At 43.1% G+C, this 72,089-nt stretch overlaps 1 protein-coding gene across 1 annotated transcript; it reads left to right on the forward strand.

Moving 5' to 3' along the window:
• Positions 1–21,758: 21,758 nt before the first annotated feature.
• SNF8 (SNF8 subunit of ESCRT-II) lies at positions 21,759–57,895 on the forward strand. The gene is made up of 8 exons (XM_082272970.1): positions 21,759–21,919; positions 26,480–26,530; positions 30,780–30,918; positions 37,673–37,777; positions 44,294–44,366; positions 44,448–44,589; positions 48,133–48,207; positions 57,457–57,895. The coding sequence occupies exons 1-8, from the start codon at positions 21,857–21,859 to the stop codon at positions 57,592–57,594; spliced, it is 786 nt and encodes a 261-aa protein (XP_082129096.1). The 5' UTR covers positions 21,759–21,856; the 3' UTR covers positions 57,595–57,895.
• The last annotated feature ends 14,194 nt before the right edge of the window (positions 57,896–72,089 follow it).

A 72,089-nucleotide genomic window follows, 5' to 3' on the forward strand; every position in this document is an offset into this window, starting at 1 on the left:
ATTAAAAAAAAATGTTTACAAAAAAATTACAAAACAATAACAGAACAAGTCCAGCTGCATATGACTAATTACTATTATATAGATATATTATGGCCTAGAAAAATGAGAAAATAACTGATATTACACATAACTATTTACATTAGTTTTTTCCCCCCTTACACTCTAATGTTCCAACCACCATTCAAAAGTACAAAAATTACAGGATCGTTGGGATAAAAAAATCGATCTACAATCTGCCTACTGTGACCATGATTGAATAGATATCTTGGCACTTAGAGAACAACAAAGCTGCCAATTAAATTAAAAAATAATTTTAATAAAACAAGCCAACAGTTAGGCTCCTGTACTAGATATTTACATATGCCAATGTTTTAACAATTTTTAAGTTTTCTTTTAAAGGAGGATATAACCCCTTTTAAATTAAAATAAAATAAATAAATAAAATAACTGCTAGAGTGTTACCATTTTTGTTATTTGCTATGCAAGCAAGCCACTTTAGAAGAAGTAAGGTCTTCTGGGTAAATTACGTTCTTAGATGGCAGGCCTGAAAATTAATGCCTTACCCTGAGCAAGCCTGACATGGCCTTTCCTGACTCGGTACACCTACCTGTGGACATTAATGTGACAATTAATAACACCCTGGAATTGTCTTTTGCTATTTTTAAAAGACAACAGAGGAATTTTTCAAAATTCACTAAACCCTGGAATTTTATGAATTTTACAAAAATGCACAAATTATGTTAATTCACCCAACAAAATAGTAAAGATTATACATATTAAATAAATAATAAATACATAATAAATAAATTGAAAAGATAGTGTAATTTTCTAAAACTCACTAAAAGCAGTTTCTGGATTTTACAAAAATACTCCAATTACACCAATATTAAAAAAAAAAAAAAAAAAAACAACAACACATGATAATTTGTTTAAATCAATACATAAGGGGAGGGAATTGACAATTTTTTTTTTTTTGTTAATCAGTTGGGAGCCAAATTTTAAGCTTACATGATTTTTATGGTGTAAATATTTATTTTGCGTTCATTTTATACAGTTACCGGAAATATTTTTCTTACAATTTGAACCTTGGTTGTTAGATCCAGGAATTACTTTTTAAGTGACATACAATGTAAAAGTAAAAAAAAATGAAATCTTAATTTTTGGAAATTAAAACAACCCAAGGATTGTAAAAAGATATATGGTTTTATGTTTAATGTCATGGCAATGTGCAATTAATTTTTTTTTTTATGTATTTTTCTATTGTAATGACTTTATTAACCCTCAATAAAAAAAATACTGAAATGAAAAACATCACAAAGAAAGTAAAGTAAATGCTTCCTTCAAGATAATGCACTTAGACTAGGTCTTCGTTGAATCCTGAGCATTGAACTGGAAGGTAACCCAAAAGTGTATTTAACTGCTTCAATACCGGGCACTTTCACCCCCTTCCTGCCCAAGCCAGTTTTCAGCACTGTCACACTTTGCACAACAATTGCGCAGTCATGCAACACTGCACCCAAATGAAATTTTTTTATAGAGCTTTATTTTGGTGGTATTTAATCACCACTGCTGCTATATTAATTTTAAAAATATTGTTTTTTTTATTCTGAAGTAAGCAGCGGGAAAAGCTTTAGGAAGCATTTGAAATATATATATATATGGACAATTTCTCAAATAAGTGGAAAGATTTGAAAACAACTAGAGACTATATACAAATTTGGAATTATTAGGAAAACTATTACAAGTAGGACATATTGGAGCCATATAAAAGTCGAGTAGGACACTATGGAGTCAGGATGCTAAAAGGGGATTAGAGGGGTTGGGGGGCAGGTATTAGGGGGGGGGGGGGAATTAAGAAAAAAAATTGTTTCCACTTTGTGTTTTCCTTTATTTAAATATTTTGTAAAATTGTTTGGCAATTAATAAAAATTATAAAAAAAAAAAAAAATCACAGCTGAGTTTTTTTAATTTCATGCCAAATAAAGAAGAAAGTCAGAAAATTGTGGGGGAAAAAAAACACATTATTCTTTATTTCTGTTATAAAATTTTGCAACAAAATAATCTTTCCTCATACGTTTAGGCCAAAATGCATTCTGTTACATTTCTTTGGTGGAAAAAAAAACCAAATCAGTGTATAATATTTAGTCTGTGGGAAAGGTTTAAGGTCTACCAACCATGGTATATATATATATATCTGAAAATTGATCAATCCTGATGTACTGATGGCCTATCTCATTTTAGGAGGCCATATACCCCCCAAATTACCCCTTTTTTGAAAGTAGACAGTCCAAGGTATTTAGTAAGAGGAATGGCAAATGTTTTGAATTTGTAATTTTATGTCACAATTTTTTGGAAAATGAAGACATTTTAAAAAATAGTTTTTTTCACAAGTTATGTATTTATTTTTTTTTAACTTACTGTCACCAGTGCAGTACAGCGTCATGATATGACTGGCGTGGCGGTGATCAGGGACACTGACTGGCGACAGTATGTTTAAAAAAAAAAAATGTTTTCATAATTAATTAAAAATGGTTATTCTTATTTATTTATTTATTTATTTTTTACATACTTTGACCAGAGCAATACAGTGTTACCATAGTAAACACTGTACTACTCTAGGGAGGTGATCAGGATTTTTTTTTTTTTGTTTTTTTTTTACACATTGTGATCAACTGATATTCACTTTTATAAGCAAACATTTTTTCTGAATGAAATCGATTCATTCTGTGTGTATTGTTGTGATTGGTCACAGATAATCACATAGTACAGATGTGCTATGATTGGCCCTGTCTGTACCACGTGATCACTGTGACCAATCACAGCAAGCAACACAATAGTACACAATGAATGACATGAATGGGAGCCATCAATTGTGTACTATTGTCATTGGATCTGCTGTGATTGGTCACAGTATTCAAATGTTATTAGCAGTGGCCCATTACAGTGATCTTTCATCAGCTGTGTCCGGTGAACACAGTGAGTGACAGACTGCACCGCAGTTTTGGGGAGGACGTCACAGGATGTCCACCCGGAAATAGAGGGGTCCCGTCCCGTCCTATAAATAAATGAACTGGTTAAACAAAAGAACAAAATATTTGGGTTAGGCCCATTGTCAAGTTTTTTTCCTGCTGTGTCCCCATTGGGGGGATTCACTATTTGTAATGGTGACCATTAGTACACATAGATTATAGAAAATAATGTAAAAGATTCCCCCATCCATGCTATACAGCAACATACCCAAAAAAAGGGCTGCCTCTGATTGGATGCAATCGCTGTTCAGCCAACAAGTTTCCACCCAGCTCCATCAAATATTCAGTCAAACGATTTTGGGAAGGTGGCCAGTAAGTCCACCCATGAAGCTAATAATTAGACTAGTGTATAACCAGCTTTTAGGAAGGAAAATTCCCTCACTTTGAGAGATTTTATCTCATTTCCTGTTGCATCTCTGGGATAGGAAGTGAAAAGAAATTTCCCCAATGGTACACCGGCAGCAAAAAATAACCAGGTAGGTTTATATACCCTTTCCATAGTCTATCCAAAACTAAGAAAACATGTTTTACTTTACATATACTTTATATATATTTATATTTATATTTATATTTATATATTTCAGCTTATCAGTCCTTTGATGTGGTGGCTACATTAGTTTTCTTTTTTTCCTTTATTTTCACCTGATGATTCTGCCAGAAACACACTTTCTGTCCTAAGGCGACAACACTTACCTAATAAAGAATGCTATCTGTGCTAAGTGTAAATACCTTGATACATAAATAATAGAAAGAAATCTGGTGTTTGAAATTACGCTAGGCAACACATCCCCAAATTATACAAATGGATAAGGAAGTAGAAGAAAGGATTTTAGAGGTGCCACACACAAGATATGATATAAAAAAAAATCACATTTTTATTATATATAAATATTATATTATAAATATTTATTAAATATTATACATTTTTTTATTTTATATATACATATATATATATATATATATATATATATATATATATATATAATTCAAATATTTTGTCAGATAAAAACATTATAAAAAATTGTTCATACAATACTGCTACAATGTATTCATCTCTACATGTTTCACCAGACTATGGCTTCCTCAGGAAACTTTTTAGAATGTTGCATAACAGTTCACTACAAAAGAGTAATATATACAGTGCCTTGCGAAAGTATTCGGCCCCCTTGAACTTTTTGACCTTTTGCCACATTTCAGGCTTCAAACATAAAGATATAAAACTGTAATTTTTTGTGAAGAATAAACAACAAGTGGGACACAATCATGAAGTGGAACAAAATTTATTGGATATTTCAAACTTTGTTAACAAATAAAAAACTGAAAAATTGGGCGTGCAAAATTATTCAGCCCCTTTACTTTCAGTGCAGCAAACTCTCTCCAGAAGTTCAGTGAGGATCTCTGAATGATCCAATGTTGACCTAAATGACTAATGTTGATAAATAGAATCCACCTGTGTGTAATCAAGTCTCCGTATAAATGCACCTGCACTGTGATAGTCTCAGAGGTCCGTTTAAAGCGCAGAGAGCATCATGAAGAACAAGGAACACACCAGGCAGGTCCGAGATACTGTTGTGGAGAAGTTTAAAGCCGGATTTGGATACAAAAAAGATTTCCCAAGCTTTAAACATCCCAAGGAGCACTGTGCAAGCGATAATATTGAAATGGAAGGAGTATCAGACCACTGCAAATCTACGAAGACCTGGCCGTCCCTCTAAACTTTCAGCTCATACAAGGAGAAGACTGATCAGAGATGCAGCCAAGAGGCCCATGATCACTCTGGATGAACTGCAGAGATCTACAGCTGAGGTGGGAGACTCTGTCCATAGAACAACAATCAGTCGTATACTGCACAAATATGGCCTTTATGGAAGAGTGGCAAGAAGAAAGCCATTTCTTAAAGATATCCATAAAAAGTGTCGTTTAAAGTTTGCCACAAGCCACCTGGGAGACCCACCATCCCCACTGTCAAACATGGTGGTGGCAGCATCATGGTTTGGGCCTGCTTTTCTTCAGCAGGGACAGGGAAGATGGTTAAAATTGATGGGAAGATGGATGGAGCCAAATACAGGACCATTCTGGAAGAAAACCTGATGGAGTCTGCAAAAGACCTGAGACTGGGACATAGATTTGTCTTCCAACAAGACAAGACAAAACATAAAGCAAAATCTACAATGGAATGGTTCACAAATAAACATATCCAGGTGTTAGAATGGCCAAGTCAAAGTCCAGACCTGAATCCAATTGAGAATCTGTGGAAAGAACTGAAAACTGCTGTTCACAAACGCTCTCCATCCAACCTCACTGAGCTTGAGCTGTTTTGCAAGGAGGAATGGGCAAAAATTTCAGTCTCTGGATGTGCAAAACTGATAGAGACATACCCCAAGCGACTTACAGCTGTAATCGCAGCAAAAGGTGGCGCTACAAAGTATTAACTTAAGGGGGCTGAATAATTTTGCATGCCCAATTTTTCAGATTTTTATTTGTTAAAAAAGTTTGAAATATCCAATAAATTTCGTTCCACTTCATGATTGTGTCCCACTTGTTGTTGATTCTTCACAAAAAATTACAGTTTTATATCTTTATGTTTGAAGCCTGAAATGTGGCAAAAGGTTGAAAAATTCAAGGGGGCCGAATACTTACGCAAAGCACTGTATATGTATAGGGTTTAGGGTATATATATATATATATATACCCTAAACAAAATTATAAAGGCAACACTTTTGTTTTTGCCCCATTTTTCACAAGCTGAACTCAAAGATCTAAGACTTTTTCTATGTACACAAAAGGCCGATTTCTCTCCAATATTATTCACGATTCTGTGTTAGTGAGCACTTCTCCTTTGCCGAGATAAACCATCCACCTCACAGGTGTGGCATATCAAGATGTTGATTAGACAGCATGATTATTGCACAGGTGGGCCTTAGGCTGGCCACAATAAAGGCCACTCTAAAATGTGCAGTTTTATCACACAGTGCAATGCCTCAGATGTCCCAAGTTTTGAGGGAGTGTGCAATTGGCATGCTGACTGCAGGAATGTCCACCAGAGCTGTTGCCAGTGAATTGAATGTTCATTTCTCTACCATAAGCCGTCTCCAAAGGTGTTTCAGAGAATTTGGCAGTACATCCAACCGGCCTCACAACTGCAGACCACGTGTAACCACACCAGCCCAGGACCTCCACATCCAGCATCTTCACCTCCAAGATGGTCTGAGACCAGCCGCCCGGACAGCTGCTGCAACAATCGGTTTGCAAAACCAAAGAATTTTTGCACAAATGGTCAGAAACCGTCTCAGGGAAAGTCATCTGCATGCTCATCGTCCTCATCGGGGTCTCCACCTGACTGCAGTTAGTCGTCGTAGCTGACTTGAGTGGGCAAATGCTCACATTTGATGGCGTCTGGTACTTTGGAGAGGTGTTCTCTTCACGGATGAATACCGGTTTTCTTAGATCTTTGAGTTCAGCTCATGAAAAATGGAGGCAAAAGCAAGTGTTGCGTTTATAATTTTGTTTACCACAAGGGATCATCTTATTAGTAATAAATAAACAAATAAATAAAATAAAAAACAAAGTTCATAAGGGTTCTGCTATCATGCAAAGAATATTGTGCAAAATCCAAAAATATTCCAACTAAATAATGATGCTGGAATGGTGCCCCACATATGCACTTCGTATTTCATTGGTGCACCAGGTGATCACCGAATTGTGCTCCACGCCAAGATGTGAAAAAAGGGCCTCTTACCAAGCATGAAGACCTCATTACAGGGTCTGACCTCGCTTCAATGAGAACCAGGGGCATAACTACAGAGGTTGCAGGGGTTGCAATTTCAACCGGGCCCCATGCTACAGGGGGCATGTGCGGCTCCCCTGTACACCTGGATAGGAGGGGCGGTGGGGGCAGCATGTAGAGAAATCACTGTCCTCCTTTTTCCTCCTGTAGCTGCAGCAGGAAAATGGAGGAGATTGGTTCCTCTGTATGCTGCCCCCGCCACTCCTCCTATCCAATTAACTTGCGTTCTGTTGTCTCTGGGCCCCTGTGTGCTCCCCTGGTCTCCCCCTCCCCCCACTGTGCTCCCTTCCCTCTCCTGCTGGCTGCTGCAGGGGATGTGTCCCAATAGAGAACCAGGAAGGGGGTCGGTAAATATGTAATTTACCAGCTCCTTCCTTTTCTGAATGGACAGAGTCATAGTCAGTGACATTGTAAAAAAATAAAATGATAAAAAATAATACAAATAAAATACCAAAAAATAAAAACTACTGAAACCAGTGGGTGAACTTCCAGGATTGCAAAGGTCACACTTGCTACCGGGCCCTGGCATTCCACATCTTGGAGTCCCCAAGATGTGAAAGGGGACCATAATAAAGGGCCCTGCAATGAGAGTAAAGGGCCCCAGGATCAGTGGGAAGAGACCCAGGCTTGAAGGGAAGGGCCCCGGCCAGGGGTCCGGGGGGTCCTTCATGGTTTCTTGCACCAGGGCCCTGAAGGTTCTAGTTATGTCTCTGGTGAGAACACCCCCCATTGTGGGTACGGAACGGAACTCCCATCAAGAAATCCCACATAGCGATTGGTTCCTTAAAAGGATCTCCAGATCTCGCCACAAATTAATTAGCCCATCAAATCCGTATAGAACAAGGCACATGTAAAGAGGAAAAGATAAATGCTCATTGCACAACATCCAATAAAGAATGTACTTTAATAAAAATAGGGCATATACTCACAAGTCTAGTAAATCAACAGACATTCAGCACATAATGTCTTCCAGCGCCCTACGGGTGTGCTGACGTCACCGCTACATCCTCCGCCCAACGCAAGTTTCGTCATAAGAGACGTTGTCACTTGGGCAACGGAAATGAGACAACACTTACTTGCTACCGTAATTGTATCAATGGAGGAGCAGCATTGTCACTCTAGATCGCTCACTTCTGATTTCACCTACAGAACACCTCCTCCTTGTCTCATCTCCAAAACACGAGAGGTGTTCTGTAGTTCATAGAGACAAACTGATCATGGCTGATAACATTGCTTGAGATTTCAGTGCAGCAGAGGCAGTGTGCACAGGAAGTTACTAGCTAAATGAATTCTTGGCAGGATCAACATATATTTTTTTGCACTTATCTAACAGATTCTAACAAACCCTAATCAACAGTATATTTATACAGACCCAATAAAGCAAAGAAGAGAAGTTTATTGTTAGGATTTGCATACACTTTAGGAATCTATTCACTCCCATGACCCGTATACAGCAATAAGATATTACAGTATATTTTTTTACCTTACAGATCCAGCAAAACACAATCAATAAAATATTTAACAGACCCAATCAAGCAAATTAGAGAAGTTTATTATTTATATACACTTTAACCCCTATTATCTTGGGAGTACACCATATGACATCCTTCCAGGATTGCGCTCCGACGCAATCTGTCACTTTGCTGTGTCCACAGGACGCAGCCAATGATAGATCCCTGAACCGGCGCAATGCCAGTACTATGTGACCAGTACTATGGCCAATCACAGCAAATCACATGACAATTGTACCCAATGAAAGGCTTTGATTCATGCCATTCATTGTGTACTATTGTGATGTGCTCTGTGATTGGTCACACAGTTATAAGCAATCATAGTGTGTAAAAACAAAAACTAAATCCTGATCACCTCCCCAGAGTAGTAAAGTGTTACTATGGTAACACTATATTGCTCCAGTCATTGTATGTAAAAGAAAAAAAATGTAATAAAAAAATATAAACAATTTTTTTTTTTTTTTTTTTTTTTTTTTAACATAGTGTCACCAGTTAGTGTCCCTGATCACCACCACACCAGTTATATGATGATGCTGTACTGCACTGGCGACAGTAAAAAAAAAAAATTAATTTGTGAAAATAAAACATTTTTTTTTTCATGATCCCAAAAATTGTGACAAAATATGACAACATAAAAAAAATAAAAATTGCCGTGTTTCTTTCTAAATACCTTGGACTGTCTACTTTCCAAAAAGGGGTCATTTGGGGGATATTTGTACTGTCCTGGCATTTTTGTGCCTCAAGAAATGAGGACGTCAGTACACCAGTATACTAAATAATATACACTGATATGGGTTATTTTCACCAAAGAAACGAAGCAGTCATTTTTGAAGAAAGATTATTTATTTGCAAAATGATATAACAGAAACAATGAAAAACATGTTGTTGTTTTTTTTAGTTTATTTTGCAAAAAAATAAAAAATAAAAAAACAGCTGTGATTAAATACCACAGAAAGAAATCTCTATTTGTGTGAAATTTTAAAAATGTCATATGGATACAGTGTTGCATGAATAATTATGAGTAATTGTCATTCAAAGTGTGACAGGTAAAAGTGCCCATTATTGATTATTTAAATAGGGAAACCCTCTATGCTATTAGCTCCCATGACCTGAATACAGCAATAAGATAGTACATACAGCTACAGAATATTAGGGAGTAAAGGAAGAAACAGTGAAAAGCACAGAAGAAAAATAAAATATAACAAAATCCATTACAATACATATGTAAAAAATATAAAATTGCCATTTCATTACTTAAAAGGAGCATATAACTGTTGGGAAGGATATATATATATATATATATATATATATATATATATATATATATATATATATATATATATATATATATATATATATATATATATATATATATATATATATCACTCTGCTACAGAGCTGTAGAAATGACATTGCCGGTAATAATAATAAAATATTTCTATTTCTTCCAATATGGTAGTCTGGACAAAGAACTTACAGAGGAACTGTTATTCAGGGCGAAACCAGAACAGAACTTTATGACCAAAAGTTTGATCTTTGGAAGCCGATATGTCCAGCGACAATTATTTTTCAATGATCTCACTTTCACATTTAAATTCTACAATTGAGGGTGCAAAATTGGACCCAGTGACGGGGATCCCTCCTTTACATTGGGGGGGGGGGGGGGGGCAATGGCTTATCTGCTGCTTTCTAGAGAGAAATGATGGGAGGGGTTTTAATATGTTTTTGTGTTTTCTGTCCATAGTAAGAGGTGCAATCTTTCATTCTGGGCTGCCATGGATGAGGAAGTAGAACTACGGAAACTAATACACAAAGAGATCTATTTATAAAACATTCTTTGGCTGATATGAGAATCATTTGTGTAAGCTGAATGAAAATTTCACTTATATTTTCTAATACAGTAGAATAATTCCTGAATCATCAGCGCCATCTAGTGGCTAAAATGCAGTATATTTTCTCATGGAGGTATTTCAGAAAACTATACTGCATTTTGGCCACTAGATGGCGCTGATGGTACAGGAATTAATCTGTTTTGACGTTTTGTTCAATGTGCACAAATGTTTTTTTTATAAGTATTAGTGCAGGGGTTGCCCAAATTTCAGCTTATATTATTTTTTTGTCACAACACTTCCATTTAAAGAAGAGATGCCCTGAAAAAAGGAGCTGATAATGGTGCAGAAAAGTGCGATTTTAGTGTGCTTATGGTGTATTTTTCATAGGTCATGTGGCTTATAAACTGCTCCAAAAACGTAACAACGGTGCGTTATTGATGCGTTATTGATGCGTTTTCAATGCATGAGGTGGGTTTTTTTTTTAACTGATCAAAAATGCAGCAAGCAAGATTTTTAACATCACAATAGAAACGTACTAAACTTTGTTGAGAAAAAAACATTCCCCTCTTGGTGATCTCTGTACATTGCAGGGATTTTAACAAACTTTGTTGCAGATTCCTACCTTTTGTTATTCTGAAGAAATCACTGTTTGTGTGCTGAGTGGGTCAAATGGGAGTGGTTTCATAATTATCTATCAGCTGTGCACCTGCATGGCTCTAATGAGGGAAGCTGCTGGGCCTGCATCCCCCGTGCTCCTGTTGGGAGTATCTCATTAAAAATGACATTTTTGTTGCAGGGGATGCCAGAAATCTGACTTGTATCTTGGGCAGACTTCTGGGAAAATTGGTGAGCCAATCACACAAGCAGGAAATGATGTTTCTGGGGTGTGGTCAGTATACATTCTGTGTACAGAACACCTCCAGGTAGCCATATTGCATTGTATTTTCAGAAAATTACAACAGCTGCAGATTGAAAAGGAAAGGTAATTTTTAATAACATTCAATTACAATATGATTTGTGTCGCAATTGTATACGCTATATTGTTTTTTCATTATTTGTTATTTTTTTCCCCCCCAGGCAGCTGCTCCCAGGCAAATCGCTGTACATGTACAGTGCTCGCTCTTGGGAAGCTAGGAGGCGGGGAAGCCGATGTAGCAGGCAGGCGGCTCCGATTGCCGTCTGACACCCGCGATCGCTCCCGGCTGAGAGAGAAGAACGGTTACCTGATGTAAACACAGCTGACCGTTCTTCTCCCTGGAATGATCACAGAGAGCCTGTGACCCTTCTATATAGGATCACAGGTCTCTATGGTCATTTCACAAGCCACGCACCCCACAGTTAGAATCACTCCCCTGGGCTCACATTTAACCCCTTGATCACCCATAATTTTTACCCCTTCCCTGCCAGTGTCATTATTACAGTAACAGTGCATATTTTTAGCACTGATTACTGTAGTAATGTCACTGGTCACCCCAAAAGTGTCAAAAATGTCAGTTAGGGGTCCGATCTGTCCGCCGCAATTTCGCAGTCCTGCAAAAAATCGCAGATTGCCGCCATTACTAGTAAAAAAAAAAAAAAAAAAAAAAAAAAAGATGACATAAATCTTTCCCGTAGTTAGTAGACGTGATAACTTTTGGGCAAACCAATCAAAATACGCTTATTGTGATTTTTTTTACCAAAAATATGAAGCTGAATACAAATTGGCCAAAAATGTTAAAAAATTTTGATTTTTAATTTTTTTTTGAGAATGTCCTATAGCAGAATGTGAAAAATATTGTTTTTTTTTTTTTTTTTTTTTTTTTTAAATTGTCGGACTTTTTTGTTTATAGCGCAAAAAGTAAAAATCGCACAGATGATCAAATACCACCAAAAGAAAACCCTAATTGTGGGAAAAAAAGGACGTCAATTTTATTTAGGTACAGCATCACACAACCGCGCAATTGTCCGTTAAAATAACACAGTGCTGAATCACAAAATAGGGCCTGGTCAGGAAGGGGGCAAATCCTTCCGGTCTTAAAGTGGTTAAAGGGATGCATTTTTCTTGAGCTTTTCTTGCGCTAAAGGTGCCGATACTGGCCAACAATAAATTCATATTTATTTAAATTTAAAATTTAAATTCATGATATTATTTAAAAAGTTGAATATAATACAATTATATATAAAAAAAAAAAAAAAATATATATATATATATATATATATATATATATATATATATATTTTTTTTTTTTTTTAAACTGTAATTTTCAGTTTCGGTCTTCGGCCATGTGCATCCTGCATTTTCGGTTTTGGCACCAAGATTTCCATTCGGTGCACCTCTAATTTAAAGCTATGTAACCATCAATTTTCTATGCATTATGTGATCACTGGAGGAAGTGCATTAGTACCATATGCAGTAATGTAATCCAGTGTGCCATTTTTTATCCTGTGCACAAATTAGGTGGCACCAAGAGGTCAGTGACAGATGCTGTCAAAAACAGTCCAGTCTCCAGTTGCTCCATAGCCATGACTAAGGGCTTGCCCAAACCAGTCCGCATGCTAAAACAGTTGGGTTGAATGTGTGGCCAGGTGTTCATGGTGTAGCAGCAGCGCGGTGCCTTGCATTTTTAATTACAACACAAGGCTCTGTTCCCATTTTTTTTTTAACTGTATGAAAGCGTCACAGAGTGACACTTCATCCAAGTCACTACACAGCAGTGCGCAGTGATGCACTGTAGCGGCATGAGGTGTCATGCAACGTGCTTTCGAAAAATGCATTAAATAATTGTATTGATTAACCACTTGCCGACTGCGTAAAGTACATTTACTGCGGCAGGTCGGCTCTATTGCATAAAATCACGTACCTGTATGTAATTTCATACATTAGCCTCTAGGGGGCGCGCACACGCTGCTGTAAGCCTGATCACCCATTGTTGGACAAAGGGGAACCAATCCGATCTTCACCTGCCACCCACGATCATTCCCGAGAGAGGCCGAACAACGGTCTGCCTATGTAAACAAGATCAATTGCTGTTCTGACAGGGGAGAAGATGGAGGTCTTGTGTTTCTGCTTAGCAGGAAAACGCTGCCGGAAGCCGGATCACCCATTAATTGGACAAAGGGGGAGCCAATCCGATGTCAGCTGGCCACCCACGATCATTCCCGAGAGAGGCAGAATGGCGGTCTGCCTATGTAAACAAGGCAATTGCTGTTCTGACAGGTGAGAAGATGGAGATCTTGTGTTCTTGCTAAGCAGGAACACAGATCTCTGTCTTCCCCCAGTCAGAGCAACACCACACAGTTAGCAAGCACCCCCCTAGGAACACATTTAATCCTTTGATTGCCCCTGATGGTAACCCCTTCCCTGCCAGTGTCATTCGTACAGTGACAGTGCATATTTTTCAGCACTGATCACTGTAATGATGCTACTGGCCCCCAAAAAAGAGTCAAAAGTGTCAGTTAGGTGTCTGATTTGTCCGCTGAAATGTCGCAGTCCCGCAAAAAAAGTTGCAGATCGCCGCCATTACTAGTTAGCAAAAAAAATGAATAAATTACATAAAAATATCCTGGCGCTTGTAGACGTGATAACTTTTGTGCAAACCAATCAATATATGCTTATTGGGAATTTTTTTTACCAAAAATATGCAGAATACATATTGGCCTAAATTGATGAAGAAATTCGATTTTGTTACATTTTTTTTTTCCATTGGATTTGTTTTAAAGGATAAAGTAAAAAAAGTGTGGTTATTTTTTTTTTTTATAGCGCAAAAAAAAAAAAAAAACTGTAGAGGTGATCAAATACCAGCAAAAGAAAGCTCTGTTTGTGGGAAAAAAAGAACATCAACTTTATTTGGGTACAGCATCGCACGACCGCCCAATTGTCAAATAAAATGGCCTGATAATTAAGGGGGTAAAACTTTCCAGGGGCGAAGTGGTTAATGCAAGTCACCACACATAGGGGTGTAGTTCTAAAAAAAAAAAAAAATGTATAGCTGTTGGTTCCTCATAACTGCAAATTATTAACGTTCTCAGGATATATTCTCTGCAGTTTCAATATGTGAAAGCTGAGAATTCTGCATTATGGCCACTAGATGGTGCTGAGAGCACATTTATTTACTTCCTGTACTTCAGACGTACCGGTATGTCCTTGGATGGAAAGGGTGATATCTTGGTCATTGCTACAGCTGCAGTGATGACTCAGCTATCATTTTTTAGAGCCTGTTCTATTGAATAGTGCAGATCGTTGGATAATGCCTTAGACGATCTGCACATGTGCAGTATGTAACATCACTACAGCTGATCTCCCCATAGAACAGGGTCTAAAAAATGATAGCTGGGTCATCACTATAGAACACTGGCAATTACCTTCAAAAGTAATCCTAGTGACTATAGAGCCCCTGGAATACTTTTACAGATGGCGGAAATTGTCCCTTGTGATGGCAATAAAGTTGTTCAAAAAGATAATTTAAAAGTACAGTGTTTAAAAATAATTGAAATAAAATAAATAATAATATATAATATATATGTTAAAGCGCCCCTGTCCCCCCATGCTCATGCACGTTTCATTTCTGCATGCATTTGTAAACGGCAATTGAGTGAGGGCAATAATTCTAGCGCCAGACTGGTAAAGGCTTTTAAAGCCTCACCTATGGAGATTTTTAGGTACCGTAGTTTGATGCTGTTACGAGATTTTTAAGGGTGACATATTAGGTATCTATGTACTCAAAGTTATCTTTTATATTTTATCGAAGAAATGGGTATTATGTTGTGTTTTTGCACATTAAAATTGATTAAAGTGTATTTAAAAAAAAAAATACTGTGCAAATATCATGTGACATAAAAAAAGGGAAAACCCACCATTTTCTTCTCTAGGGCCTTTTTAAAAAAAAAAAAAAAACGAATAGATAGATAGATAGATAATAGATGTATAATGTGTGTGTGTTTGGGGGTTCTAAGTAGCCAAAAAAAATGCTGATTTTTACACTTTAGAATGTCAGAAATTGGCCAGACTGGAACTGGTTATTTTCTATTATAGTCAGCGCCATCCAGTGGTCATAATGCAATATTGTCTGCAATCACACATTTGAACTGCAGAAAATATAGCCTGAGAAGAAATTTGCATGGAGTTTTGATAAGCAAACAGCCAGTTACACTAATACAGCGATCAGTGTTAAAAATATGCACTATTACTGTACTAATTACACTGCCTGGGAAGGGGTTAACATCAGGGGGAAAATATCATGTGACATAAAAATATGGAACACCCACCATTTTATTCTCTAGGGCCTCTGCTTAAATATATATATATATATATATCTCACAAAAGTGAGTACACCCCTCACATTTTTGTAAATATTTTATTATATCTTTTCATGTGACAACACTGAAGAAATGACACTTTGTACAATGTAAAGTAATGAGTGTACAGCTTGTATAACAGTGTAAATTTTGCTGTCCCCTCAAAATAACTCAACATACTGTCTAAAGTGCTGGCAACAAAAGTGAGTACACCCCTAAGTGACAATGTCTAAATTGGGCCCAATTAGCCATTTCCCTCCCCGGTGTCATGTGACTCGTTAGTGTTACAAGGTCTCAGGTGTGAATGTTAAATTTGGTGTTATCGCTCTCACTCTGTCATACTGGTCACTGGAAGTTCAACATGGCATCTCAAGGCAAAGAACTCTTTAAGGATCTGAAAAAAAAAAATTGTTGCTCTACATAAAGATGACCTAGGCTATAAGAGGATTGCCAAGACCCTCAAACTGAGCTGCAGCACGGTGGCCAAGACCATACAGCCGTTTAACAGGACAGGTTCCACCCAGAACAGGCCTCCCCATGGTCGACCAAAGAAGTTGAGTGCACATACTCAGCGTCATATCCAGAGGTTGTCTTTGTGAAATAGACGTATGAGTGCTGCCAGCACTGCTGCAGAGGTTGAAGGGTGGGGGGGGGGGGTGTCAGCCTGTCAGTGCTCAGACCATATGCCACACACTGCATCAAATTGGTCTACATAACTGTCGTCCCAGAGGGAAGCCTCTACTAAATATAATGCACAAGAAAGCCTGCGAACGGTTTGCTGAAGACAAGCAGACTAGGGACATGGATTACTGGAACCAAGTCCTGTGGTCTGATGAGACCAATGGCACTTTTCCACTGCAAGTACCGGCTAGTACCGGCTCGGCTCTACTCGGCCCTGCTTGGCCTGGTTTGCTTTTCCACTGCTGGTACCGCATGGTATAGGGTCGGAACGGTTCGGTACGGTACGGTATAGGTTTGCTTTTCCACTAAAGCAGTACTAAAGTTAAGTGGGTGGGATAACAACGGGGTGGGTGGGATTCTCTGACCAATCAGTGGCTAGTAGTGACTGCATGCAAAGGATTGTGGGATATGGTACCAGTTTGGTACCTGTTGGAACCACAATAGAGTAGGTACTGTTTTTTCAGGGCCGTACCGTTCGGTTCCATGCAGTGGAAAAGCAAACCTATACCATACCGTACCGAACCGTTCCGACCCTATACCATGCGGTACCACAGTGGAAAAGCACAAAAGGGTGCCGAACCGGTACGGTTCTATGCAGTGGAAAAGCGCCACAAGATAACCCTTTTTCGTTCAGATGGTGTCAAGCGTGTGTGGCGGGAACCTGGTGAGGAGTACAAAGACAAGTGTATCTTACCTATAGTCAAGCATGGTGGTGGGAGTGTCATGGTGTGGGGCTGCATGAGTGCTGCCGGCACTGGGGAGCTACAGTTCATTGAGGGAACCATGAATGCCAACATGTACTGTGACATACTGAAGCAGAGCATGACCCCCTCCCTTCGGAGACTGGGTCACAGAGCAGTGTTCCAACATGATAACGACCCCAAACACACCCCCAAGACGACCACTGCCTTGCTAAAGAAGCTAAGGGTAAAGCTGATGGACTTACCAAGCATGTCTCCAGACCTAAACCCTATTGAGCATCTGTGGGGCATTCTCAAATGGAAGGTGGAAGAGCGCAAGGTCTCTAACATCCACCAGCTCCGTGATGTCGTCATGGAGGAGTGGAAGAGGACTCCAGTGGCAATCTGTGAAGCTCTGGTGAACTCCATGCCCAAGAGAGTGCTGTAAAATATTGGTGGCCACACAAAATATTGACACTTTGGGCCTAACTTGGACATTTCAACTTAGGGGTGTACTCACTGAACTATTGTTTAGGGGTTCTAAGTAGTTTTGCTAGCCAAAGAAAATGCTGATTTTGTTCACGTAAATGTCAGAAATTGACCATACTGGAACACTTTATTTCCTATGCTGTGAATGAGCCCTTAAAAAAAGAAGGCCCATTACTGACCATTGTGAATACACATACTGTAGAGTGGTTTCGATTTAGAAACTACTTCTAAAAAGGTACAGGAAACAGACAAGCATACCATCGGCTCAAATTTTATTAGAATCAAATATCCAGAGCATATAAAATGAAATAATAGGATAGGTAGCTGTGTTTGCTAGAAATTAAAACACCATCTTTATAATTCAGTTACTAGGATGTAAATACTGCATTCAGGTGATTTTAGTCCACTAGGCATACTACTAACTGCAGGATAGTAACTTCTTGATCAGCCTCTTCATAATCTTTATCTTCTGCTTCTGTCTCTGGGCTTTGCGATGTAGTCGTCTTATCTTCTTCTTAAGCATCAGGGTATTGGGACTCAGTGCTGAGTAAGGAATTTCATTTTCCATTTCATGACAAGACGAAGAGTATGTGTGGTCGGGGTGTTCTTCAGGTCTGTCACTTTCATGAGTGCAGTCATCTCTCTCTGTGTGGGGTTTATTAGAAACGTCATCTACAGATCTGTTGTTCATCTTTTCCACAAATGTAACCCACCTGAAGTCATATCACTGGGCTTTACATTGAGAAGCCAATATTCGGAGAGCGAATAAAGTTTACATAACACTCTACAGGTCATTTCTCAACATCTGAAGAATTTTAACTGTTACATGGTCTCAGGGCTAGCATACCAAAGATCACTTGTAGGACCCTACAAAAAAACAGATATCAAACTCAGAGTTCATAAAACATCTTACAAAGCTTTCAAACAGAGTATTCTAACTTTTATAGTTTTATTATTTTGTTTTAGATTATTTGGTATCCCAAAAGAGAAGTCCTAATGCACAGAAACTCACTAAGAATAAACATACATAATGTGTGAACCTCAAAGGCTAACCCACCCTTTGAGGAGAAAAAAATAATAATATAGCCTATAGCCCTATACTGTTTCTACACAGGCCACAGTATAGTACCTTACATACTATTGATGTGAGGCTGACTTGGTGCCCATTAGGACTTTGACTTTAGCAGAGACATCCCACCAACTCCTGCATTTGATTACTGAATTATAGTGATAGTGTTATCAGGGGGCCAAGTCTAGGAACAAGAAGATAACAGAAAAAAAGGTCCAAGCAGTTCCAGCTATTGGGGCTATAGATTCTGTGCAGGATGTGGCAGACCTCTCTCAATTAATGTTTTCTGGCCAGTTCTCAAAGAATATCACACAAAGTAAGCTCTTTTTCCCTCCACTTAATGTTTTATAAAACACTGGGGCCCCTTAGTTGTATATTAAATTTTGCTACAAAGGTGAACAAACCCTTTACCACTTGACCTCAAGAAGATTTACTCCCCTTCATGACCAGGCCATTTTTTGGCCATGCATTACTTAACTGACAATTGCGTGGTCATGCAACACTGTACCCAAATGAAATTTATATAATTTTTTTCACACAAATAGAGATTTTTTTTGGTGGTATTTGACCACCACTGGGTTTTTCATTTGTTTGCACTATAAACAAAAAAAAGACAGAACAGACACATAGTCAGCCTAACATCAAAAGTATGTACAGTATCTCACAAAAGTGAGTACACCCCTTACATTTTTGTAAATATTTTATTATATCTTTTCATGTAACGACACTGAAGAAATGACACTTTCTACAATGTAAAGTAGTGAGTGTACAGCTTGTATAACAGTGTAAATATACTGTGCCCTCAAAATAACTCAACACACAACCATTAATGTCTAAACTGCTGGCAACAAAAGTGAGTAAACCCCTAAGAAAAAATGTCTAAATTAGCCATTTTCCCTCCCCGGTGTCATGTGACTCATTAGTGTTACAAGGTCTCAGGTGTGTTAAATTTGGTGTTATCGCTCCCACTCTCTTATACTGGTCACTGGAATTGCAACATGGCACCTCATGGCAAAGCATTCTCAAAGGATCTGATAAAAAGAATTGCTGCTCTACATAAAGATGGCCTAGGCCAGTGATGGCGAACCTTGGCACCCCAGATGTTTTGAAACTACATTTACCATGATGCTCCAATACACTGCAGAATGCATGAGCATCATGGGAAATGTAGTTCCAAAACATCTGGGGTGCCAAGGTTCGCCATCACTGGCCTAGGCTATAAGATAGCCAAGACCCTGAAACTGAGCTGCAGCATGGTGGCCAAGACCATACAGCAGTTTGACAGGACAGCAGTTTGACAGGACAGGTTCCACTCAGAATAGGCCTCGCCATGGTCAACTAAAGAAGTTGAGTGCACGTGCTCAGCATCATACCCAGAGGTTTTCTTTGGGATATAGACGTATGAGTGTTCTGACAGCATTGCTGCAGAGGTTGAAGGGGTGGGGGGTCAGCCTGTCAGTGCTCAGACCATACGCAGCACACTGCATCAAATTGGTCTGCATGGCTGTTGTCCCAGAAGGAAGCCTCTTCTAAAGATGATGCACAAGAAAGCCCACAAACAGTTTGCTGAAGAAAAGCAGACTAAGGACATGGATTACTGGAATCATGTCCTGTGGTCTGATGAGACCAAGATAAACTTATTTGGTTCAGATGGTGTCAGGTGTGAGTGGCGGCAACCAGGAGTACAAAGACAAGTGTGTCTTGCCTACAGTCAAGCATGGTGGTGGGAGTGTCATGGTCTGGGGCTGCATGAGTGCTGCCGGCACTGGGGAGCTACAGTTCATTGAGGGAGCCATGAATGCCAGCATGTACTGTGACATACTGAAGCAGAGCATGATCCCCTCCCTTCTGGGACTGGGCCACAGGGCAGTATGCCAACATGATAATGACCCCCCAAATACACCTCCAAGACGACCACTGCCTTGCTAAAGAAGATGAAGGTAAAGGTGATGGACTGGCCAAGCATGTCTCCAGACCTAAATCCTATTGAACATCAGTGGGACGCCCTCAAATGGAAGGTGGAGGATCGCAAGTTCTCTAACATTCACCAGCTCCATGATATCGTCATGGAGGAGTGGAAGAGGATTCCAGTGGCAACCTGTGAAATTCTAGTGAACTCCATGCCCAAGAGGGTTAAGGCAGTGCTGGAAAATAATGGTGTTGACACTTTGAGCCCAATTTGGATATTTTCCCTTAGGGGTGTACTCACTTTTGTTGCCAGCAGTTTAGACATGAATGGCTGTGTGTTGAGTTATTTTGAGAGGACAGCAAATTTACACTGTTATACAAGCTGTACACTCACTACTTTACATTGTAGCAAAGTGTCATTTCTTCAGTGTTGTTGTTGTAGAAAATAGTAATCTAAAACCCAGGGAATAGAACTTTTCAGACTCAAGACATGCAGGAAAACAAACCTTTTTTTAAATTTGCTGCAGCAAAGTGACTTAGCCCGGCTCATGCCCCTTTGCCAAGTGCTAAGTAAACTTGTACCTCACATATATAAAACAACAGTTACGTCACAGGTACATATTTCCCAAACTGGCTTGGCAAGATATCCTCCTCCTCCAGATGTTCCCTGTAACATTGGTCTATGGCAATAAGCATTCCTGGCTTCATGCTTATCTGTATTCTGGTTAGTAACAGGAGAGGAAGAGATAGTGAGAGAGGAGGGGGGCTAAACTGCGCAGCCTTACTGTCCTGGTCTCTGTAGTACCACAGAATCTAACATTTTAGACGTCTTTCCAGGTGATGCCACATGAAAAGATATAATAAAATATTTACAAAAATGTGAGGGGTGTACTGACTTTTGTGAGAGAGTATATATATATATATATATACACATACACACACAGTACATCTCATACATATCAGGCCCTCTTTACCTGGTACCGCATTATCCTTTTCATTGAAATATGACACATTGGAATCTGTAAAACAGAATACCATTAGATTGTAAGCTCTTCTGAGCAGGGCCCTCTTATATTTTATTGTAACTGTACTGTCTCCCTTTTATATTGTAAAGCGCTGTGTAAACTGCTGGCGCTATAGAAATCCTGAATAATAATAATAATACCAACTTAAAGTGACACTCCCATATATTCCATAACTAAGACTTGTCATCAGATGGCAGGCCCCTCCATGATCCATCCCTGAAGTCACACTCCATCTGATGACAACCTCCTCTGCTCTGTTAACTCAGGTCTATCTGTAAAGTTTATTAATCACCATCTGTGTAATCAGAAGGGTCATATTGGAAGGCTCCACAACACCAACCAACAAAATGGCAACTTACCAGCGATCAGAGTGTCCTGTTTCAATGTACTTCCGCCGGAAGTGTACGCAATTAGCGTGTGGCGGAAGTAAATAGACGGTCTGGTCGTCTTCTCTATTGCAGTAATGCCTGCTCTAGCTGACGGGCTCTATGCTCTGGAGGCCGGAAGTGAGTGTGCCGCGGAATGGATGTGACATCACCGGAGGCTTTCTGAAGACCAGGAAGCGGCGTTTATGTCAGCTATGCACCGGAGAGGGGTGGGAGCGGGGGCCATAGCCAAGAAGAAGCTTGCTGAGGTGAAGGGCCCCGTGTGGGGGATGAGGGAGGGGTGCTGTAGTGTCTAGGATCTATGTAATGGCAGGGTGATAGTTGAGGGGTGTTTTGTAGGGAGAGTTGTGGGGGATTTGTCTGTGGAGGGGTCCTCTTCTGTCAGCACTGAGCAGATCAACTACAATAATCCTTATAAATCAGGATTCAGTCATCCACAGACCAGTGTGACTGGTTCTCTTTATGGTGGATCTGCAGACAGAACTTTTCTCTTCAGGACTTGTTTATAGTTGTAGCTGCTCTGAAAAGTGATCCACAGTGGATTATTTTTCAGAGGGCGACAACAAGTCACCTTGTCACGGCCTATTTGAACCCTCAAAGGGCTGTTTCACACCCTAACGCAGCTATGTCCAAACTATGGCCCTCCAGCTGTTCAGGAACTACAATTCCCATCATGCCTAGTCATGTCTGTGAATGTCAGAGATTTACAATGCCTCATGGGAATTGTAGTTCCTGAACCATTGGAGGGCCGTAGTTTGGACACCCCTGCCCTAACGCGTGCGTTCCTGGGTGTTCCCATCAGCTTATTCATTTCAACAGTCCGCCAAATGTGCTAAACTCCAAAAAACTACGACCGGCATGATTTTTAGAATAATTTTACCTTTGAGGGGCGTGGCCAAGATGGGCATGTGGGAGGAAGTGTCTCTCACAGCTCCGCAGCAGAACAGTCCAGCGATTCACCGGTGATCTGGGGCTCCCCAACTGGCTACCGACTCAGTCCTCCTCCCGGTCTGTCCGCCAGCGATCTGCAACAGGGATGGCAAAAAAAAAAGATTCCGCAGGTCTGGAATTCCAAGATGGCGCATCTACAGGTGGGGTCAGCAAAAAGACCCAAAAGAACCAGGGTAAGGATCCTCCATGGGACATGCTCTATTATACCCACAAACCTATGGGGGCTTCAGATTGTGCCACCAGAGGGACTTGTCAGAAGATGAGACACCGGGGCAGTCTGTAGGAGACATGACACATGGAAATGTTCCTGAGAGCAATGCAGAGATGATGCCCTCCCTGCCTCCAGATCCTGAAGCAGATGAGCAAGAGGAACCCATGATGGCTGCAATCCTGCGAGCGGTGCATATGTGTACGCCATCAGTTAACACACTCAAGGATCAGTTTGGGGGTCTGAGAGAAGAAGTGTCGCTGTTACGTCAGGACCTTCCAAAGATGCGGGAGCAGATGACTGCTGTGGAAAGCAGGGTTTGCAATATTGAAGATATGTTGTCACCAGTGGCAGGGGAAGTGCACACCAGCTAGGCAAAATTACCAACAACAGAGCAGGTTGTGTGGAAAATCGCCTGCGGCACAACAATATTATATTGTTGGGCTGCCAGAAAAAGCTGAGGGACAAGACCCAACCTCGTTCGTGGAAGGCTGGCCTATAGATTTATTCAGAAAGGATGCTTTCTCCCCTTATTTTACTGTCGAGAGGGCTCATCGCACTCTGAGTCGCCCGTTGCTCCCCCCTCAAGACTGATGCTGGCCCGTCTTTTGCACTATAGGGTTAGGGAAGCAGTGCTGTGTTGTGCCCAGGAACAAGCCAACGTTCAATATAATGGCACCAGGGTATCATTCTATCCCGATTTCTCTGTCTCTATGGAGGTGCAGAAATGCCGAGCCAAGTTTGCAGATGTGAAAAGGCGGTGGAGGAACCTGCAACTACCTTATGCAATGTTATACCCTGCAAAGCTGCGTGTCACTGCTATCGGGCAGGCACACGTCTTTGAATCAGCCAAGGAGGCTGCTGCATGGCTAGATCGCAGTGAGCAGGCCCTACACCATCGCAGGGACAACAAAGAAGGGGATTGATATTTGACATTCCATTGCAAGTTGGTGGGACTAGCTCCTAATCGATGAGGGCTCTAATAGGCTCCATAAAAAATTTTCCTTTTCAAATATCTGAATAAGTTTTTTTTTCTGCTGGGAGACATGATATTGTCTATTGAGCGGTGAGCTACACTACGATTTACCACAGTTTGTCTTGTTAAAGCGGAGTTCCGCCTTCCCCCTCCAAAAATTAAAAATCAGCAGAAACACATACTGTAGCTTCTGACTTTTAATATTAGGACACTTAAGCCCTGTACACACGTAGCGATTGTCGGTCGAACGATCGGCCGTCTTTTGTCCGGTGCTGTCCTGTCGGTTGAAAAGTGCTAAAAACTGCACACAAATTTTGTCGGCCAACAACAGCCGACTGCAGAAGTGATGTCATGTGATGGTTAACTTTCTGTGTGTTTTTTCTTCTCTGAGCATGCCCAGTCTTGCTCATCTGCTGTTTGTCGGCCGAATTCTGTACTGACTGAGGAACAATCGGCCGTTCTGGTGTTGGCCAACAAAAATTTTATAGCATGCACACCAGATTCTGTTCGGCCGAAAAGTCGCAGTCGGTTGTTGGAAGCATCATACTAACAAGCTGACAATCGGCCGATCGGACGATGGCCTAATATCAATCGCTACGTGTGTACGGGCCTTTACCTGTCCTGGAGTCCAGCGATGTCGGCACTGTAGCTGATGTTTCCATTGGCTGTTGGGTGCTGCCACCGCCATTCCCGGTCATTTCCCTCAGCTGCTGCACAGCCCCTTTCACTTGACTGTGTCGCGTTTGGCATCAGTACTGCTCTTCAAACATGACCCGTGTGTAATTTGATGTTTTTTTTTTTTTATAAAAAAAAATGAATTTGCAATCGTGGAAAATATGATTGTGTTTTTACCAAATCAGTACTTTCCTCGTTGTGCTAGACAAAAATTTTGAATTGCACGATCAATTATGTAATTGATCATTCACTTCTGGGTTCTACATGAGTATTACATTTCCATAGCATAATGTAGATCTCCTTGAGACCAGTTAAGAGGCACAGCCATTTCATTGTGATAAATGAAGGAGCGGACTGTGCTCAACATTGTGCATAGACTTCTTGGGGCTCCAGGGGACACAGTGAGTTGCAAAACTAGAATTGCAAATGTATCGTCATCTGCCTGGACGGGGTATGGCAGGGGAGTGTGAATCATAAGACTTTTTACATATACAAAACCTGTTGGGTAAAACACCTCACATGACTTTTTTTACATATTAGAACAGGGAAAAGTTGGTTCCTATATCAGACTTTACCTACAGATCAAGGTGATATGCTTAAAGTGGAGCCCCACCCAAAAGGGGAATCTCCGCTTGTTTGCACCCTACCCCCCTCCACTGCAACATTTTGGTACTTTTTGGAGGAAAGGGGGGGGGGGAGTGGTTTTGACAGGTACCTGCTCCCACTTCGGGGTAAGATTGGCAGTCAGACATTTCCAGCCCCTCCTATCGCCTCTGCCTTCTGGGACAGGTCCCAGAAGACGTAGGACAATTCAGAAAGCGCAGAGCGACTCGCGCATGCACAGTAGGAAACGGGCTACGAAGCCGCAAGGCTTCACTACCTGTTTCCCTTACTACAGATGCCGGCGCCTGCACCCAAATTCGATTGAAGATCCCTGGACAGGTAAGTGTCCTTATATTAAAAGTCAGCAACTGACCTTTAATTTTTTCAGAAGGAGCCTGGAGCTCCTCTTTTAAAATGGTTGTAAACCTCAGACGGGAAATATGAACAAAGCATATCCCTCTATAATGTGTACGTGTCTCAATCCAGAGCACTAATTGTAATTTCTGTCTGCTGCTTCGTTTCTCTGCTATCAGCATGAGTCACTTCTGAAAAGTTTTCCTGACACCAAGAGAAAAATAGTGATGGGAGGGATCTCCAGTTGATTGACATCCTCAGTTCTGTTCCTGTGTGCTGTGTGGAAAGGGGTGTGTCTCTTTCCTCCAGTCAGCTCTTGGGGCTCTCCTCACTGAGCTCTGCAGTGTGTAACCTAAGCTCTCCGCCCCCTTTTTTCTAAACTGACAAGATTTATGAATTCTGCACTTTGAACCGATATAGAGAATACTGCAGATAAACAGGTACAACTTATTTTAGATAATTTTGTTTCACCTCTATCACCTGAGGCCAATCACCTCACTGGGTAAGGGTTTACAACCACTCTTAATGTCACAGAACATCGACATGGTGTGAAATATTCCTGGAATCTTAATGACTAAAAATGTGGTTTTGTTGCATGCAAACATTTCCCACCACCTCATTACATGACATTAGAATTGGGTGTTCCAGATTAGATACCAATGATTAGACCCTTTTTAGGGAAGATGCAGGTGGAATATTAACTCTTGCAAAAATTGGTGTCAAAGGGCATTCATGTATAAGCAGATAGAGATTGACGCAATTTATTCTGTATGGAAGGTGTCATAAAAAAGCCTGTCTAAAAAAAGAATATTAGAAGAGCCTCACAACACTTGTGAAGCATGGTGGTGAAAATGTTATTGGGGGGAGGATGTACTGCTTCTGGGCATAGGCAGCTTGCAGTCATCGAGTCAACTATACATTATTTTTTTATTTTTTTTTTTTTTTAAGAAAATGAATGTAAGGTTCTTCAAAGGCAAAGTTATTCTGGTGCTGGAGTTTATTCAACTCAAATGTTTAATTGAAATGACTTTTATCTTTCAGGCCAAATACAAAGAACGAGGAAATGTCTTGGCTGAGGACCAGCTTGTACAGGTGAATAAGACTGACGTTTGTTAACAATTTGTTTATATTAATAGCTTCCTTTTCCTAACATTCCTTTAGCTCTGTTGTACACAATTGCCTTATGTGTCTGGAATATGCAAAGTGGGATATTGGCCAAACAAGACAGTCCCTCTCTCTGCAGCCTAAGCTGCACTGTATACGACTGGATAGGAGTATGAAAATGAGACTGATTACACAGTATGTACTTTGTTTCATTCACAAACTGACAGTAAACACAGTTTGCTTTGTGTCAGTGATGAAAATAGAGAAGCGATTGGTACTGATCTCTGACTGTATTCTTTCAGGAAAGGAAGGGGGGTTGGTGCCAGCACGCCACCCCCGGCAGATTTGACAGCGGCTGCAACCCGCGAGAGGGGGGAAGAGTGTCAGAGAGCAGCGGGGCAGCTGGTACCCTGGGAGCTGTGGGACACTGCAAGGGGGGTAAACATGTGTTTACCAGCCCCCCCCCCCCCATTCCGACGGATTTTACAGTGGCTGCAGTCTGCAGGAGGGAGAGTCAGAGCAGCGGGCCGCCCATACATCAGGAGCTGTGGGGCACTGAATGGGGGGTCAGAAAGCTGTGGGGGTGGTAAATGTGTTTACCAACCCCCCTCCCGCTCTCCATCCTGACAGATCTGTGAGTGCTGCTCCATGCTGACAGATCGGAATTGGTTAGCATGGAAAACTGGCACAAGGGCAGAGGAGGGAATTGGTTAGCATGGAAAACTGGCACGAGGGCAGAGGAGGGAATTGGTTAGCATGGAAAACTGGCACGAGGGCAGAGGAGGGAAGCTGATGTCTACAGGGCAGCTGCAAGGGGATCTGGTTTGGGAGGGGGAGATGGTTCGGTACTGGGGGGGGGTAGGTAGGAGGAGGTGGGGGGGGTGAAGTGGCAGGTAAGGGGTGTGTTAGAGGAGGGTAGAAGGGCAACTTGGATGCCAGAAAAGGCAGGTGGAGTAAAGGGTTACATGGCACAGTGAAGCGGCTACAAGGGGTGGGGGGGGGGATGTGACATTTTAGGTAAATGGCTCCGATCAGTGGCTTATCAGCGGAACATTTCCAATATAAGTTTATGGTCACTGAAGTGACCATGAGCTTATAGCAGAGGAGGAATGTAGGTAGGTACGACGTACAGACCTGGCTAGCTGGAAGCAGTGCTGTAGATCCTTACGTCATACGGACCAGGCAGTGAAAAGGTTAAAGAGCAAGTAAAGTCAGAGTGTTTTTTTTTTTTTGTTTTTTTTTTTGCTACCTGAAAAGTAAAGGCATATATGTGCTAGTATGCATTGCATATTAGCACGTTAGGTGACCGTTCCCTCCAAACGAAGCCCTCGTCGTCCCCGCTGGTGGCCCGCATCCATCTTCACCCATCTTCTTTCCGGGTCCGCAGACTCCGGCTGTGCTACTGGTTGGTGCAGCGTGACGTCACTTCCGCGCATGCCCACGGGAGCCGCTGGTTGCGGCACAGGGCTCTGAAGAACCGGCACGGGCTGCCGTCCTTCAGAGCTCATGTGCCGATATACAGTAAATATCTCCTAAATGGTGCAAGTTTAGGAGATATTTACAGTACCTATAGGTAAGCCTATAATAAGGCTTACCTATAGGTACAAGTCAGAGATGGGGGTTTACAACCTCTTTAATGATTGTGCTGTCTACTTGCGTTCTCCCATTTTTCTCCCTGTGAATGTGACAGTTACCCTTGCCAATGGGAATGATAGAAGGTGGATTATGGAGTAGAGCTTCACAATTCTGGATAAAATGAGATTCACTATTTTTTTTTTTTGCTTAGAAAAAAGATTACGATTCTCGGCATATCATCTTTTACATTATACAAAAAAATCGGGCTAACTTTACTGCTTAGTTTTTTTTTTTTTGTTTTTTTTTGCTTCATCAATGTGTAATTTTTTTTTTTTTTTTTTTTTAAATTGTGTTTGAAAGACCGTTGCGCAAATACAGTGTGACATAAAATATTTCCACGACAGCCATTTTATTTTCTGTGGTCTCTGCTAAAAAAAATATATATATAATGTTTGGGGGTTCTAATTGATTTTCTAGCAAAAAAAAACAGATTTTAACTTGTAAGCAACAAGTGTCAGAAAAAGGCTTAGTCTTTAAAGCGGAGTTCCACCCTCTTTTTCAACTAAACGGATTTGAGTAGGCATATGCTTTTTTGGGGGTCACTTACCTTATTTTAGGGGAGTCTTTGTCCGACTTCCTCCTTCTGCAGCTGCGGCCCCGGACGTCACTTCCAGTTTCGCATTGCATCCTGGGAGATGTGTGTCATCAATCCCAGGAGAAAATAGGCATGGCCAGCTGCTCCTCTGATTGCCGATCGCAATTGACAGCGCATGCGCGAGATTGTGATCGGCATTCTGGGTAGCCAGAAATCGGGAAGAAGGACACAGCGGGGGACACAGCGGCTTCAGACGCCCACACTGGAGTCGGGTCGCACTCTGCAATCTATTTTGAAGGTAAGAAATTATCAGCAATTAAAAACTGTACTGTAATGTGAGGATAGTGTTAATGTAATTGGCCATTTGTTAGTATTAATGGAGTATTTTTAGTTTTGGCCGGAACTACGCTTTAAGTGGTTAAACTGACCTCATTTGAAGACCGAAGTTCATCCCTGATCCCTTTTTTTAATTTTTTGATCCCTAAAATAAACTATTATTAAATTATACATTATAAAACCTGTTTATAGTTGTCTCCCTGCGCTGAGCAATGTTAATAAACAGTTGCCAGAGACTCTTCTCTTTTTTGTTTTTTTCTGACAGCTGTGAGTGAGCAGAGAATGGCTCTGCACTGTAAGAATCATGTAAATGCCTTATTAAGATAGTAAGGGGGTTGAATCGAGATCGCAATTTTTTTTTTTTTTTTTTTTTTTTAACGATTATCTGTGCAGCTCTATTATGGCGTAAGCACAGATATTGGGAGTGTAACACACGTCTGCACATAATGCTGCATCTCTGCAATCTGCTGATTTTTTTTTTTTTATTTTTTTTTAATTCTATTTTATATAGAGTATATTGCCTAATCCCAACCTTTTTTCTTTGAACATGGGTATATCTGACCCTTTATCTCTGAACAGAGATCTGCCCGTTAAAGGAAACTGGGAGAATTATGGAGGCTGGCATTACTGACCTCTCCTTCTCAAAATGCTAGTTATCCTTCCTGTCAGGCTGATCTTTAGCACTTTCCTATCTGGTATGTTTAGGGCTAGCTATACATTATACATTTTTCTTTCCTTCAACCAGAGGTTGAAGGAGAGAAAATTGCTTGATTTCTCCCTTCAATGCAGTCAGTGTCGATGGGGGAAACTCTCCAGGGGAGCTATTGTATTCTGACCGAGGAAGGTTTTCCAGACATCAGAATAAAATGATCACTGCTGGTAGCTATCGAACAAGGGAAAAACAACAATCTGGTTGAATTGAAGCCAATTGCTGGATTGACTTCGGTACTACCAGCCTGCCCATAGATGGGCCGATTTCGGTTGAACTGGTCGAATTTTGATTTATTTATGCCCGGCCTAAGGATTCTAGCCACACCTTAATTTGAATTCTTCTTAAAGCCTGCTACACACTAATAGTTAGCCGCTGTACTAACTATCTGATGTTAGTACAGAGATCTCCCCTGCTGAGCTGTTGTGTTCTGACAGGGGACAAACCCCCCCCCCCCCCGCCTCCAAAACACTCCGGTCAGCGCTCTCAGCCGTTGGCTGAGAGTGCAGATCGGGAGCTGGTCAGCTGCTGGTTTTTCAACATGCTTGTCAGGCAGAAGCCGGACAAACGGCAGCCTTTTGTGGGACCGACTGCCATACACACATCCAAATGTCGGCTGGTTTTTATTGAACCGGCCGATGTCACCCAACATTCAGCCCATGTGTACTAGCAATTTGCAATGTGTACTGCAATAGCTGTGGGCATTTGGCCCATGTGTACTAGGCTTTAGGGTCGATGGAAAAGTACTGAAGACAGGAACAACCAGGCAACTAGTATTTTCAGAAGAAGTTCAGCAAGGGCAGTCCCTGTTTCTGCCCAGCTTTCTGGGTGCTGCTATATCACCCTGTGAAAAACAATACTTTTTAGAGGAAGGAAAATATTCCCACCTATCTGAAAGAGACCCAAGTTTCTGATTTTGATAAAAGTTTGCTATAAGTAGTTCTTAAAATGAATGGCAGGGAACCAATGTTTCTGGATTTGTTAGACAAAAGTTTTAATCCGCTCTCTTTACTGTGTTACAGATGTCAAAACAGTTGGAGATGTTTAAAACCAATCTTGAAGAGTTTGCCAGTAAACACAAGCAAGAAATCCGGAAGAATCCTCAGTTCAGGGTCCAGTTCCAAGATATGTGTGCAACAATTGGAGTGGACCCACTGGCCTGTAAGTTGATGAACTTTTTGTCTCTTTTCTCTTCGGCCTGTTTCACAGAGACTTCAGCTTGTACAAGAACAGTTTGAACAGCAAGCGTTGACAAAGCATTTGCAGAGCTTTCAGCAAGCTTTGTACCTTTTTTTTTTTTTTTTTTTTTTTTTTTTAACTACAGTTGGTAAATGTTGAACACAGATCCTAATGGGAGCAATGTGGCCAGCTGGTCTTTGATAGTCTATATGGCCTTGGAGGACCAGAGTGATGTCAAGATGTAACTTTCGGTCCAGGGTGGAAGGATCCAGGATGGAAACACTTTTACTTAAAAAAAAAAAAAAATGATCAAAATGATTTTTTTCTTTCATTCATTGATTTACACAGCTCCTGGTCTTCTTAACCATTGGGTTATACTGCCCCCTACAGGAGTAGATCTCTAGATAGAAAAAAAAGTCTGGCTGCACCTATTGGCAGTCCCAGGGGGTATGCTCCCTCGCTCGGCTATAGGTACCCTGTTTTTTTTTTCTGCCTAGTAAGGACCTAGTTCTTTTTAGATAGAATTTTATTTTTCTCCTGGATTTTATCCTGTGAGATCTACAATTAACTGCCAGACTGGGCGACGGGCTGGATAATCTAGATCCAGTGGTCACCCAAGTCTGGCCGGCGAGCGTGCGCAGACCTCGGCTTCGCGCTAGGTTGGCCGCGCCCCACCAGACGGGGGCTGGCCTGCGAGTTAAGTACCTCGCAAGGTCGCATACGACCGGGTCTCGGCCCAAGTCGCAGCATTTTTCCTGGCCAACAGCCCCCCCATTTCGATGGAGGGGAGGTTCTGTCTGGAGCAGTGCCCGCCTGGTTCCTGGTATGGTAAGTTACTGCCTCCCCTCTACCCCTGGAGGGTTTTGGGGTAAATGTGGGCCCCTCCATGGGACGGTCTGACCCCTGGGTTCCCCTCCTTCCCGTCACGCACCTCCCTCATCGGTCTGGTGGTCCCTGTGGGCCATCTCTCCCCCTATCCGTCCCCCCTCCACTGACGCTGGGGCTGTGAGGTGGCTTAGTCCACCGCCTAGGGGGGGGGGGGGGCTGCGCTGCCGACGACTGGGCAGTTGGCTGTGGGGAGGGGGCTGTACCTGGTGGGGGCCCCTGCCAGGGCCCCCCCTTCCTGCCTGTGTTTGTTTTCTGAGGCCTAGGGATCCCTCCTGGGTCCCTGGGAGCCTCGTGGTGCCACGCAAGGCCACCATTATCTTGTAGCATGCGTGCTTAATGCACAGCGGCCATGTTTGTGTAGTCCTGCGGCCATTTTTAGATGGTTTGCTATTAAAAAAAATAGCGGCGGCCATGGCAGTGGAGCCCTCTGGGTGGCGATTTGCAGTGGTGGGAGCCCCTCCTCCCCTTGTGCTGACTCCTGGATCTTTTCATTCCCTAATCGCCGTTCGTGCAGTCTAGATTAACCTTGTAGCTGCGGTGCCTGGTTTCTATGGGGTGGTGAGTCTGGTGGAGTTCTCTACCCCTCTACTTATGATCGATTGGTGCTCTGTGGCTGGCAGCAGGTGGGCTGCCAGAGCGGTGGGGGTCTTCCTTAGCAGTGTTTTTACACTTTTTTTGTGGGGTCCCCCTGGTGACTCAAGGAGTCTTTGGAGCACTTCTCCCCACCTGATCCCCTCTGAGGCTGCGGGCCTTCCAAATCCCATCCATCTATCCATGCACTGTCGGCAATCCTGGAGTCCTTGGTATCCCAGGTGGAGGTGGCTTTTGGGTAAAGGGCTGGCAAAAAGCGCCCCCTGCCTAATTGCCTCATCATCCCGCCACCAGATCCTGAATCCGATTCGGCCGCCACGGATGTGGGTCACTTTGCTGAATCTGCGACCACGCGCCCTGAATCCTCAGATAGTGAGGAGGGTTCCTCCACTTCTGCAACCGCGTAAGACAAGGCGCTGGTGGACGCACTGATTGTAGCTGTGCGTGAGACCTTAAAGATGGAGGACGCAGCTTAAGGTGTGGCGGAGGCGCAGGTTCCCCCTTTTGGCATTCACAAGCCATCCAGAGTGGAAAAAGTTATTCCCTTTCCCTTCCTATTTTGACAGAATTGTCACTAAATAGTGGGGATGACCAAAGCGATACCCCTATGAGTAGTCTTTTCTTAAGAAGTGGACTGTTCCACTGGTGGTGGGCCCTTTGGTTCCCGGATTAAACAAGGCAACCATGATTCCAGTTAGATTCCCTGGCCTTTAAGGAACCAGCTGACAGGAAGGCAGAGGCTGTGGCTCGCAATATGGTACACCCTGGGTGGCTCGGCACTGAGGCAGATATTCACCATTGCACTGGTGTCGCAGACTCTGTCCGAATAGGCTAGGCTTTTGCGCCGTGACCTGGAGGGGGAGTAGGTCACCCCTGCCTTTGCTGAGCTGGCGGACCAGCTTGTCCAAGGGCTGCAGTTTATCTATTCTCTTTGGATGCGGTTCCTCTAGTGGCTCAGCTCTCTGACATGGGCCCTTCTTCTCGGCTCATAAGAAGTCTTTTCGTCCCTCAAGGGCGACAAGGGATCTAAGCCCTTTGCGAACTTGGTCTGGCAAGTCGAGAGTGGGCTTCTCCAGAACTGCGGACAAGGCCCCTTCAGCATGTAGGTGCGCCCTCACCTGTATCTGGGGTGGAGGGACGTATTCGCTGTTTCCCTGACCCGTGGACTCCCCTGGTACAAGTCAGGTGGGTCCACAAGGTCATTTGGTCTGGCTACAAGATTGAGTTTCGTTCTTACCCTCCGGTAAGTTTCTTCCTTCAAACGTGCGACTGTCCCCGCTCCGCTTACAGGCTCTTTTTGGGGGAGGTGCAAGACCTATTAATTTAATGGGTGATGGTTCCTGTTCTGACTTCGTTTTTCAGGGGTTTTTACTCAAACCTGTTTACAGTCCCCAGGAAGGAAGGCAAGATGCGTCCAATTCTGGACCTCAAGGCGCTGATTTGCTTTGTGCGGGTGTTGAATTTCAGAATGGAGTCCGTTCGCACGGTGGTGGCTTCCATGCATCAGGGGGATTTTTTTCTTGCCTCCTTCGAGATCAAGGATGCTTAACCCTCACATTCCATTTGTGTCAAAATCTCCAGCGCTTCCTCCGCTTTTGTTGTGGAAGAGGAGCATTATCAGTTTGTGGTGTTACCCTTTGGTCTTGCTTCTGCTCCTCGGGTCTTCACGAAAGTGTTGGCCCTGGTGCTAGCATTGTTACGCCAATGGAGGATCGCAGTACTGGGCTACTTGGACAACCTCCTTCTGCGAGCGGAGTCTCCTACTGCTCTGGTGGAAAACCTGGAAATCACCATACGAGCTTGAGGGTGTTTGGCTGGATTCTGAATTTTCAGAAGTCTGCTTTAGTTCCGTCCACAAAACTGGACTATCTGGGTCTAACTCTGGACTCTGCCTTAGCCAGAGTGCTCCTTCCTCTGGACAAACTCCAGAAACTGTAGACTGTAATTTTGTCTCTTGCTGCCCAGTAGATGCTAAGCCTGAAGTAGATGATAAGCCTTTTTTTAGGTGGTTCCGTTTGCACAGTTCCATACAAGGTGCCTGCAAGGGATACTCTGGCCAAATAGGACAAGAATCCGCAGTCTCTGGACAATGTCATCTGGCTGAGCGGGGGAACGAAAGAGTCCCTGATATGGTGGCTTCGTTCTTTGGCGCTTCAGCTGGGCAACTCCTTCTTCTCCTTGTATTGGATAGTGGTCACCACAGATGCCAGCCTGTCCGGCTGGAGAGGCATCCTCTGCAAAATGTCTGCTCAGAGGGTCTGGACACTGGAAGAGTCCAGACTACCAATCAATGTCTTGGTACTCTGCATGATCAGACTGTGCCTGGAACATTGGATGAATCGTCAAATGCGCATTCAATCCGACAATGCCATGGCTTATGTCAATCAGCAGGGGGGCACAAGAAGTATCCTGGTAGCTCTGGAGGAAGCTGGCATTCTAAGGTGGGCAGAATGGTTCGTTCCAGCCCCCTCCGCCATACAAATTCCCGGGGTGGAAAACTGGCAGGCGTATTACCTCAGTCGGCAGGCGTTGGACGAAGGGGAGTGGTCCCTTCATCCGGAGCCGTTTCATCTCTGGTGGGGCATCCCCAAGGTGGATCTGTTGGTGTTTTGGCTCAACGGAAAGGTGCAGAGGTTTGTGGCTCGGTCACGGGGTCCTCTGGGGGACGCCATGGATGCGCTGGTGGCCCTGTGGGATCAGTATCGTCTGATTTATGCCTTCACTCCTCTCAAGCTTCTGCCAAGACTTCTATGCAGGATTGAGACAAAGGGATTCCGGTCATCTTGGTGGCCCTGGATTGGCCTCACCAGGCTTGATACACTGATCTGGTGTGGCTGGTTGCTGGCGTTCCTTGGAAGCTTCCTCTCGGGGAGGTTCTGCTGTCCCAAGGACCAATCTGCCATCCTGCTTTACAGTCACTGGCTTTGATGGCTTGGCTGTTGAACGTCAGGTGTTGATGGATAGTCAGTGATTCCAACGCTGTTAAAAGCTAGGAAATCCACTTCTAGGAAGATACATTATCGTACGTGCAAGACATGCATTGCCTTGTGTGAATCTCTCTTGGGTTTCTTCCTCGCTCTTTTTTTTTTGGTGTCTCAGATCTTGACCTTTCTTCAACGGGGGGTTGAGCAGAAACTGGCCTTGAGTACTATCAAGCGTCAGGTGTTGTCCTTATTGGTCTTCTTTCAACGGTCCTTGGTGCATACTTTTCTTCAGGAAGTAAGGCACTTGACTTCTCCAGTGCGGTCGCTGTTGCCGCCTTGGGACCTCAATTTGGTGCTCTCAGTCCTCCAGGCGCCTCCTTTTGAGAATCATCGGAAGATTCCCCTTTCTCACGCTGTCCCAGAAGGGGGGCCTTTTTGGTGGCTTTCACCATTGTGCTCAGGGTGTCGGAATTGGCGATGTTACCCTGACGTTCACCTTACACTTGGTGGTTCACAGTGATGAGGTGGTTCTTCGCCCCTGTCCGTCGTTTCTTCCTCAGGTTGTCTCTGGTTTTTGTTTGAATTAAGACATTGTGTTGCCTTCCCTGTGTCCCAGGCCAAAACATCCAAAGGAATTTACTTTGCAATCCTTGGATGTGGTCCAGGCAATTGGGGTGTACCTGGCAGCTTTTAGGAAATCGGGCTCCCTATTTGTGCTTCCTGATGGGCCTTGAAAAGGTTTGTCCGCTTCCTCTGCGACCATTTTCTGATGGATCAGACAGACGGTGATTCAGGCCTATTCCATCAAGGGTCAGGTTCCTCCTTTCACAGGCGGCCACCTGGTCGTTGGTGAACACTTTCACAAAGTTCTATAAAGTGGATGTGTTGGCATCTGCGAATGCGTCCTTTGGCAGCAAGAATTTTGCAGGCTGCTGTTTAGAGGACCTGGTCCTCTTTAGGGTGTATTGTTGTTTTCAGGTGGGCTCCAGTTGTTTTGGTTGAGCTCCTGTTTACCTGGTTGGCTATAGTTAGCTTTGGGAATTTCTTTTCCGCTGTTCCCACCCCTCATGTTTAACACTGCTTTGGGACGTCCCAATGGTTAAGAAGATGAGGAGCTGTGTCCATCAATGAACGAAAGAGAAAATGAGATTTTTGACTTTCCGTAAAATCAATTTCTCTGATGTTCATTGACAGACACAGCACCCACCCCTCTGTGGAGTTGTAATTCTTCTGACACTGCTTGTAACTAAACTGAGTACCTATAGCCGAGAGAGGGAGTATACCCTGGGACTGCCCATAGGCATAGCCAGACTTTTTATTCCTGCCTTGTGTCCTACTCCTGTAGGGGGCAGTGTAACCCAATGGTTAAGATGGTGTGTGTGTACAGCAGCTAAGCACTTCTGTGATCATTTTTAATATATTGTGCTGACCGTTGCCATTTGTTGCACATTAATGTAGTTTTAGGAGTGGGGGGAGAACACTGTTTTAAGTACTTATTGCACTTTAGTACATTATACTTTCACAGTATTTAAAGGCGTGGGTCATTTTAATAGCGCTGTCCCTTTTTTCAAAATTTAAAAAGAATCCAAAACCTAATGCAATGAATATACACTATATGCAATACTTCATGTTAACCTATCGGTAAAAAAAAATTTTTAACTTTTTTTTTTTTTTTTTTTTTCCTATAACTTTAAAAATATATACAAAACCCCTTTAAACATTGCCTTTTAAGTCCTAAATGAGGTTTAAAAAATAAAAATATGTACAAACACCCTAAATGTTCCCTTTAACTCCCTGTAATGACCTGAAATTTGCAGGCATACCAGGTGCAACACCTAAAGTGGATATAACCAGTAAAGTGAACAGCCTCAGGTAATATACAGAGATTAAACAAATCTCCCTACATAAGTTTTTTACATGCTTATCTGCTGTCTTTAGAAAGTGCACATCGTGTTAGAGATTTTTTTCTTCCTGTGAATAGACCAGCTCTCTGCTAATCAATTTATAGCACCCACCCTGACACAAATTGCAGCCTGGTATCTCCGTTGATTTGTCAGAATTTATCATGCTGATAACAGAGGAACAGAGCAACAGAAAGACACGGGAGTTAGTGCTTTGGAGAAAGATAAGAAAACACTGTAGATTTCATGAATCAGGTTTTACATCCACTTTACCGAGGTGAGCTTGCATCTGTGGGAAGGGTGGGTTAGGTTAGGTCAGGGGAGGGGGCCAAAAATAAGTGCACGTATCCGTTAATGGTTGAGGCTGTAACCATATTTTAAAGGATTTTTCTTTGAATTTGTTTTTAATTCATAATTTTTTTGCCTTTTCAGCTGGGAAAGGATTTTGGTCAGAAATGCTTGGCGTGGGTGACTTTTATTATGAGCTCGGTGTGCAGATAGTTGAAGTCTGCCTGGCTTTAAAGCACTACAATGGAGGTGAGTGCAGGGGAGAGTATTTGGTAAATGTTAATTGTTTATTTGTAATTGATTGCAGTGCCCATCCCAGTTGTCAGCACTTGTTAGGCTGCCCATACATTATACAATTTTCTTTTACAATTTCCATTTAGATTTACCAAAACCATATAATATGAGGTCAGACCTAAACACTTGCAATTTGTATGCAATCAGGCAGGCCCTTGCACTATATGGTTGAAGCTAAACAAAATGGTATAATTTATGGCTAGCCTTAGTAAATGCATTGTGATTTTTTTATTTTTTTGCCCATTGAGAGACACAGCAAATGGTAATTCTTTGGCTTATACTGCTGCCATCAGAATGATTGGACACTACCAAACAAAGGTATCTGCAGAGCACTTTACAGGTCCAGAGCCTTTGGCGTTATACTTGCTCTGTCTCAGGGGACTCCTTCCTGTGAGCAGGCAATTCGAGCCAGGCACTATTTTTATTGGTTGCTGTGCACCTCATTTTAATTTCCCATTTTCTGCAAACTTGCTGAGAGAGTTTAAAGCAGAGTGCTGATGTAATTCCTGTGGGTGATCCTCAAGTGTGCCCCCTGATGAGCCAGTTTACATAGTGTAGAATCATGTGTCCTGTTGGAGTATATCCCCTCTTTAGAGTCTTCTCTGGCTTCCTCGGATGTTGCTCAGCCTATTCCCCACTCTCTTATTTTTCCCACAGTCATCTAAGACTGTCACAGATTGCCTAGCTAAATCCTGACTGACTGTAGAGGCCGCAAACATGCTGCCTCCCTTTCCCCTACAGCGCCTGATCTACCTGTAGCCTTGGCTGCTGCCATGTCTTTGGTTGTGGAAGCTTTGTCTAATGAAACCACTGACTGATAAGCAGTCTTCCTCTATCATTCTTAAATTAGGAGGTTGTTTTGCCTGTTATTGATTAGGTGCACCACACCCATATTCTGGAAGATCAATTTACTAGTGCTGTGTCTGGCCTTGGCTCCTACAGGGCTACTTAAGCCTGGTACACACTATTATTTATTTTTCGGGCTGAAGGAAAAAAAAACTGTCAGCGCCGGAGGAGCCACTGTACTAACACAATGTTAGTACAGTAATCTCCCTTGCTGTGCTATTGTGTTCTGACAGAGGGATGCCCCCTACCCCCCCCCCCTGCCGGAACACACCGGTCAGCGCTGTAAGCCATTAGTTGAGAGTGCTGATCAGGAGCTGATCGGCAGACTTTGTTCGGTCATTCCCCATTGACAGAAGCCGGCCGGTTTCTATTGGCCCATTCGGCCCATTTATACAAGGCTTAAGGCCTGGTTCACACCTATGCTTTTTGTGCTTTTTTGCAGAAATGCACTTTAGTCAGTTTATTAACATGGTTTCCTATGGGATATGTTCACATCTATGGGTTTTCTTCAGTTGCTGCTCATTTGGAAAGGGTCAGGTGCATTCTTGGTTCAATCGCATTCCGTGGACTCACTGCGGAAACGCATTTAGTGCATGTAGAGCAAGCGCCCCCTCCAGAACCATACCAGGCCACATGCCCTCAACATGGGGGGGGTGGGTACTTTGGGGCCCCAATGCACCTTGTCCCACCTCCCAATGTGAATGGGTATCGGGTACATCCTACCCTTACCCATTCACCAAGTCCTTTATTAACAAATAAAAAAAAATGCGTCCCTCGGTGTACACCCTGTTCCAAATTATTATGCAAATTCTATTTCCGTGTCACAAAGATTAAATATTTTAGTTTTCAGTTAACTCATGGGTGGCATTGTGTCTCAGGGCTCTTTTTTGATCACTGAAAACAATCTCGGACACCTGTGAAAATTAGATTGCCAGGTGAGCCCAATTTAAGGAAAAACTACTAAAGGAGGGTGTTCCACATTATTAGCCACTTCAATACCGGGCACTTTTCCCCCTTCCCGCCCAGGCCAATTTATAGCTTTTAGCGCTGTTGCATTTTGAATGACAATTGCGCAGTCATGCAACACTGTACCTAAACCAAATGCATGTCGTTTTTTTTCCCACAAATAGAGCTTTCTTTTGGTGGTATTTGATCACCGCACGTTTTTTTTGCTAAACGAATGAAAAGTTTGGAGAAAAAGTTTTGAGAAAAGCCGATCAACGGCTCTTCCTATTTACAATGTGACCAGCCGTGATTGGACACAGCTGGTCACATGGTAAAGAGCCTACGTCAGTAGGCTCTTTACCGAGATCGGAGATGCTGTGTGTCAGTGACACACCGCAGCACCAATCGCCGCTCTGTGCGCTCCCAGAGCGCATATGACGGTGTGTCAGCATAATACAACCACCTTCCCGCCGTCAATGCCTCAATTCCCTATAGGGCGGGCGGTAAGTGGTTAAGCAGAGCAGCATTTTCATGCAATATGGGGAAGAAAAAAAAGATCTCTCTGCTGTCAAAGAGTTAAATAGTTCAATTCCTTGGAAGAGGTATGCAAACATTAGATATTTCACAAAAACTTAAGCATGATCATCCCACTATTAAGAGATTTGTGGCTGATTCAGAGCACAGACAGGTTGGTGCAGATAAAGGCACATTGAGGAAGATTTCTCCCAGATCCATGCATCGAATCAAGAGAGCAGCTGCTAAAATACCATTACATAGCAGCAAACAGATATTTGAAGCTGCTGGTGCCTCTGGAGTCCCACAGACCTCAAGGTGTAGAGTCCTCCAGAGTCTTGCACCTGTGCATAAACCTTCCATTCGGCCACCACTAACCAATGCTCACAAGCAGAAACGGCTGCATTGGGCAGAAAAATACATGAAGACTAATTTTCAAACAGTCCTGTTCACTGATGAGTGCCGTGAAACCGTAGATGGTCCGGATGGATGGAGTAGTGGATGGTTGGTGGACGGCCACCCTGTTCCAACAAGGCTGCGACGTCAGCAAGGCAGTGGTGGAGTCATGGTTTGGGCCGGAATCATGGGAAGAGAGCTGGTCGTCCTCTTTAGGGACCCGAAGGTGTAAAGATGACCTCTGCAAAGTATGTAAGAACTATGCTTTCCGTAATAAAATCATCTTCATGCATGACATCTCATGCTGCAAAGAATACCTCTGCATCAATGGCTGCTATGAGGATAAAAGGAGAGAAAGTCATGGTGTGGCCTCCATCCTCCCCTGACCTCAATCATATTGAGAACCTTTGGAGCATCCTTAAGCAAAAGATCTATGACGGTGGGAGGCAGTTTACATCCAAACAGCAGCTCTGGGAGGCTATTCTGACATCTTGCAAATCAATTCAAGCAGAAACTGTCCAAAAACTCATAAGTTCATTGGATGCAAGACTTGTGAAGCTGCTATCAAATGAGGGGTCCTATGTTAACCACTTAAGCCCCGGAAGATTTTACCCCCTTCCTGACCAGGGCCTATTTTGCGATTCGGCACTGCGTGACTTTAACGGACAATTGCGCGGTCGTGTGACGCTGTACCTAAACTAATTTGACGTCCTTTTTTTCCCCACAAACAGAGCTTTCTTTTGGTGGTATTTGATCACCTGTGCGATTTTTTTTTTTTTTTTTTTTTTTTTTTTTTTTTTTTTTTTTTTTTTTTTTTTTTTTTTTTAATCATGCGCTATAAACAAAAAAAGAGCGTCAATTTTGCAAAAATAACAATATTTTTCACATTTTTTTTTATATGAAATTCTCCCCCCCCCCCCCCCAAAAAAAAATGTAAAAATCTAAATTTACATTTTCGGCCAATTTGTTTTATGCTACATATGTTTGGTAAAAAAAAAAATCGCAAAAAGCGTATTTTGATTGGTTTGCACAAAAGTTATCGCGTTTACTAACAAAGGGAAAGATTTTTGTTGTTGTTTTTTTTTTTAACGCGTAATGGCGGTCGATCTGCAATTTTTTTTTTTTTTTTTTGCAGGACTGCAACATTGCGGCGGACAGATCAGACCCTTGACTGACATTTTTGACACTTTTGGGGTTACCAGTGACATTACTACAGTAATCAGTGCTATAAATATGCACTGTTACTGTAAAATTATACTGGCAGTGAAGGGGTTAACTTTATTTGAGAGGGAGGGGCTGTGTGTGTCCCTAGGGGCGTGATTCTAACTGTGATTGGCTGTGGCTTGAGGTGTAGGAACAGAGATCAACGGTCCTACATAGTAGAACTGTGTGATCACTGTTTCTACACAGGGGAGAATGAAAGGGGGCTTGTTTACATCAGCCGCCTGCCTTTCTCCCTCTGCACTGACGATCGCCGAGTGACCGTGCGGGAGCGCGCGCTCGCTCACTAGACCCTCACAGGCTAGCGACGTAGTACTACGTCGCTCTGCCTGTGGGGGCTGACCGCCGCAGTAAATAGTCATGCGGCGGTCGGCAAGCGGTTAAAATGTAACGTGACCTGTTAAAATGTTGTTATAAGTTTGATTGAAAATAAGCTTTTGATTTCAGTAAATATGCTGCAAACATAAATGACAATTTTCAGTTCTTTACAACCTAAGTGTTTTGAAACTTGCGTAATAATTTGGAACAGTGCATTGTAAGTTTTTTTTTTTTTTTTTTTTTTTTTTATGTTTAAAAAAAAAAAAAAATACTGTTATTAGGAGGTTTGTTCAATAAAATTTGAATTGTACTCTTAATGGTTGATAAGTGAATTATGCTGACTGTTATTTACAGCAATTATTTAGGTAAATGAGAAAAATATAATTTGCATAATAATTTGGAACAGGGTGTAAATTCACCGTCAATCACCATGCCCCCTGGACCCGAAAAATAGAAAAAATAAAAAACGCTCTCGCCTCTTGGGAGGCCTCCCGCCGCATGCCTGCTCTGCGCTTTGACATTTCTTACATATGCAAGGGGCAGGGCCGCCGGGGCTACGTTACCTGGTTGCACCGCCCCCTTCTGACATCATGTGACTGATTTTCTCTGTTTTTAGAGATGTTTGACTTTAAAGGATAAGTAGGGCCAAAGCTCTTTCACAGAAGGTGCACTTTGGTTTTGCACTCCCGTGACCCAAATTCAGCCGATAGGGGTGCTAATGTCCACTGTTGGGTGACGTCACAGAGCCAGTCCAGACACTGGAGGGATCTTTTAATGTCGGGATCCACCCAGATGCCTGGACAAGTACCTGGCTCAGTCTATCCGTGCACCGATGAGAGCCTAAGCTAGCTGCCCACCTCCACAGCCCGGCGCTTCAGTGAGCGCTGGAGGAGCAGAGAGTTGGTAACAATCACCGGCTGACTGACATGGGTCTTTGATCTCTAAGTTCTTGGTCTTAAAGGCAGTGAGGAACAGATACAGCATTGGGTCGATGCTGCATTTACCTATGTAATTAGGATCTTTTTGTTGTGGGGTTTTTTTTTTTTTTTAAATCCCACACTTTTTCTTTTTAAGCTGACTTCTAGGAAAACCACTAAATACACAGAGATAATATATATCTGACAGCTGTTTAAACAGCAATGGTTCTCATGTCACACCTATGCTATTATGATTGCATCATGTTTCTATTTTTAGGAATGTAAATGTACCACTTGCTCACAAGGAGAATCGTATGACTTTCTTTTGTGTGCTAATGTTTGTTATATTGCATGTGCATATATTGCTTTTATCAATTTTATGATCATTATCATTCATTTTTCCACCATTACCTGTAACATAAGGGTTTAAGTCACTTTTATTATGTCTTTTTCCAATTTTATCATTGTTGGCTTTCATTTGATTTTCTAACACTGGTCAGTGCTGTATCTTGGCCTAGGCCAACAAGGCCCAGGCCTAGGGCAGCAGTTTGCAGGGGGCAGCAAAAAAGCTGTACCACGCACGAGAAAAAACAGCCTCCTCCCTCCTCCCCCACTAAAAAGAGTCCCTGACGGCTTGCGCTACACACATTTAGTATAGTGCCAGTCTTATAGGGCGAATTGGGCTGGAGGGCAGGGTCCAGGAGGCAAATCGGTCTGGCTCCCCCATAAAGCGGTCACACTGCTACCTCCTGGTATGATATGATGGTATGATGATGGGCACTGCTGAGGCTGACCTTATGGGAACTGATGAGGCTACACTAATGGGCACTGATAGACTGTGGTTGTGGTTTACAGATGACAGGGTGGGTCATAAACAGGAAGAGGTGTGGCCTTTACAGGAAGGGGTGCGTCATATTTAAATTAGGGGGTGCACAAGTTTAGTCCGGCCTAGGGCAGCACAAAACCTAAATACACCACTGACACTGGTGAAGAATAACAGCTGGAAGCTGAACAGGTAGCAATGCTTCCGCTTTCCACCTTTTTGAAGAGAATCCAGAGGGAATGATTTATCAAAGCAAGAACAAAAGAGTTGCCGTTCCCAACCAATCAGGTTCCAGCTGTCATTTTTTCTGATCAGGTTAGAGTGCAGGAAAAATTCATTGCCCATCGGGACCAATCGCAATCCAGCTGTGATTTACCGGTTCAGGTTGAAGAATAAAAGCTGGCATCTGACAGATCTCTGCAATGTTAGCTTTATTCTTCCTTTATTGAAAATGTTTAGTCTGTATTTTTATTAAATTTGTTTTGTTTCTAGGTTTGATCACATTAGCTGAACTGCACCAGCAAGTTCTGAAGGGAAGAGGGAAGCTCGCTCAGGACGTCAGTCAGTAAGCATCCTCCCTCCTTCTTTCACAGAGAGCCCTAGGCGGTCAGTACAGCAGAGTCATTGGCATACTTTCTTATTTCAGAGATGATATCATCAGAGCAATCAAAAAACTCAAAGCTCTAGGTAGTGGTTTTGGGATCATCCCTGTGGGTGGATCTTACCTGGTGCAGTCGGTTCCTGCAGAGCTGAACATGGATCACACCGTGGTACTACAGCTGGCAGAGGTTAGTACAAATTAGAGGTGCACCGAATGGAAATGAAGGTGCTGAAACCGAAAATGAAGGATGCACTTGGCTGCAAACCGAAAATTACAGTTTTTAAAAAAAAAATTATATATTTTTGTATGCAGTTGTGTTATATTGGACTTTTTATTTGGATCATGAATTTAAATGAATACTGCAAGAACAGCTCAAGAAAAATGTACCCCTTTAAATTCTATGTATGTCTACACACTGGTTTGTTGCACTTCAGTTGTGGTGTTAAAAATCCTGCTTGCTGCTTTTTTGGTTGTTTAAAAAAAAACGCACCTACCCGTTGAAATGCATTGAAAACGCAGCAAGAACGCGTCAATAACGCTCCTGTGTTACGTTTTTTTTTTTTTTTGCGGAGTCACGTGACCTAAACTATAAGCACAGTAAAATCGCATGCATTTTCGCCGCCATTATCAACACCTTTTTTCTTTTATCAGCAAAATGGCGAGAACGCCATTTTCGGCGATATGTTTCGGCCGCCAAAATTTTGGTGCATTTCAAAATCCAATGGCTTTGTCTTGCAGCTTATTTGAGATGTATTTGCTTATAACTAATACTGGATCATCACATAATCAATGAACAGATCCTGGAAGTGTAATTGCAGGAACACAGGATCCATGCCTTCCCTCCTGTCAGAACAGCAATCTGCCTCGTTTACATAGGCAGACTCCCATTCTGTCTTAATGCAGGATGAAGGGCAGTTGCCAGACGAAATCGAGTCCACGGTCCCCGCTGATCAGCTCCCGCTGTGTGTAATCGCAGCAGGAGCAAGCCCCCAGCAGTGCGCATTCGCACCTGCTACCTGGAAGTGCATGATCACGTGTATATGTACGTGATCCTGCACACAGGTGCCGCCCGCCCTGTAGCAGTAAAAGTGCTATAGGGTGGTTGTTAAGCTGTTAAAGGCAGGGTTTCTCAACTGGGGTTCCTTGAGCAATGTCTGCCTCTACTACAAGTTCTCACTGACACCATTGATCATTTTAGCTATCTGTAGGGGGGTAATTATTCCCAATGACCACAAGTATAAGAAGCATTCTTCCCATTTAACATCACACTAAGGCATCATGAGTTGTAGTAATAGTTTTTAGCAGGGGTTCCCTGAAACTGGGAGTTTATTTCAAGGGTTCCTCTGTGTTGAAAAGGTTGAGACAGGCTGGGTTAAAGGAGACCATGTCATTAGGATGTGTATATCCTAATGACATTGTCTCTTTAAAATGGATGTCAAATACCCACCATTACTGCTGCACTTACAATTACTGATTCCTGCACCTCAGAGCTAAAAAGAGCCACAGGGGTTACTAAAAACAGTGCAGCTGTGCATGGTAGCCAATCAGCTTCTATCTTCAGCTTGCTCAACTATGCTTTGGCAATAAAACCTGGAAGCTGATTGTTTTCTATGCAGCGCTGCACCAGATTTTGCATTCTCCAGTTGTAGTTAATATACCCCCCCCTGTCGCTAGTGATGCATGCATCCTAACAATGCTGCCTCTTTAGTTTCCTTTCAGTTTCCTAGGAGCAGACTTCTAAGGCAGAGGTATGGCTTAACTGTGACCATCTCACCACTTTCCCAAAAATATCCTCTGTCAGATTTTTAAAGCACAGCTGAGCTCTTCACGAATGTACTTGCTTTGGGTCTCCAAAACAAAGGAAACACCATTCATTCTAATGAATAGGAGGTGGGAAGAAATGTCAGGAGGAGGAGCAAACTTGTCACATGACAAGTTATGCTTCTTCCTACCTTGGAATGGAATGGAATGGCCAGTGGGTTCTGGCAGCAGTAGACACATTTTAAGGCGTATAAGGCCGCTTTCACACTTGCGGACCGTTCAGATCCGCCTGTCAGTTTTTCAGGCGCTTCTGAACGGATGTCCCATGCATCTCTATGGGGCATCGGATGTCAGCGGAGACATGTCCGCTGACATCCGATCTGGGCCGTCAAATCTGGACGGATGGAAACCCTATTTTCCATCCGTCCAGCGGATTGGATGGGATGGGATCAGATGAGAACGGACAGGCGGTCCGTTCTCATCCGATTCCCCCATAGAGAAGAGCCAGGACCTGACAACTCCCTCTCTGCACACAGACTGGAGACAAAACTGCCATCCGCCTGCTCAGCAGGGGATTGGTGGATCGATCCCCTGCTGAGAAAAACTGAGTCTGCTGACGGACTCCCAAGTGTGAAAGGGGCCTAAATGTCAAATGGATCAAATATTTCCTCTTTACACTGTCACTGAATATCGCTTTAATATCTTTTATCATTTAAATCCTTGGAGGGGGGGAAAAATTACATTTTTCCATCCCAGTTTAACCACTTGACGTTTACCTCCCTTAATGAACAGGTCATTTTTTGCGATACGGCACAGTGTTACTTTAACTGACAATTGCGTGGTTGTGTGAAGCTGTACCCAAACAAAATGTTTCTTCTTTTCCACACTAATGGCTTTCTTTTGGTGGTATTTGATCACCACTGCAGTTTTTATTTTTTGTGCTATAAACCAAAAAAGGCGACAATTTAAAAAAAAAAACAATATTTTTTACTTTCTGCTATATAAAATATCTTATAACAATAATTGAAAAAATCGAGTTTCTTCATCAGGTTAGACCAATACATATTCTGCTACATATTTTTGGATAAAAAAGAATCCCAATAAGGGTATATTAATTGGCTTGCAAAACGGTTATAGCGCTTACCATCTATGGGAATTTTTTATTTTTTTTACAAATAATGGCGGCAATCAGTGATTTATAGCGAACTGTGATATTGCAGCGGACAGTCGGGAAACTAAGTGACACTAATTCAATGATCAGTGCTAAAAATATGCACGGTCACTGTACTGACACTGGCTGGGAAAGGGTTAACGGGGCAATCAAAGGGTTAACTGTGTGCCTAGCCAGTGTTTTCTAACCGTGTGGGAGGTGCTATTACTAGGGGAAGGCATTAAACCATGTTCCTGCTTTGCAGGAACACAGAATCAATGCCTTCACTACTAATGGAATGGTGATCTGCCTTGTTTACATGATCGCCATTCTACCTGTGTACCGAACGATTAGCGGGTGGCGGCAGGCATCAGTACCAGGAAGTGCAGGATCACGTGTGTATGTGTGTGTATATGTATGTGTGTGTATATGTATGTGTGTGTGTGTATATATATATATATATATATATATATATATACACACATATACATGATCCTGCACAGCGCAGCCACTCTGTAGCAGTAAAGCTGCTATAGGTGGGTCGGCAAGTGGTTAAAATAGATTTTAATGTGTTTTGTTTTTTTAAATATATATTAAGCTTAATGCATTATGTACTGCTTTACACAGTGGATACAAGTATTTATATTGGTTCTTGTTGTAACGGAGGCTGCTGCCTACTGGAAGAAAACCCACATGATAGCAGGGGAACATACAAACTCCTTGCTCATTGTTTTTTTCATGATTTGATGAATTAAGCTCCTAATTTCAGTGCTACAGATGTGATACCTGATAAATTCCCATTCATATTATTTCTTGCAGAAAAAGGGCTATGTGACAGTTGGTGAAATACAATCAAGTCTGAACTGGGAGAAAGAAAGAGCAAAGCATGTGCTGGTGAGTTGAATCTGTACTGTGTAAGATTCTAGGCAGACTGACGGTGGTCAAATTTTGATTTAGTTTTAGTCCTATTCGTTTGGCTAAAACGAAATTTTAGTTTTAGTCCTATTTTAGTCATCTGAATTGTATTTCTGTTGACTAAAATAGTGGTAATTTAACACTACCTGTCACATATTAGTGACAGCGGAGGTGTGATGGAGGCAGTCATTGTCAGTCCACAGTCATTCGTTCTTAGTATATAGATTATTTGAAATATTGCTCAGTCTGCTCTTCAGGAGTTTTTTGTTTGAGATGGTTATAGGCTAGTGCAGTGATGGTGAACCTTGGCACCCCAGATGTTTTGGAACTTAATTTCCCATGATGCTCAACTACACTGCAGAGTGCATGAGCACCATGGGAAATGTAGTTCCAAAACATCTGGGGTGTCAAGGTTCGCCATCACTGGGCTAGGGTCACACCTATGTGATTGGTGCGGATTGCGTTTGCGCAGGACAGCAGCCCTGTCGTTTGAATGAGCTGTTGTACCTGCAGGAAACGCAGGAGAAAGGTCTCTGCACCTTTTTCAAGTCGCGTGATGCTTTTGCGATTTCCCGCACCAGAAAATGATCTGCACTTTCAGATATGAGAGGGTGCCGTTAAGAAAATAATGGCAGTCCTGCGTGTCTGTTAAATAGCAGTATGGTTTGCCTTCTAATGCGGGAATGCGCTAGATTTACACGCATACCAGCATATACGTGAACCTAGCCTTAAACATTGAGCTCTGCATTGTGGTGCTTTTCAGACCTTATGTACTGCATTAGCCACAGAGCTTTTTTTTTTCTCTCCAAATCTAGCTAGTGTGGCCTAGTCTTTACTGTCGTTGTCAATAAAGTTACATAGTTACATAGTAGGTGAGGTTGAATAAAGACAATAGTCCATCCAGTTCAACCTGTGTAGGTGTGTGTGGCTGTAATCATCTCACATACCCCTGAATGTTCTGATCCTTGAGATGTAAGTCTAAGAGTCTTTTGAAAGCCACCATACTACCCGCAGAAACCACCTCTTGTGGTAGAGAATTCCACAATCTTGTAGCCCTAACAGTAAAGAACCCCCCACGTTGCCTGAGGTTAAAACGCTTCTCCTCTAATCGCATTGTATGCCCTTGAGTCCTCATGCAATCCCTTTGAATGAACAGCTTTTTTTCTAAGCTGGGATCCCCATTAAGATATTTCTAAATTGCTATCATGTCCCCTCTCAGGCGTCTCTTCTCCAGGGAGAATAAATCGAGCGATTGCAGACGCTCCTCATAATCAAGGTCCTCCAATCCCCCAATTAGTTTAGTTGCCCTTCTCTGGACTCTCTCCAGCTCTAACACATCCCTCCTGAGGACTGGCGACCAGAACTGGACAGAATACTCCAGATGCGGTCGGACCAGAGTTTTATAAAGTGGAAGGATTATAGTCTTATCTCTGGAATACATCCCTTTCTTTATGCATGCTAATATTCTGCTGGCTTTGGCAGCTGCCGCTTGACATTGCATGCTGTTGCCTAATCTATCATCAACCAATACTCCCAGATCTTTCTCCATTTTTGATTCCCCCAGGGGTTCCCCTCCTAAAGTGTATTGTGCTATTATGTTTTTAGTCCCCAAGTGCAAAACCTTACACTTCTCCACGTTAAACCTCATTTGCCATGTCGTTGCCCACTCTGTAATTTTGTCCAGGTCATTCTGTAGGATATCTGCTTCATGCTGTGCAGTTATTGCCCTGGCCAATTTTGTGTCATCAGCAAAAACTGATATCGAACTACTGATCCCGTCCTCAATGCTGTTTATGAATAAATTGAACAAGGTTGGTCCCAGGACTGAGCCTTGGGGGACCCCGCTTACAACCTCAGACCAGTCTGAGTATGCGCTGTTTATTACCACCCTTTGGACACGCCCTTTTAGCCAGTTCCGTATCCAAGAGCAAACTCTGCGGTCGATGCCTGCAGACCTTATTTTATAAATTAAGCGCTTGTGGGGAACTGTATCAAACGCCTTAGCGAAATCCAAGTACACCACATCCACTGGTCTCCCCCTATCTAGCTCACAGCTCACCTCCTAGTAGAATGTTAAGAGATTGGTTTGACAAGAACGCCCATTTGTAAACCCGTGCTGATTACCGCTGATGATGTTGTTGTCTTTAGCAAACTCTACGATATAGTCCCTTATCATCCCCTCCAGAAGTTTACATACTATCGATGTCAAACTGACAGGCCTATAATTTCCCGGTATATGCCTCTACCCCTTTTTGAATATCGGTATCACGTTAGCTTTCCTCCAATCCCCTGGTACATTTCCTGTCATAATACTGTCAGCAAAGGTCAGGAACAGTGGTCTAGATATAATCTTTGTTAGTTCCTTGAGTACTCTCGGATGTACGCCATCCGGGCCTGGTGATTTGTGTTAAGTTTATCCAGCCTTTCCCTGATTTCACCCTCTGTTAGCCATAGTGGCAAGTCCTGTGTATTACTACTAACCATACAGTCATGGTCAGTGTACCCCTCCTTTTCCTGTGTAAAGACTGACGAGAAAAAAGCATTCAGCACGGTTGCTTTTTCAGTGTCCTCTGTAACCATCCTCCCATCATCGCTAATTATGTGTGCAATATGCTCTGCCCTAGTTTTTTTGCTGTTGATATATTTAAAGAATTTCTTTGGGTTTTTTTTTACTATCCTCCGCTATTTGTCTCTCAAAGTTGATTTTAGCCATCTTGATTTCATGTTTACTTTTATTTGCCTCCTTGTATTGCTGGAAGGCCAATACTGTGCCCTCTGATTTATATTTCCTGAAGGCCAATTTTTTTCCCCTAATAAGTTTTTTAACGCTACGGTTTAGCCAGCCAGGTTTGGCTTTGTCTCTTCTAAATTTATTTCCCATAGGAATGCACTGCAAGATGCCTTTGCCTAATATGTTCCTAAAGCATTCCCATTTTTCCTCTGTGGTCAGTGATCCCAGGGTTTGGTCCCAGTTTACCCTTTCCATCAATGAGTACAATTTGGGAAAGTTTGCCCTTCTGAAGTTTAGGGTTCTTATGTTCCCCACTTGCCTTGTTATATTGTTATTTACACTAAATGTGATCATCCTGTGATCGCTAGAGCCCAGGTTGTCCTGGACTACTACCTCCGAGATTATGTCTGGGTCATTAGTGATCAATAGATCCAGGACTGCATTTTCTCTAGTCGGAGAGTCCACCAACTGTGACATGTAATTATCCAGTAAGGTTTCCATGAATAGACGGGCCTTCTGTGAGTGTGCAGTCCCCTCTTCCCAGTTAATGTCGGGATAATTGAAGTCCCCCAATATGATGACTGATCCTAGCTTTGCCACTTTACTCATTAGTGCTAAGAATTCCAGCTCTACCTCCTCCCCTTGGTTAGGTGGCCTATAGCAAACCCCCACAATTACTTTCCCCTTTTCTCCTTCCCTATGGAGTTCAACCCACACAGATTCTAACTCCATACTCATCCCTTCCGTAATGTCACTCCTTTCTATCACCTTTATATTGTTCTTGACATAGAGACATACCCCTCCCCCTCTTTTTCCTACCCTGTCCTTCCGGTACACCGAATACCCTTGGATATTGGCCAGCCAGTCATGTGAGGGGTCGAACCAAGTTTCTGTTATTCCCACAAGGTCTATGTCCTCCTCATGTACTAATATTTCCAACTCATCCATTTTATTAGCTAGGCTTCTGGCATTAGCATATACCCCTCTTAGTTTTACGGAAGTTGAGCGCAATTGGTGGTTATGTTTATTCCTGTTTGGTCTGAGGTTTTCCCGCACAGACCTACCGATTGATGTTGTGGACCTACTGTCGCTGCTGACCCTACAACTGCCTTCAGTCCTCTGCTCCCTCCTGACTGACTCTACTTCTGAGCCCCCCCCCCCCCCGTCTCCTAGTTTAAAAGCCCCTCCAACTTGGTGGCCATCTTTCTCCCCAAAAGAGCTGTACCTTCCCCATTAAGGTGCAGCCCATCCTTACTAAAGAGCCGGTAGCCGACTGAGAAGTCAGCCCAGTTCTCCAGGAACCCAAACCCCTCCTTCCTACACCAATTCCTCAGCCACTTGTTAAGTTCCCTAATCTCCTTCTGCCTCTCCTGTGTGGCTCGAGGTACAGGCAGTATTTCAGAGAAAACCACCTTGGAGGTCCTTTTCCTCAATCTATTACCTAAGTCCCTGAAATCGTTCTTAAGGATCCTCCACCTACCTTTTACTTTGTCATTAGTGCCCACATGCACCATGACCGCTGGGTCATCCCCAGCCCCACACAACAATCTGTCTGCCAGATCTGCGATGTGCCGAACTCGGGCGCCCGGTAAACAACAAACTGTTCGGTTCACGAGATCTTTTTTACAGATTGCCCTCTCTGTCCTCTTGATAATTGAGTCCCCAACTACCACAACCTTTCTAACCTTTCCTGAGTTACGGCCCCCCTTCTTCCTGGAGCCGTCCCTCCCCTGGCAGCTGGGGGAGGGTGCATGCTCCAGCTCTGCCACCCCTGATTTGATATCCCCCTCAACCTGCAACTCTGCAAATTTGTTAGGGTGTACCAACTCAGGATTGGCCTCCCTGGCACTCATTCCTCTACCCTTCCTAACAGTCACCCAGCTGCGTACCTCTGCTGTTTGCATCTCCTCTATTCCTCCCTCCTCTATGCTGGCCCCTGCCAGCGCCTAATAGGTAATGTCCAAGCTCCTTTCCAGGTTGTTGATGCCATGCAGTGTTGCCACTGTGTTCTGTAGGTCCAGGATCTGGTCTACCAGAGCAACAAGTCGCTCACATCTTGCACAGCAGTATTCGCCCTCGATTGGTTCATCAAGGAACGCATACATGCAGCAAGAAGTGCACTGAGTGGCATCCGCAATCCTGTCGGACATTATTACCCACTCACGCCCATCCACTAAAATAAGTTAGTTGTAAATGAAGTTTGAAGAGCATTACCTCTTTTTTACCACAAGATGGAGACTTTCCATCCGGTTTTTAGGGAAGGTAGGAGGCAGCGATAGAGGAGTGTTTGCAGTGCTGTCACCTGTTAGCATTAACTAATCATGCTAACTCCCTATTTATTCGTCCTTCAAACCATCCAATGACGTCCTGACGAAGCGTGCGTCACGCACGCGCAACGCGTTGACGTCACACGCCGGCCCCACACTACCCGGAAGAGCCACCAATGCGCTCCAGCTCTCACTCATAGTGCGGAAGTTCGTCTTCAAACTTGGAACACGCCGTCCCCTCGTGGCTGGCTGGAGCCGCACCTGTCCGCCGGGCCCTTTTCAAAACGTTATCTGGAAAAAACGAGCAGAAGGATATCGAACCGGCGCCCGGAGTGAACGGTGAGCACCAAAATAAAATTGATAAGGGGATAGAGAAAAGGCCATGACCACCAAGCTGCCTATGGACACACTGGTGATATTTATGAACTAACGGGAGGTCACTATTGGCCCAGGGCCAAATCCACTTCCATGAGAAACAGCTCAATAATGGTGTGAGCCTGCGCAGAATACACATTGTATTGCGTCTCTCCCCTGCTCCCGTACCTTCTGAGTTTGAAGATTATAAGTGATTTTCTGCCCCAGAGGAACGTCTGCCGGCCTGACAGTGTTGCCTCACATACAAGAGGAACTGCTGAATATTCCCTAAAACAACAAATTTGCCCCAGATCATCACGGGACTGATTCCATACATTTCAATCCAATCTACTTGGTCTGCAGACACTCCTTCTAGACACTGTTTCCTTCAAGGAGTAATCATATTTGAAAATTCCAGTTTTCTGGTATCCAGAATCTCAATGTGATGGTTTAGCCTGCTATTAAGTTTATTATTGGAATTGATCAATGAACTATACAGAGCATAACTGAATTCCTTTGATACCACCATATTAGCCGTATAGCAAAAAGCTGAAAAAATGGAATATGGAAGATGTTTATGATCCCTTGTCATTTGGTGCAATTTTTTGGTTTTCTACTACATTTTCATCTATTTATAGTGTGGCATATTAACCATTGGACCCCTGAGCTCGCCGCATCAACAAATTCCGTATGGAATGTATGCGTCCTGCTAGGGTTTCCACTGGTTTGATCTTCCAGAGTATGTGTGGGGCCGGCCTTGTGAGAATGTGTCATTGTTTTTATGTGTCATGTATGTGTTTTGGTGTTTTCTACAAACCTGTTGTAATGTCCCCCAAGCTGGGGTTATTTTAGACCATGTGTCAACTCTGATCCTCAAAGTTTTTTTCATTTATTCACATTGAGTTGGTTTGAGCATCCCTTTTTGCAGCCGTTCCAAGGGGTTACTTATGGCCCCTTAACCTGTATTTTGTATTATTACCCACTACTCTATGGGGATAATATTAATGACCTGCTCTTCCTTACCTACACTACCTCTGTCTCCCCTGGTACTAAACCTGGGGTCCTCACCAGTCGCTAAGATACTCACCAGTCGCAAGGATACTCACCAGTCGCAAGGATACTCACCAGTCGCAAGGATACTCACCAGTCGCAAGGATACTCACCAGTCGCAAGGATACTCACCAGTCGCAAGGATACTCACCAGTCGCAAGGATACTCACCAGTCGCAAGGATACTCACCAGTCGCAAGGATACTCACCAGTCGCAAGGATACTCACCAGTCGCAAGGATACTCACCAGTCGCAAGGATACTCAGATTGAAGCTTAAGGTTATTTTCTCAGAAAGCTGTAACCACACTTCACTCATCTGGTGCTTTCTGAGTTAGTCTGGTTGATACCTTCACTTACCAACCTCTGCTTTCTAGCAATCTTCAGAGCTCTGTGTAATGTGTTAGTTAAATGCAGGGTGCTCTCTCTTAATCTAGAGCCATGGCAAATCTTCTGCTGGCACCCAGTCTCTCCAGACTCATTTTATGAAGGGCAGTCTGGTCTGCATCATGCTGGCCTTTATATGGCTGTATCCAACCCTCCCGTACTGTCAGCTGTAAGGATTTTCCTGAAATGTTGGCACTAGGTTTTATTTATGACACTCTGGGTGTAAAGCGCTTCCAGGTTCAGAGAATGCAGCTCAGCATTGGGTGTGCCAAATCTCTAAGAACTTGCTTGCTCGGCACCACCTCCATTTAGAAAAAATCTTGTATTATTTTTCAATGACTACAAGGCATTTTCTGATTGGACAACGTGGAGAGGAGGGGCATATTAACATCAGCATATACCCTCATCCACCCAGAGCAGTGGTCTCCAACCTTTCAGCCCTCAAGACCACTAAACTCACTATTTTAAATCCCGCAGACCACTAACTTAATTTTTCATGCTTTATGCACACAATGTTCCAGCTCTCTGCACCCCCCGCCCAGGAACACACTGCTGCCTTATACACACATTGCTTCTACTTTCTGCCCCCCTACCCCTGGATCACACTGCTTCCTTGAACAAACAAGGCTCTGGCTCTCTGCCCCCCTGCATCACACTGCTGCTTATACCCACAATCCTCCCCCTGGCTCACACTGCTGCCTTATACACACAATACTCCAGCTCTCTGCCCCTCCCCCTGGATCACACTGCTGCCTTATACACAATGCTCCGGCTCTCTGCCACCCTGCCCCTGCATCACACTGCTGCCTTATTCACACAATGCTCCAGCTCTCTGCCCCTCCCCCTGGATCACACTGCTGCCTTATACACAATGCTCCGGCTCTCTGCCACCCTGCCCCTGCATCACACTGCTGCCTTATTCACACAATGCTCCAGCTCTCTGACCCCCCCCCCCTCCCCTTGGATCACACTGCTGCTTTATACACACAATGCTCCAGCTCTCTGATTTCCCCCCCCCCTCCCCTTGGATCACACTGCTGCCTTATACACACAATGCTCCGGCTCTCTGCCCCTCTCCCCCTGCATCACACTGCTGCCTTATACACACAATCCTCCCCTGGCTCACACTGCTGCCTTATACACACAATGCCCTGGCTCTGCCCCCCTCCCCCTGCATCACACTTCTGCCTTATACACATAATGCTCCGGCTCTGTGCCCCCCCTCCCCCTGAATTACACTGCTTCCTTGAAGACACAATGCTCCGGCTCTCTGTCCCCCCTCTCCCTGCATCACACTGCTGCCTTATACCCACACACAATCCTCCCCTGGCTCACACTGCTGCCTTATACCCACACACAATCCTCCCCTGGCTCACACTGCTGCCTTATACGCACAATACTCCGGCTCTCTGCCCTTCCCCCCTGGATCACACTGATGCCTTATACACACAATGCTCTGGCTCTCTGCCCCCCCCCCCCCCCGATCACACTGCTGCCTTATACACACAATTCTCCGGCTCTCTGCCACCCTCCCCCTGGATCACACTGCTGCCTTATACACACAATGCTCAAGCTCTCTTGACACCCCCCCCTTCCCCAGGATAACACTGCTGCCTTATACACACAATGCTCCGGTTCTCTGCCCAACCCCGGATGGCACTACTGTTTTAAACACACAGTGCTCCAGCTCTCTGCCAACCCCCCCCCCCCCCCCGGATCACACTGCTGTCTTATACACACGATACTCTGGCTCTCTGCCCCCCCTTACCCTGCCCCACGCTGTTGCCTTATACACACAATGCTTCGGCTCTCTGCCCACCTCCCCTGGATAGCACTGCTACCTTTATAAACACAGTGCTCCAGCTCTCTGCCCCCTCTCCCTCTGGATTACACTGCTGCCTTATACACACACAATGCTCCAACTCTCTGCCCCCCACACTCCGCATCACACTGCTGCTTTACACAGACTCCCCATTTCATCTCACCTCCTTATCCAGCCATGTGCTCAAGCTCCAAGTTCACAGAAGCCAAAACTTCACAGGAGGCATGGCGTATCAAAGCGTTCTGACAGTATTGACAGTGCACATTGAGAACAACACTGGAAATAACATTGGGGGTATACATCTGCCACAATGTTGACTTGCGGCAAACAATTTGGGGACCACCAAAATTTCTCTGGTTCAGCAGTCACCAACCGTAGGTCGGTGGATTCCTGATTGGTGACTGCTGATCCAGAGAATGCCTAGTATTCGTTGCAAACAATACAAAACATTTTATAAATGGGGGGGGGGGGGGGGAGCCAAGTGAGCAACTCTATTCTAATTGTATGTGTTTTTAGCGTGTATTTGAACTAAAACAAAACATTTTGTGTAGCTGTAGCCTAAGAATTTTATGATTCAGCTGTTTTTGTGCTAATGATATTTTACTGTTGTCACCATTTAGGAACACTTACTGAAGGAAGGCTTGGCATGGCTAGATTTGCAGGCAGCCGGAGACCCCCAGTACTGGCTACCAGGTCTCTTTACTGAACTTTATTCTGAACGAATTACTCCAGAGGAGTCCAGCGAGGGACCACCATGACACCCGCAGCTGGGCATTGAAATCTCCACTACCTCACACTCCTCTGTCTTATTAAAAAAAAAACTCCTCTGAAGGAAGCGGATTCTTTTTTGTGTTTGGTTACCTTTTGCCTGGGACTGGAGCAACTATATCTGACGTTTTTATCTAGCAGCCCTGTTTACATGTGCAAATAAGACGTTTAACTGATAGAACAGAGGACATTTTATTAGTGGAGTTCAATCACAGCCAAATAGTGGCCTTTCTCCTATGTAATGATTACTATGCTACAGACTGAACCAGCCAAGTATCTGAGGTGTACCTTCTCCGGGCAAATTCATTCATATGGAATGTATAGTTTACTGAAGAAACTGGTCCCCCATCAGTCTGCGCAGAGAAAAAAAAAACTTGTATTCCACTGTACTATACTTTCTACAATAAAATATTGTAATAATAAAACTTTTTTTATTTGATACCGATAACCTAGATGCACGCACAGCTGGCAGATCAGGACACCATATTTGTCTGTAATTACATTTTGGGGCTTTATATAGTAAAAGCACAACTCCTCCCCAAAGTGATATTTTGGTTGAATCACATGCTCCCTTATGCATTTCTGGGAAAGATTTCCCTCATCAGTGTTCTCATTTCTGCAGATGTGCTGCAGCCTTTAAATAATGTTCAAACCAGAAAGATAGGAGGCACGCCTATGATGTTCCAGACATCAAATGATGGCGACCTCCATGGCTTCAGTAGCAGTCGAACGTGCCTGTCATTGATAACTTTAAATAATGTTGCCACTGTCTCCTAATAGATTCTCAACCACCTGAACTCCATAAGATTTACCCCCCTTAACCACTTTACCACCGGAGGATTTTGCTGTCTTACGTCCAGGCCACTTTTTGCGATTCGGCACTGTGCGACTTTAACTGACAGTTGCGCGGTCATGCAACGCCCCCCCCCCCCCCCCAAAAAAATGTAAAAATCAAAATTTTTTATAATCTTAGGCCAATTTGTTTTCTGCTACATATTTTTGGTAAAAAAAATCGCAATAAGCGTACTTTGATTGGTTTGCGCAAAAGTTATTGCGTTTACTAACTAAGGGAAAGATTTCTGTCATTTTTGGTGTTTTTTTTTTTTTAGTTTTTTTTTAACGAGTAATGGCGGCGATCTGCGTTTTTTTTTTTTTTTTTTTTTTTTTTTTTGCGGGACTGCGACATTGCGGCGGACAGATCGGACCCTTGACTGACATTTTTGACACTTTTGGGGGTACCAGTGACATTACTACAATAATCAGTGCTATACATATGCACTGTTACTGTAAAAATGACACTGGCAGGGAAGGGGTTAACTTTATTGGTGATCAAGGGGTTAATGTATGCCTGGTGCTTACTAACGTGTGTGGGGGGAGGGGACTGTGTGACACAGGCACGGATCGAGGGTTCAGCTATGCTGAACCCTGCAATCTGACCCTGCCTGTCACTTAGGAGATCCGCCCGCTTTGTTTACACAAGCGGACGGATCTCCACACTCGATTCCCCGACGATCGGGGAAGAGCGGCGGTGATCACCGCCGCTCCTCCCCTGGCCCGACTCCCACTGTGACTGAATACAGTAGAGCTCCAGTGAGCAGCGGTAAAGTGGTTAATGAGCAGGCCATTTTGTTTGAGATACTGCATTGTTTAACTGACAAATGCATGGTCATGCAACGCTGTACCCAAATAAAGTGTGGTGTTTTTTTTGGTTTTTTTTACACAAATAGTTTTCTTTTGGTGCCATTTGATCACATCCTGCTTCTTTTTTTTTTTTTTTTTTTTTTTTTTTTCTTTTTTTGCGCCATCAAAAAAAAAAAATATATATATATATATATTATGATTTCTTTTTTTTTTTACTTTCTGCTATTAAACCTATCCATTGAAAGATTGCATTTTCTTTAGAAAACGTATTCTGTTACAGCTTTTTGGTAAACAAAAATCCCAATAAGCATATATTGATTGGTTTGCACAAAGGTTATAGTGTCTACAAACTATGGGATCTTTTTTTATACTAGTATTGTCGGTGTTTAGAAAGTTTATAGTGGGACTGCAATATTGCAGCAGACATTCTGACGCTCTGACACTTTTTGGGGACCAGTGACCCTAATACAGTGATCAATGCTAAAAAATATGTTCTGTCACTGTACTAATGACACTGGATTGGAAGGGGTTAACAGGGTCAAACAAAGGGTTAAATGTGTGCCTAACCAGTGTTTTACTATACTGTGTGAGGTGGTTTTTCTAAGGGAAGAGATGGAATTTATTCCCTGCTTTGCCCCCCCAGTGATCTGATGCACAGGTGCTACCCTGTAGCAGTAAAACTGCTATAGGGCGGACTTTTAAGTGGTTAATGTACAATGAAAATGTAATTTTAACTAGGGATGCACCGATCCGACTTTTTTGGTCCCGATCCCGATCTTTTGCTTTGTGAAATCGCCGAGTCCGATCCGGAAGTACTGTTTTGTGAGCTTATAACAAAATAATACTTCCGGATCGGTATCGGCAGATACCTTTTTATAACAATTGTGCATTCAAAATCTAAAATGTCATGGGTTTAGTCTTTAAGAGGTTAAACTTCCCTGCTCCGGCAGATGGAACGAAAAGATACATTGTAATCATTGTGTTTACTTAACTGGGAGAGTTGAAAGGCATTTGCTGGAGGCTCTTTTTTTTCTTTGACAGCTGTTCTCTGCTCCCTCACAAGCTATAAAGAGCAAAACCGGTTAAAATCGGCCCGTGAATCTCTTGATTTTACCAATCCCCCGATCCAGCTATTTTACCCGTATCTGGGCCGATATCCGATCCGAATATCGGATCGGTGCATCCCTAATTTTAACCATTTAGCTGCCAGAGTGACACCCTCAATATGGACTGGGACAGAGAGGGGGAGGAAGCATTGCTGTGACCTCTTCTTCCAAGAGAGCAAAAACGGAAGTGTGGTTCAACATACCCCGAGAATCGACCATTTTGGATGATCGGCACTTAAAATGGGTTTGACTTGAGTTCTGGTCAAAGGAGAAGTATGGCCAAATTTTTATTTTCACCCTACTTCCTGTATGGATCACAGGAGTGCACTAAGTTTTGCACTTCTGTGCCAAGTTTTGCACTCCTGTGACCTGTTTTATGCCAGGATTAGGCTAACGTCCGTTGTCGGCTGACCTCATTCAGCCAGTCCAGGCTCTGGAGGGATCAGGACTTTACAGTCAGGATCCACCCAGATGTCTGGACCAGCAGGTGACTTAGCCTCTCAGGGAGCCTCTGGGAGACTGAGCCAGCTGCTCCTTCCTTCTCCACAGCCTTGCACTTCAACTGACAGTCACTACTCTCTGTTCAGAGTGGAGGGGAGAACGGAGCAATCAGCAGTCTTCGATCGCTCGGTTTTTAGTGTAGAGGTGGGGGGACAGATGCAGGTAGATCTCCTCCATTCTGATGGGGGAAGGAATGGATTCTGTTTTCCTCCAAATCAGGGAATAAAATCCATCTCTTCCCCTAGTAAAAGTACTACACATGTCACAAAAACACTGGCCAGGCATACAGATAACCCCTTGTTCACCCTATATGTTTAAAGTGATTGTAAACTAACCCATTCAGTTTTAAAATGGAAATGAAAGGCAAACATTTGTGCATAGATGTACAAAAAAACATAAATACCTTCCCCCCCCCCCTTTTTTTTTTTTATAAGTGATCACAGTCCCTATGTTCCCTCTGATCTCCGCTGCATAAGAGCTGGGGGAGGAGAAGCAACAGCGCACTGAGTTTCCCAGTGACAGGCTGTGCATGGGAGATGTGTCAGGACAAGTCTGATCATTGGAAGGAGAGCCTGAGTTTCCAGCATGGCTAGAGAACGGACCATGGTGTGCTCTCCTGTTTAGTGTTGTCAGTTTTTAATCTGAAAGCAGAGGGACTGGTACATGGTAAAGCAGGCACATATCAGAAATATGAAATGCTGGGGTAACAAATACTTTAACCCCTTCCCAGCCAGGGGCAGTATAGTGACAGTGCATATCTTTAGCACTGATCACTTTATTAGTGTCACTGGTTATCGCAAAGTCAAATTTATTTATTGGATATGTTTTGTAGCAGAAAGTTAAACATTTTTTTTTTCTTTTTTTGTTTATAGCATAAAAAATAAACGGTGATCAAATAGCACCAAAAAGCTCTTATTTATTGGAAAAAAAATGACATCAATTTTTTATTTATGTACAGAGTTGTATGACCGCACAATTGTCAGTTAAATAACGCAGTGCCGTATCCAAAAAATAGCCTGGTCATGAAGGGGGGTAAATCTTCCAGAGGTCAAGTGGGTAATGCATTTATAGATTGCAACACAAATCCATTTTTAGGCTCCTACACGATGACCTATCATCCAAGAAATACTACTGTCCACAAAATGCTTATTAGAATATTAAAGTATATTTAAACTGTTAGGGCTCTTTCACACGGAGCGGACCGTATTGCGATACGCTCCGGCACTTTTTTTTTTTTTCACTGACACGGATGACATTTGTCATCCGCTCCGTATGTCCCCATATCATCCCATCCGTTTGCGGATGATATACAGACATAATGTATGTCTATGGGGATTTCGGATGACAACGCTGACATCCGATTTTGCGTCCTTTCCGTTTTTTAAACGGAACAAAAATAGGGTTCTGTTCCATTCCAAAAAACAGAACAGAATTGAAAGGACGAAAATCGGATGTCAGCGGATGGTCAATTTTGAAGTTTTGGGGTGAGGGGGGTGTGCAAGTAGCTGGTCTTGCCTAGAGCGCAAAATAGTTTCCCTCGTGGAATGAATAGGAATGGGTTTGGATACTTGTATTCTCTTTGCTTCCCTGTGTTCTGTATGTTATGCAGGTGCTTTGTGTGGACTTGCCGGGCTTCTAGCGCCTCAGGACATGGTTGGGGGAGTATGGCACAGTACATGCTGCAACACTGGTGCTTTAGCAACTCTACTTGCTGGGGCTGGCCTGTACCATCTAGGTGTATAACATGCTTTGGAGGTTCCTGAATGTGGCATGAGCTCCCCTGTTCCTAGGCTGTCAGTGCTGACCTAAAACTGAGAGGGGCGCGTGGCTCTACTAGTATAGGTGACTTTCTTCACCATTGGTGTGGCCTCAAGCACCCCACTCAGTCAGGCTGCCTGTTAATTGAGGCTGCAGCTTTGCAAGCTACGTGAGCTGAAGCCACAGCAGCCATGTTTACATTAGGTTTCTGCCCCTGCTCTGAAGCACTCTTGGCACACGTCAGCGATGGTTCCTGGCCGATACAATACATGGACCACCTTACATGGAGTCACTCTGTAGCAGGGACCCAGGGGGTGGTTAGTTTGTTTAACCACTTTACCGCCAAAGGATTTTGCTGTCTTGCGTCTGGGCCACTTTTTGCGATTCGGCACTGTGCGACTTTAACTGAAAATTGCGCGGTCGTGCAACGCCTTATCCAAACGAAATTACGTCCTTTTTTTCCCACAAATAGAGATTTCTTTTGGTGGTATTTGATCACCTGTGCGATTTTTACTTTTTGCGCTATAAACAAAAAAAGAGCGACAATTTTGAAAATTTTTCACATTTTTTTTAATATGAAATTCCCCCCAAAAAATGTAAAAATCAAAATGTTTTATCATTTTAGGCCAATTTGTTTTCTGCTACATATTTTTGGTAAAAAAAAAAATCGCAATAAGCGTATTTTGATTGGTTTGCGTTTACTAATTAAGGGAAAGATTTCTGTTGTTTTTGGTGTTTTTTTTTTTTTTAACTAGTAATGGCGGCGATCTGCGATTTTTATTTTTTTTTTCTGCGGGACTATGCTGAACCCTGCAATTTGACCCTGCCTGTCACTTAGGAGATCTGTCTGCTTTGTTTACACAAGCGGGCGAATCTCCAAATTCGATTCCCCGACGATCGGGGAAGAGCAGCTGCTCCTCCCCTGGCCCGACTCCCGCTGTGACTGACTACAGCTGGGGCGAGCCTCCGGCGAGGTGACTGTCTGGCGACGTAGGTCTACGTCGCCAGATGTTATCGAACCACTTTGCCGCAGTAGAGCTCTAGTGAGCAGCGGTAAAGTGGTTAATCTTTTTTCCCTTCCCTACTGACCTGGCTATTACATCTCCTTCTTCTCTGTTGAGCTCTGGGACCTTGTTTCTCCCTGTGCTTTTGCAAACAGTTGTATCTGGATGTACATCCATGGCCAAAAGCTTTGAGAAAGACACAAATATCAATTTTCAGAAAGTCTGCTGCTTCAGTGTTTTTAGATCTTTTTGTCAGATGTTACTATGATATACTGAAGTATAATTACAAACATTTCATAAGTGTCAGAGACTTTTATTGACAATTACACGAAAGTTTATGCAAAGAGTCAATATTTGTGGAGTTGACTCTTCTTTTTCAAGATCTCTGCAATTCGCCCTGGCATGCTGTCAATCAACTTCTGGGCCACATCCTGACTAATGGCAGCCCATTCTTGCATAATCAATGCTTGGAGTTTGTAAGAATTTTGGGGTTTTTTATGTTCACCCGCCTCTTGAGGATTGACCACAAGTTCTCAATGGGATTAGAGTCTGGGGAGTTTTCTGGCCATGGATCCAAAATTTCGATGTTTTGTTCCCCAAGCCACTTAGTTATCACTTTTGCCTTAAGGCAAGGTGCTCCATCACGCTGGAAAAGGCATTGTTCATCACCAAACTGTTCTTGGACGGTTGGGAGAAGTTGCTCTCGGAGGATCTTTTTGTACCATTCTTTATACATGGCTGTGAGCCCACTCCTTTGGCTGAGAAGCAACCTCACACATGAATGGTCTCAGGATGCTTTACTATTTTCATGACACCAGACCGATGGCAGCGCTCACCTTTTCTTCTCCAGACAAGGTTTTTACCGGAAGCCCCAAACAATTGGAAAGGGGATTTACTGGAGAAAATTACTTTATCCGAGTCCTTAGTAGCCCAATCCCTGTACCATTTACAGAATATTAGTCTGTCCCTGATGTTTTTCCTGCAGAGAAGTGGCTTCTTTGCTGCCCTTCTTGACACCAGGCCACCCTACAAAAGTCTTCTCCTCACTATGTGTGCAGATGGACTCACACCTGCCTGCTGCCATTTCTGAGCAAGCTCTGCACTGGTGGTGCCCCGATCCCACAGCTTAATCGACTGTAGGAGACGTTTCTGGAGCTTGCTGGGCTTACGTGGGCGCCCTGAAGCCTTCATCACAAATGCAATGGAGATGTTTTTTATGGGATTAAGTTAATTGGCAAAGAGGGACTTTGCAATAATTGCAATTCATCTGATCACTCTTCATAACATTCTGGAGTACAGTAAAACCTTGGATTGCGAGCATAATTCGTTCCGGAAACATGCTTGTAATCCAAAACACTCTTATATCAAAGCAAATTTCCCCATAAGAAATAATGGAAACTCAGATGATTTGTTCCACAACCATTTTTTCGTAAGTCCATATACAAAGATTATAGCATTGCATGGTTGTGTAACCATAAAATGTCCATCCACAAATAGCCGCTTCCACAAGGGGATTAGAAGCAAAATCCAGGAGGAGCTACAGAGTATACAGAGTATAAAAGAGAAGAGAGGCGCCTCTAAGTGTAGCAATATGGTTCCATTTAATGAAGGTACAACATTTAGCAACTCACATGGTTGATGAATAAAACAGGCACATCTAAGTATGCAGGAATCTGGATAAAGCTGTCCACATAGACTATCTTCTGCACCGCCGGCTGCCAGTCTGTAATCCTGACCGGGAAGACCACCCTGCAGTAAAGTGATCTGAAAGCGAGGGGCAGCATGGAAGGGATGACGTAGATGGCGGTGCGGAGGGCGGTCTATGTGGACAGCTTTACCCTGGATGCCTGCATCCTTAGATGTGCCTGTTCCAATCATCAACCATGTGAGTTGCTAAATGTTGAACCTTCATTAAATTTAACCATATTGCTACACTTAGAGGCGCCTCTCTTCTCTTTTATACTCAGCTGTGACTTAAGGCTACTTGTATATCAAGACATTGCTTGTATATCAAGTCAAAATTTATTTGAAAATTTTGCTTGTCTTGCAAAGCGCTCTTAAACCAAGTTACTCTCAAACCAAGGTTTTACTGTATATGCAAATTGCCATCATAACAACTGATGCAGCAGATTTTATGAAAATGATTTCTGTAATTCTTAAAACTTTTGGCCATGGCTGTACTTTACATGCACACTATCTTCAGCAGGTGGAATCTGTGGAATCCTTGTATCAGTGCTATCTTAAGAGCCTTATAGGCCCCTGGGCAATGCAGTGCACTGGGGCCCCCTGCCTACACAATCACCCACGAGAATATAAATGCAAATTATCGATAAGGCGATATTTATTTTTTATTGGTACCTCAAACAAGAGTCTCTTGTAGTAGGCCCCGTTCACACTGGGGCGATCCGACTTGGGGGAAGTCTATGACGGTCGCTCCGGGTCGCCCCAAAGAAGCTCCGGACCCTTTTTCTAAGTCGGAGCGATTTGTGTCGCTCCTACTAGAACGGGTCCGCAGCTTCCCTATGGAAGGCGACCTACGGCGACCTGTGAGGCGACCAGGTCGCCTCACAGGTCGCCTTAGTGTGAACGGGGACGTAGTGTTCCCTGTAATATGTATATAGTAAGGTATATCCTCCAGGTAGTTGTCTCTTGTAGTATATAGTGTTCCCTGTAATATGTATATAGTAAGGTATATCCTCCAGGTAGTTGTCTCTTGTAGTATATATTCGTCCCTGTAATATTTATATAGTAAGGTATATCCTCCAGGTAGTTGTCTCTTGTAGTATATAGTGTTCCCTGTAATATGTATATAGTAAGGTATATCCTCCAGGTAGTTGTCTCTTGTAGTATATAGTGTTCCCTGTAATATGTATATAGTAAGGTATATCCTCCAGGTAGTTGTCTCTTGTAGTATATAGTGTTCCCTGTAATATGTATATAGTAAGGTATATCCTCCAGGTAGTTGTCTCTTGTAGTATATATTCGTCCCTGTAATATTTATATAGTAAGGTATATACTCCAGGTAGTTGTCTCTTCTAGTATATAGTGTTCCCTGTAATGTGTATATAGTAAGGTATATACTCCAGGTAGTTGTCTCTTCTAGTATATAGTGTTCCCTGTAATGTGTATATAGTAAGGTATATACTCCAGGTAGTTGTCTCTTGTAGTATATAGTGTTCCCTGTAATATGTATATAGACTATATACACATTACAGGGAACACTATACTACAAGAGAGTACAACTACCTGGAGTATATATACCTTACTATATACACATTACAGGGAACACTATACTACAAGAGAGTACAACTACCTGGAGTATATATACCTTACTATATACACATTACAGGGAACACTATATACTAGAAGAGACAACTACCTGGAGTATATACCTTACTATATACACATTACAGGGAACACTATATACTAGAAGAGACAACTACCTGGAGTATATACCTTACTATATACATATTACAGGGACCAATATATAGTAAGGTATATCCTCCAGGGCAGGTAGTTGTCTCTTGTGTCGATCATGGAGAGAGTTAAAAAAAGAAAGAAAATCAAGCAGCCTGGCAGCTGGGCAGGCTGTCTTACCTTTCACAATGGCTGCACATGGGAGGAGGTGGGTGGAGGCGGAGCCAGTCTTCTAGGCGCGGAGACGGAGAGGAGGATGAGCTGACGAGGAGGATCCTCCTCCGCTGTGCATCATGGGTCTGCTCTGCTAACTTCACTGTTTGCTAGATGCCAATCGGGCTGGCCTTAGCAACCAGTGTCTGTGCAGTGCAGACTCGAGCCACGGCCACCGGCGGACAACAACGGGGGGGCCCGGCGGACAACGGGGGGGGGCCTTAGACCACCAGGTAAACTAAGTAATTTGGATTCTGGAGGACAGTAATTGCCACCATCCATGTGTGTGGGGCCCCTTGGCAAGTGGGACCCCCGGGCAACCGCCAGGCATGCCCATTGGAAAAGACGGTCCTGCCTTGTATCTCACCTATCTCCATTAGGCATGACTTCTTCCTTAGCTCTATCCCAGGAGGTGAAGGTTTGTATGGGTCAAATAGCAACAGTGGTAATATATATTCACTGGCCACTTTATTAGGTACACCTTGCTAGTACAGAACTGCCTTCATTCTTCATGGCATAGATTCACCAAGGTGTTGGAAACATTCCTTTAGAGATTTTGGTCCATAGTGACATGATAGCATCACACAGTTGCTGCAGATTTGTCAGCTGCACATCCATGATGCGAATCTCTCGTTCCACCACATCCCAAAGGTTCTCTATTGGATGAGATCTGGTGAGTGTGGAGGCCATAGGAGTACAGTGACCTCATTGTCATGGTGAAGAAACCAGTGGTGAGATGATTTGAGCTTTGTGACATGGTGCATTATCCTGCTGGAAGGAGCCATCAGAAGATGGGTACACTGTAGTCATAAAGGGATGGACATGGTCAGCAACAATACTCAGGTAGGCCGTGGCGTTTGAACAATGCTCAACTGGTACTAAGGGCCCCAAAGTGTGCCAAGAAAATATCCCCCCACATCCTTACACCGCCACCAGCCTGAACCATTGATACAAGGCAGGATGGATCCATGCTTTCATGATGTTTATGCAAAATTCTGACCCTACCATCTGAATGTCACAGGTGAAATTGAGACTCATCAGACCAGGCAGAATTTTTCCAATCTTCTTTTGTCCAATTTTGGTGAGCCTGTGTGAATTGTAGCCTCAGTTTCCTGTTCTTAGCTGACAAGAGTGGCATCAGGTGTGGTTTTCCGCTGCTGTAGCCTATCTGCCTCAAGGTTTGATGTGTTGTGTGTTCAGAGATGGTATTCTGCATACTTTAGATGTAACGAGTGTTTATTTGAATTACTCGGTAAAGAAAAAAGATGTGATCGCATTGTCCAATAGTGAACAATCAATCAACTTGGGGAGGTTCTATCATCAGAGGAGGAATTGAGCAGAAGACCCAATATCCGGTGTACAGGATTGATTACCATTATGCTGTGTCTTGTCCTGAGGTGAGCGAGTATTTCACCTGGTGACGTAGCACTATTGTTATATGGTGGAGCACATATTGAAATATGAAGATGTACTACAGCACTTTATGTGCGAACTGTTGGGACTTTAGTTACCTATTATGTGTTTATGTATTTTTCTTTTTTAATGTATCTATGTTTATAGCAAATTTTATAACACAGGAGTTTATTGTTACCCAATTTTTATGGAAGAGCTATTTTATTTTATTTTTTTTTTCAATTGATTGAATGATTGATTGTTCACTATTGGGCAGCACTATCACTTTTTTCTTGCACTGTATGTGGGAACACATTTAGTGATAGCATCATTCTCACATTATATAAAGGAATAAGTGGCAGCATCTTTATTATTTTTTGACATTATATTTGAGTTACTGTTGCCTTTCTATCATCTTGAACCAGCCCATTCTCCTCTGACATCAACAAGGCATTTTCCTCCACACAACTGCCACTCACTGGATATTTTCTCCTTTTCGGACCATTCTCTGTAAACCCTAGAGATGATTGAGTTTGAAAATCCCAGATGATCAGTTTTGGAAATACTCAGACCAGCCCGTCTGGCCCCAACAACCATGCCACGTTCAAATTCCCTTTCTTAAGCTCAGTTTGAATTTCAGCATGTCGTCTTTACCACAGCTAGATGCCTAAATGCATTGAGTTGCTGCCATGTGATTGGCTGATTAGCTATTTGTGTTACTAAGCAATTGGACAGGTGTACCGAATAAAGTAAACACAAAAGAAGGGTGCACCAGCCAAGCGCATTATCCTCAGTAAGGCTTTTTATTTAAAAAATATGTCTACTCACAAACAGGTGATGTAAACCAGCATATCAGATCCAATTAACAACGTCCATTATATTGGAGTCCAAAGTCTTTGTCTAGGATCTCGGCTAACACGTTTCGAGGCGATGCCTCTTCCTCAAAGCCTCGAAAACACGTTAGCCGATATCCTAGACAAAGACTGTGGACTCCAATATAATGGACCTTGTTAATTGAATCCTGAGCCTGAGAAAGAGGCATCGCCTCGAAACGCGTTAGCCAATATCCTAGACAAAGACTGTGGACTCCAATATAATGGACGTTGTTAATTGGATCTGATATGCTGGTTTACATCACCTGTTTGTGAGTAGACATATTTTAATTTTTTTTTAAATGAAAAGCCTTACTGAGGATAATGCGCTAGGCTCGTGTGCCCTTCTTTTGTGTTTGAGTTTAGTGTTATGTCGACCACCCCGGTCGTAGAGGGCAGCAAGGTTTAGCCATTGGGGATGCCAAGTAGGAGTCCTGTGACAGAAGTAATCTGAGAGCCTTGATTCTGAGCACAGGAGTGAGGTGCTAAGCATCACAAATTTCTTTTGGTACCTAATAAAGTGTCTGGTGAGTGTACATGTCTCCATGACTTTCTCACTGCAGTATCCTTGCCTGATTGGCCTGTAACTTAAGCCCCGTACACACGAGTCGAAATTCGGCCAGGAATTTTAGTCCGACGTCCGATTTTCGGCTTGTTAGTATGATGCTTCTGACAACCGACTCCGACTTTTCGGCCGAAAAAAATCTGGTGTGCAGGCTATAAAATGTCAAAACACGTCCGATTTTCGTGCAGTCAGTACAGATTTCGACAGGGAAAAATCTTATGAGCAAGTCTGGGCATGCTCAGTGAAGAAAGAACACAAAGAAAGCAATCCAACACATGACATCACTTCTGAAGTAGAATTTTGTTGGGCGAGAAAATTCGTGTGCAGTCTAGGCACATTCCAACCAACAAAACACCACTCTGGACAAAAGACGGACGACCGGTTGGCCGATAATCGTTGCGTGTGTACGGGGCTTTAGTGGCTCTGAGCTGAAGGACCTTGTCTCAAGCCATATCTTGTAGGCTCCTCAGGGGAAGCTGAGCGTTGACAGGGACCCGCTATTCCTACCTGATGTCTTTGGGTTGATTTGACTCATATTGTCTTTGTTTGCTTCATTTTTTTTCTGGAAGAACAACTTGCAGCTTTTACCAGTACTGTTCCCTGATAGGGTCCAAATCTCTCCATTGGGGGAGATTTCCAAAAACTAAACAACTCAAGCTGGTGCCACTGTGAAGGGCAGCCAATCAGCTTTTTCAATTAGGCCCTTTGTTATAGAGATGGGTGAACCCCGACAATTGTTCTTTCCCTCTAAATCAGCCTTTCTCAACCTTTTCAACACAGAGGAACCCTTGAAATAAATTTCTGGTCTCGGGGAACCCCTGCTAAAAATTACAATTCTACAACTCATGATACCTTAGTGTGACAGTCAGTGGGAAGAATGCTTCTTACTCTTGTCATCATTGGAAGAATTACCTCCTTACAGATAGCTAAAAGGAACAATGATATCATTGAAAACTTAAATTGCTCAGGGAACCCCTAGCAACCTCAGGAGGAACCCTGGTTGAGAAACCCTGATCTAAATGTATAATGACCTTGTACATATTAGGGACAAACTTCTTCCCAACAGGCTGCCTCATTTGTGGATCCAGCAGTGTTCTTCCTTAAAGCGGAGTTCCACCCAAAAGTGGAACTTCCTCTTTAGGCAGTTCTAACCCCCTGACATGCCACATTTGGCATGTCATTTTTTTTGGGGGGGGGGGAGCAGGTACGTAGTTTTGACAGGTACCCGCTCCCACTTCCGCTCAGAGCCCTGAGCTGAAGTTCTCCTCTCCCCCCTCCCTCCCTGCAATCTTCTGGGACACGTCAGAGGTCCCAGAAGATTGCCGGCCAATCACGATGCGTAGCACAACTCGCGCATGCGCAGTGCGTACCCGGCTGTGAAGCCGAAAACTGTCATGCATCACATAGCTGGTTTGACTGTCATAATGCAGCCCATTCTGTGTAAATGTGCGAATAGTCTGCAAATGTCACTGCAATGCATTCTTCTCATTAGGCTCCATTTATGCTTCACGGTTTGGAATCAGGGACAGAATCCTCACAATTCCAAATCACATGGCAATTGCTGCACAACTTGCATTTGAGTGACATGCCATTATCCCTAATGGCACAGCAAACGCTACGCAATTCTGCCAAGATTGTTTTTGAATGGGCTAGGCCTATGCAACACGCAAAGTTGCATGGCAATCGCTCCACAAAGTCACATAAGCAGGAGCATTCATTCCATTACATGATGATGTCAATGGGGCTTTATATTTACTAGTTCAGTCACACACTATTACCAAAAGTATTGGGACGCCTGCCTTTACACGCACATGAACTTTAATGGCATCCCAGTCTTAGTCCATAGAGTTCAATATTGAGTTGGCCCAACCTTTGCAGCTATAACAGCTTCAACTCTTCTGGGAAGGCTGTCCACAAGGTTTAGGAGTGTCCATGGAAAAGTTTGACCATTCTTCAGGAAACTAATTTGTGAGGTCAGGCACTGATGTTGGAGGCCTGACTTGCAGTCTCCACTCT

This window comes from Pelophylax lessonae (genome assembly GCF_965119305.1).
Source record: "Pelophylax lessonae genome assembly, chromosome: 11".
Taxonomy (NCBI): domain Eukaryota; kingdom Metazoa; phylum Chordata; class Amphibia; order Anura; family Ranidae; genus Pelophylax; species Pelophylax lessonae.

Coding starts and splice junctions, on each gene's coding strand:
- SNF8 (XM_082272970.1), top strand. CDS start 21,857: ATGTCAGCTATGCACCGGAGAGGGGTGGGAGCGGGGGCCATAGCCAAG. Junction 21,920..26,479: donor CCAAGAAGAAGCTTGCTGAG/GTGAAGGGCCCC, acceptor TTTATCTTTCAG/GCCAAATACAAAGAACGAGG. Junction 37,778..44,293: donor TTTAAAGCACTACAATGGAG/GTGAGTGCAGGG, acceptor TTTTGTTTCTAG/GTTTGATCACATTAGCTGAA.